General features: G+C 38.3%; 3 protein-coding genes, 1 long non-coding RNA gene and 1 other non-coding gene across 14 annotated transcripts in view; 3 read left to right on the forward strand and 2 right to left on the reverse strand.

Moving 5' to 3' along the window:
* The window catches only part of LOC107830251 (protein TIC 62, chloroplastic), a 6,042-nt gene extending 5,821 nt beyond the window's left edge, over positions 1-221 (forward strand). For all 5 annotated transcript variants that reach the window (XM_075254241.1, XM_016657760.2, XM_016657761.2 and 2 more), the window contains one exon: positions 1-221. This exon is cut by the window's left edge and continues 108 nt beyond it. The gene's annotated coding sequence lies outside the window, so the exon portion shown is untranslated.
* Positions 222-488: 267 nt separating this feature from the next.
* Positions 489-562, reverse strand: TRNAN-GUU (transfer RNA asparagine (anticodon GUU)). The gene has a single exon. It is a non-coding gene; the product is annotated as a tRNA-Asn (tRNA).
* A 45,642-nt stretch (positions 563-46,204) lies between these two features.
* Positions 46,205-50,850, forward strand: LOC142181281 (uncharacterized). Its single transcript, XR_012709954.1, has 2 exons — positions 46,205-46,842; positions 50,280-50,850. It is a non-coding gene; the product is annotated as an uncharacterized LOC142181281 (long non-coding RNA).
* A 3,011-nt stretch (positions 50,851-53,861) lies between these two features.
* LOC107800871 (uncharacterized) lies at positions 53,862-55,323 on the reverse strand. The gene has a single exon (XM_016624121.2). It carries the CDS (start codon positions 55,185-55,187, stop codon positions 53,997-53,999), a length of 1,191 nt encoding a protein of 396 aa, XP_016479607.1. The 5' UTR covers positions 55,188-55,323; the 3' UTR covers positions 53,862-53,996.
* A 6,778-nt stretch (positions 55,324-62,101) lies between these two features.
* On the forward strand, positions 62,102-66,384 carry LOC107800872 (uncharacterized). 6 transcript variants are annotated; one of them, XM_016624125.2, is made up of 9 exons: positions 62,102-62,281; positions 62,461-62,550; positions 63,171-63,563; positions 64,294-64,697; positions 64,839-64,938; positions 65,031-65,090; positions 65,347-65,433; positions 65,592-65,720; positions 65,819-66,384. In XM_016624125.2, exons 2-9 carry the CDS (start codon positions 62,467-62,469, stop codon positions 66,122-66,124), a joined length of 1,563 nt encoding a protein of 520 aa, XP_016479611.2. In that variant the 5' UTR covers positions 62,102-62,281; positions 62,461-62,466; the 3' UTR covers positions 66,125-66,384. The 6 variants fall into 6 exon arrangements, 5 of the variants coding, with proteins under 5 accessions (XP_016479611.2, XP_016479612.2, XP_016479610.2 ...); XM_016624126.2 differs by having other exon boundaries at positions 62,159-62,281; positions 62,464-62,550; XR_001651513.2 differs by lacking the exon at positions 62,102-62,281 and having other exon boundaries at positions 62,326-62,550; positions 65,347-65,428.
* Positions 66,385-72,089: the final 5,705 nt, after the last annotated feature.

Here is a 72,089-nt window from a genome sequence, read left to right on the forward strand (position 1 = left end):
TCGGCAAGCCTATTGTGTAATGCATCAACTCAGCATTACAGTTGGAGCAATTTTTTTATGTCATTATTTTGTTCTTACCCTTGTATTTAACTTGTTGATGCCAACTTGAATTCTGTCGACTGTCAAGTCTATTAGCATTCAGATATCTATTGTATAAAATGACACCACATTTCCCTTCTTTATATGTGAAAAAGGAAAGGAAATTTTCCAATTTTGTACAACAGAGCAGCTAATTTTGTGAATAATCAATTTTTGGGACAATAGTGATTTTGATGGAGGGTATAGGATGGGTTGGAGACATGGACAGTAATATTTGGTTGATAATAAGTAATGAACTATCAAAAGAGTATGTGTTGGTGAGATTAAATGTCTGAAACTGTGGAGGTTCACACTTGGATTTGGTTATACTTTTGTTGAAACTCAAAGTAGTGAGTTACAGTGGAGGGGAAAGCTCACTAAAGTTTGACCTAAAAAAGGACAATAAAAAACGCTAGAAGGAGGGCTTGAACCTCCGACCTTGTGGTTAACAGCCACACGCTCTAACCAACTGAGCTATTCCAGCTTTGCGTAAGAGTTGACTCTATCATAATAAAACTCAAACTAATCCTTTGTTATTTGTTATATATCTTTGGCTAACTTTTTTGACTCGAATAAAAATGGCAGGGGTGTCAAATAGACGGATTGGGCTGATTTTAAGCGGCTTAAAATGGATTGAGTCAAATAAATGGGAACTTGGACTGAGATGGGTTGGCCAAGTTGGGCTAAAATTTGGGTCATAGCCCAACCCGCCCAACTCTTACCAAGTTAAAATGATTTTTTTATCAATTATTTAATTATTAAATAAGACTTTTTTCTTTTGTTATGGTTATATATATAATATCAAACAAAAGAAAAATTAATTTTAAAGATATTTTAGCATAGGATCAATTTGGACTAAAAATCAGCCCAACTTTAGATGGGTTGAAATGGATTGGGTCAAGATGGGTTGATGGGTGAGTTGCGCGGGTCAAATGGTTTAAACTCAAATTGTCACCCCTAAAAAATAGAGTAAAATATAAGGAATGTTGTAAAAATAATACTCCTTCCGTTTCAATTTATGTGAACCTATTTCCTTTTTAGTCTGTGCCAAAAAGAATGACCCCTTTCCTTATTTAGAAACAATTTACCTTTACACAATGATTTATTGCCATACAAAATATATGTGCCTCATTTTACACCACAAGATCAAAAATCTTCTCTCTTTTCTTAAACTCCGTGTCCAGTCAAATGGGTTCACATAAATTGAAACGGAGGGAGTAGTACTTATTACCGATGCCATACAAATGGATAAGTCGTTATTGGTATTAACTAGTCTTAGATGTTATATCTCTTGGATAAGAACAATGATAAGTTGGTAAGACCTTAATCATACAGACCTATTTAGACTCATTAAGGCCTCATTTATTTGCACTTAATAGAGGTCTGAATCTTAATCATTCAGATCTTAGACATTAAGTGTGTTTGATTTTAAAGTCTGAATCTTAATTAATCAGATCTTAATCATTGAGTGCGTTTTTTTTTGCTTCACAACCACTTAATGGGTCTGAATAGGTTTGTATGATTAAGATCTATAACAGAGACTTGACTTTATTAAGATGCTATCACATATTCATTATTAACTACCGCCACCGCCTACTATTATCAACTACCACCATGTCGCCACCACTATACTCAACCACCACCACCACCTCCACCACCACGCCACCATCATCCCCAATCATAGCTGCTACCATTATTGACCATCACCACTCACTATCCCCACCACTCCGACCACCATATATCATTCTCACCCACAATCAACACTCATCCACTTCAACTACTACAATTGACCACCCCATCACCATCAACAACCACAACCGACACTGCCCATCCTACCACCATCCACCCACCACCTTCCTCAGTCACAACTAATACCACCACCCACCATTATTAACTATCACCACCCGCCACCACCATCCTCAATCATTATCGCTACCACTACCAATCACTATTAGCTGCTAGCATGAACCACCACCATCAACCAAAACTACCACCAACCACCGCATCTAGTCGGCATTCACCCGTTAGCCATCACCACCAATAACTATCATATTTTAAAAAATTATATATTTTATTGATAGAATATTAAATTAGTTAGTATTTCATTTGAATTTTATGTTTAATAATTTTTAAATAAAGATAAATTTTATACATTCAGATGTTAAAAATCAAACAGTCTTAATTATTTGTATTCAGATTTTAATACACATCTTAATATATTCATATGTGTATTCAGATTCAGATGTCTTAATCTTAATACACATTTTGATATTCAGATGTGTATTCAAATTCAGACGTCTTTGTGAGCACGTGATTTTTGCCTCACATGAATTACTCCAAAAAGAATTTCCAAAATTAGTTTTTTTTTATTAGGAATTACTGTGCAATTTGCTTGAGTGTTTGCATATTTTGTGCATATTTAATTTTATTAATGCATTGAAAATACAAAAATATAGCATCTGCATTTAGAATTTAGTTACATTTTTAGATTAATTAAGTAAATTATTGTTTTACAAAAATAAAAATTCACAAAAAATAACATATTTTTGTATTTTTAGTCAAATTGTGTGATTTTTCTTTTAATTTAGTATTTAATTATTTATGATAATTATTATTTAAAGTTAATTAATATTATTTTCGCTAATTGGGTTTTAATATCAAGCTTTTAATGTTTTCTTACTTTTCATAAAATTGAAAAATATAAAAATAGTCTTTGTATTTTAATTTCCAAAAAGATTAAAAGAAGGATTTCAAATATATATATACACTTAGTTTAGTTTAAAATTGAAAGCCTTTAATAAGTATTGAGTAGTTTTTAAAATTCTTTATGGCTATTTTATTTTCATTTTTAATTATTTCTTACTATTTAAATAATTAGTATATTGGTCTATCTTTAACCAAAAAATAAAAAAATAAAAAAAAGAGACGAAACAAAATAAGAAAAACAATGAAAATTGAAAAAAGAGTAACGAAGCACAAAGCAGAAATGCTAGGAAATGAAATTTCAAAGTGTTCCTTTCCAAGTTATCCTCGTGTGTTTGTGGAAATATTCCAACAATAATCTAGAGGGATCCACACATTCCAAACATACATATTTAATTAAAAATACAGTGCACATGAATGGACAATAGTACAAACACATGTGGTTCACACAATTCTTTCTATCTTTTGCTTTTTGTGCAAGATATATACACACACGATATAGATATGGGGAAAAAAAAGAATAGAAAAAGAGAAAGTGGGGAACAACACTTTGAGATATAAGGAGGATTTTCGGGGAAAAAGGAGGGGAACAAAATATTTTGAGTTTTTCTTATTTGATTTGGGTTTAAAATATGGAGAAGATAAGTTGTAGTGGAAAATGTACTAATTAAATGCCCATTTAAGGGGGTTGAAAATCACAGAAGGAGGACATTCGGAGAGAACACGACCCCCCCTCCCCCTATTTTCATCTTCCTCACACACCCTACCTCAAAAAAAAAAAACCAACACCCATCAACTTTAGCTCCTTCTTCTCCATTTTGAACACCCATCGAGACCTTCCTCTCCTTTAAGCTCTCTCCCTTCACTCCCATTTTGAAATATACACACGAGACAGCGAAGGAGGGATTCTGCAATTGGAAAGTTACAAAAGTAGATTTGGAAATAAATAATGAAAAAAAAATCTCTGAAAAAGCTGAAAGAAATAAGGATTTCGAACCGGATTTTGAGAAGAATTAATTGCTGGAAATTTAAGGTTTATATCTTTGTTTTCTTCTGGATGGTGAAGTTGTGAAAGCTGAGATTGGGAACTGGCCGATTACGCTGTGTCCAGTAGCTGAGTTCCGGCATTATTTTCGTCTTTTTCAGCCTCTGCTTTGGCTTTCAATTTTTATTCGTTTCAGGTATGCTCCATACTAAATCAGTTGTTGCTTGAGTTTATGAAATGAGGAAATGAATTATTTATAGCCTATTGTTTGTACATACACTGATTAACCAATCTTTCATTTGGTGAATGGTGATTATTGGTACGATTCTACTCTCTGCTTGCATTACTTGTGCTCTCGCTCCTCTTGAAGAACAAAGCTACTGTGCTTTGCTTATTTTATTTTACCTTAAAGTTATTTTTATTTATAGATTAGGTGCCAGATTTCCATTAAACGAATTCCTAGTATTTTCTGTTTCTCGCGATCCTTTCAGTGAAATGGTAAAACATCTGAAAAGTTATCATTGATTAGATTTTGTTAGACTGTATGTATTGTACCATAATTTAGTTATAAAAGAGCCAGTTATCCATTATCCCATTGTAGCACTTATAATAATACATTGGACATTCATGTTGATATTGGGGAACTAATTCATTTTTATAAAAATAAAAGTCTTTTACGTTATGCTACAAGCCTACAACCCCAATATTTTAAAGATTTTTTAGTTATATTGGCAAAGTTAATTTGGTTCTCCAAATGATACTGAAGTAGGAAAATGCAGAACTACTTGTTTATTTGTTTTTCTTAATGAAATGCAACATTTCATGCACTTATTTTTATAATAATCTTTCATTTTCTGATTAGTTTTTTATGAGTAGTGACAATTTATAAAAGCAACCAGCACAGAGTAAGAGGTTATTCTTCGATTCGTTGTAATCGTTTCCTTGTTTTAGTTCTGCTATTGCACGACACTGCAGATGATTCACAATATTTTTATCCATAACTCTTTATCCTTACAATAATCTCAAAATAGTTTAAGAAACAATTCATGAACATCGTAGCTTGCTTTAGGCGCGATTAAATAAACAATCATGGCTATGGATATGGTTCCCGTGACGTAGTTGTGATGCTTGATTTATATAAATCTGGGGGTGCATTTCATGTGACTCGGTTCTAATTGCAACAAGGTTAAATAGAACGTGTCGTGAACTGCTGGCACATTTATATAGCGTAGCTTACGATGTGTTTTAAATAACTTTGAATTTTTTCCGAAATATTAAAAGCGACATTTAATGCACTTATTTTTATAATAATCTTTCATTTTCTGATTAGTTCTTTATGAGTAGTGACAATTTATAAAAGCAACCACAACAGAGTAAGAGGTTATTCTTCGATTCGTTGTAATCGTTTCCTCGTTTGAGTTCTGCTATTGCACGACACTGCAGATGATTCACAATATTTTTATCCATAACTCTTTATCCTTACAATAATCTCAAAATAGTTTAAGAAACAATTCATGAACATCGTAGCTTGCTTTAGGCGCGATTAAATAAACAATCATGGCTATGGGTATGGTTCCCGTGACGTAGTTGTGATGCTTGATTTATATAAATCTGGGGGTGCATTTCATGTGACTCGGTTCTAATTGCAACAAGGTTAAATAGAACGTGTCGTGAACTGCGGGTACATTTATGTAGCGTAGCTTACGATGTGTTTTAAATAAATTTGAATTTTTTTCGAAATATTAAAAACGACATTTCATGCACTTATTTTTATAATAATCTTTCATTTTCTGATTAGTTCTTTATGAGTAGTGACAATTTATAAAAGCAACGACAACAGAGTAAGAGGTTATTCTTCGATTCGTTGTAATCGTTTCCTCGTTTGAGTTAAGGACTATTGCACGACACTGCAGATGATTCACAATATTTTTATCCATAACTCTTCATCCTTACAATAATCTCAAAATAGTTTAAGAAATAATTCATGAACATCGTAGCTTGCTTTAGGCGCGATTAAATAAACAATCATGGCTATGAGTATGGTTCCCGTGACGTAGTTGTGATGCTTGATTTATATAAATCTGGGGGTGCATTTCATGTGACTCGATTCTAATTGCAACAAGGTTAAATAGAAGTGTCGTGAACTACGGGTACATTTATGTAGCGTAGCTTACGATATATTTTAAATAACTTTGAATTTTTTCCGAAATATTAAAAGCGGTTAAAATAATAGCACCCTTTTTGCTTTTTGCTTTTGCTTTTACTTTTGGCTATAGTATCTTGAAATATCAGATTAAAGTGTTTGTGCACTCAAGTGATGGAGTAAATATTCTCTTTCAGCATTACACATTACGTATAACACAAATTAGAGTAAATGTACGCAATTGTGAAGTTTCTTTCTCTGTTGTTTGTTTGGCATGATTGATCCATCTTTTTTTATGCATTCAATTAGTAGATGGTTTATTTCCATACTTGAGCCTTTTGTTTAAAAATTGTTTAGCAACCGAACTTCATATTTTGGTTTGAAGCAATGAAGATTTTTGGCCGTTTGGATTTAGATAATTCAAGTCTAATTGGCCAAGAGCTAATAAAAATTCACAAGCTAGTTTCATCTTTCTGTAAATAATCTATCTCTTTTTCTATATTAATTTCCATAACATGGCCTTCATAATAATCTTAAATTAGCTTTAGAAAAATAATTAATAATTTTCGTAGTTTGCTTTAGGCTCGATTTAGATTAGTATTGTGATTATGTATACGTTCGCGTAACATAATTGCGAATTTAACTCTAAAAAAGACTCGAGGGATGCGTTCGCGCAACCTCAATCAAATTTTCTTAAATAAATAAACAAAGCGTTATTAATTGTGGACACGTTCGCGTGACATAATTTTTGACGCGCCAAAGGAAAAGAGTATACGTACACGTAACTCAATTCTTTAATTACGAATAAATCAAGTATTTAAAAGCGGTTTAATAGTTGAAAATGCACATAGGTTTGATAGTGTTTTAAAATCAGATAATTAGGCCAATAATAATAGTTGAGCAACCGTGCTAGAACCACGAAACTCGGGAATGCCTAACACCTTCTCCCGGGTTAACAGAATTCCTTACCCGAATTTCTGATCCGCAGACTGTAAAACAGAGTCAACCTTTTCCTCGATTTGGGATTTGAACCGGTGACTTGGGACACCATAAATATCCCAAGTGGCGACTCTGAATTTCTTAATATAAATAATCCCGTTTCGATTGTCCTTTAATTGGAAAAACTCCCTTATGCCCTTCAGGTGTAGGAAAAAGGAGGTGTGACAACTCTGGCGACTCTGCTGGGGAGCGAACCCAGAATCTCTGGTTCAGGGTTCAAGAATTCGAGCTTGGATAAATTGTTATATTTGGCTTTATTTATTATCTGATTTTTACATGTTAGGGCCTAATGTGCTAAACGTTACTTTTTACCGCTTTAATATTATCTGAACTGTATATATAAACTGCTACGAAACCCTTTTTCTTTCTGAGTTTTCTGAATTTATGGTGCACACGTGCGCGTGGCCCACTTTTCTGTTAGAAGTCATACCAAATAGAACGAGGTTGGGTCAAGTAACTAGGCCAGGTAGACTTTTGTGCTCCCGGTACGTTGCCCCCACTTCGGCTCAAGCTGTCCGCTTGGGTAAGCCGAGTTTAGAACAATGTACCCCAGGTTTTACACTTAGAATAACTCAACTTCATGTCAGATACCTAGTAGGAACGTTTGATTGCATCATGTGCAGTTGACTTTGGAGACTTAACACAGGGGTTGGGTCTGTCTAGGACAGGTGTACCCGAAACAAAAAGACCATCTTGATGCATCTTACTTGCTATTTGTGCATTCATTTGTTTCGGATTTGCATGTTGACCGGCTTATAGGGGAAAGTTAGATAAGGAAAATCAATGTGAGAACTGAGAGAGAAAATTGTCTGTTTTTGAAAAAAAACAATTTCCAAAATAATGTTGAAATTTTGCCGAAATTTGTTTTTTAAAAAAAATGTGTTTCTTTTAAAGAGTGGTCTTTTTACGAACTACATAAGTTTGATTCTCACCGGATGTGAGATACATAGGCAACCCACATCGGGCCCAGCTATTTTTGAAAATAAGAGGGGAAAATAAATAAATAAAAATAATAATCACAAAAGATGTGGATACATAAATATCATCGTTTTGTCATAAGTAAGGCGATGCCATTCTTGTCCAAAATATGCCGAATGTCCCCAAAAGGGCGCCGGAATGCCGTTTTTGCAAGAACAGCCGCCTTTGGTCGTTTTTTTTTTAAATTTCGGGCCGGTTAGCAAATGCAGCCTTTAAATCTTCTTCATCGAAGTGCTGAAAGGTCGTATTGACAAAGCCGGATATTTTTATGAATTTTTTTTTTAGTGATGATTTTTTTTGAGTCAAAATGAGTCTTGATTTTTGTTTTTAAAATCAAAATCACTCACAGGTACAAAATGAGTACCATTCAGAACCCACCATTCACAGATATAGATGAGTTTCTATTTCGGCTCCAGATGTGATGGTATGAATTAGGAGGAGATGGTCAGGAATGGGTCATTAAGTATTTGGGAGCTCTCACAGATATTATGAAAGTTAAACCACGCGATGATTTGATTACGGCACTAGTGACTTTTTGGGACCCTGTTCACAATGTCTTTCGCTTCTCTGATTTCGAGCTTACTCCCCTTTAGAAGAAATAGCTGGATATTCTGGTTTTGACTGAGATTTGAGAAACCAGAATCTTATATTCCCAAAAGCTCCCTCTGTACACCGATTCTTTGGTCTTTTGAATATCAGTAATCAAATCAGAAAAAGCAATGTTGTCAAAGGGTGTTGTTCTTTCAACTTCCTATATTCAGGGTTCGGAAAGCCGAATGGGTTTGAAATTCATGAAAAGGGCCTTACTAACAAACAAAACAAGGACACCTGGAAGATTCACCGTTGTTTCGCTTTCATAGTGGCTTTTCTAGGAATCATGGTCTTCCCAAACAAAGAGCATACGATTGATATTCGTATAGCCAGAGTCGTACAAGTCCTCACTACCAAGGAACATCACACTCTTGCCCCGATCATTCTCTCAGACATTTATCTGGCGTTGACTTTGTGTAAGTCCGGGGCAAAATTCTTCGAAGGGTGCAATATTTTGTTGCAAATGTGGTTGACTGAACATCTCCGACATCACCCCAAGTTCATGCAGTATGGTCCAAGCAAGGACAATTTCATCGAGAGTTATGAAGAAAGAATAAAAGATTATAAATCTCCAGAAGGGGTGGAAGCCTGGATATCCCATTTAAGATCTTTAATGGCAAGTCAAATTGAGTGAACTTTGGGATGGCTCCCGGTAAAAGAGGTGATACACATGTCAACCTTAAAGAGTTATTTGCTGCTGTTGGGTTTAAGAAGTGTCCAGTCGTATGCGCCACAGAGAGTTCTAAGACAGCTAAGGAGATACCAAATGGTGCCTGATGATGAAGATTTGAGTGTGCAAGTGATTGAGCTACACCCCGAAGCCACACTCCCTGAGGCTTTAATCCAGCGGATTTGGAATGGTTGTCGATACTTGAAAGATGATACCTAAGTTCCAGATCTTGCAAAAGGTGAGGTAGATCCAGGTTATGGTAGGTGGTTTGAGAAAAGATCTCGTGTGGATAATGAGCCAGAACCCGATCCCAGAAGGCCCATAAAAAGACCGCATATCCAAGCCTTTGATGACAAAATCCAAGAACAGTTGGCTTGGGGTGAAAAAGAAAAGGGGTACAAAGCGACTATTCATGCCTTAGAAAAAAGTCTCAGGAACCTCAATTTTGAGAAATACTTACAAGCACAAGAAGCAGAAGGCGAAAAGAAGATTCTGATTTGCGAGAATAAAACTCTCCGTGCTCAGCTTCAACAGATGAAGAAAGCTTCCGAAGCGCCAGTAAGAAGTCGAAAAGATCAGAGAATTATTGCCAATCTGATGGAAAAATGCAAGATTATGACTCCATCTTGACAAAGACTGAAAAGGCGTTAGACAAAGCTAAGGAAAAATCATACAGTTAAATGATGAGACCAAATCTAGTGAGGAACGCCAAGTAATGAGATTTGAAGAAGAAATGGCTCAATTTGGGAGAGAAAAGGACCATTGGATACATTCAAAAGCTCAACTCCATGAACAATTGGAAGAAATGAGAAGGTACAATAGAGAACATCAGCATGCAGATATTGACAGGGAGAGAGCACAGGCAAGACTCGATCAGGCCAGACTTCGGGCTCAATTGGAGTCGGCTTTAGATCGCGAGGGCCACATAAGAGATATAGCCACCACTCGCCAACAACAGTTACAAAACCAAGACCAGAATCTCCAGGACTTCAGAGCACAAATCCATGATTTGGCTGTTTACACCTCTCAAAGTTATGTAAACTGCCAAGGAATGGATTATGAAAGGTTTTTAGAGAATGCACCTATTTTTGCTCGTCATCTTGCAATGGAGTTAGAGAGGATGTACCGTACACTAGGAGGACAACCGGGTCAAGCCCCACCATGAGCAGATGTTCCAGTGATTGAAAGCAAAAGATTGTGGAGTGAAGCGTAGTCATAGTTGTTGGAACTTGTCATATAATAGTCATGTTTTAGTTTGAGTCCATGTCGAGTCTTTTAAACCATTTTCTTAAAGTGTTGTCCAAATGTAATGTCATTTATGTCATTGTACTGTTTTGTTTGTTAAAATAAATAGAGATAATAATAATTGTTTCCACCAGAACTACGCTCGGTCTGATTCATGCAGGGTCATGATACGTAGGCAATTTTCATAAGATTCGACCACAACCAAAAGAAAGGAATAAAATGAAAAAAAGGGGAGGGAAATAAAAGATAGGCGTGAGTAACAATAAAAGGGAAAGGTCGGGAAAAGTTGGGATGACACAAGCAACCGAGAAAATGCATGGTAGAAATGACTAATTGCCTAGGTGCATTGCATCCCTATGTATGGTTATTTATTTGTTAAAACTCTGATCACTAACAAGTTTGGTTGTTGTTATTCAGAATTCAAGCAGTTAGTACACCTAAGCATACTGGCAACCCACCCCTACCAAACTAGATCCAAAGGAGAAATAATCATGTCTATCCCAGATGTAGACACCAGTGTCATTGAAGGAGAAGAGTTGGACGTTAATGCCATAAAAGAAGAGATGCACACATTAAAACAACAAATGGCCAAAATGTATCAGACTTGGGCTAAAGGAAAACCGCCATCTGCTTACCCGGCTAACCCTACCTTCACTCCACCACCGGCTTAAACTCAGGATCATCCTACCACCGATCTATCCCCGAGCTTGCCCATTTACTAACACTACCGGGGCACCACTTCTCATACACCACAATCTCCACCCCCTAAACCAATTCCATACCCTCCTCCACTAGTAACTCCTATCTTCGTAGCACCTCTACCAGCTACACTCCACAAATCTCCTAGCGAGCCTATGTTCCAGGCCCAGGACAATCAATACTACCCCTTGGAGCCCACTTTCAAAGCTCCAGAAACCCATTCCTATACTCCTCGCTTTGACCTCCCGATAGAAGCTGATAAACCAGTCAAAAATACCGAACAGGAGGAGATGTTCAGGAAAGTTAAAAGCTTAGAACAATCATTTAGAGACATGCGAGGGTTGGGAGGGCAAGTCAGTGTGGCCTACAAGGACCTATGTCTGTTCCGGAATGTGCAATTACCGGTAGGTTTCAAGATGCCCAAGTTCGATCTATATAACGGGCACGGTGATCCAGTAGCGCACTTGAGGGGTTTTTGCAGCAAGATGAGGGGATATGGAGGAAAAGATGAATTGTTAGTGGCTTACTTCAATCAGAGTTTGAGTGGATCAGCATTGGAATGGTATACCCGCCAAGACCATGGGAGATGGTACACATGGGATGATCTGGCGCAAGCATTTTCTTGTCACTTACAATACAATCTTGAGATCATTCCAGATCGACTGTCCTTGACTAAACTTGAGAAGAAGCACAATGAAAGCTTTAGAGAATATGGTTTCCGATGGAGGGAGCAAGCAACAAGAGTAGACCCCCCAATGAAGGAAAGTGAGATGGTAGATTACTTCCTACAGGCTTTGGAACCTACTTACTATGGCCATTTGGTCTCAGCTATGGGAAAGTCATTCAATGAAGTAGTAAAGATGGGGGGCATGGTAGAAGAATGCCTCAAGTCGAATAAAATCATGAGCTATTCGACTATCAAAGCGACTACTCAGGCTATTCAGGGCGGCATAGGAGGGATTGGGAAGAAGAAGAGAGAGGAAGCAACAATGGTTGATTCAGGAACGTGGTCTGGATCCAGAGGTTTGCCTTACCACTACAATCAACCTCGATCCCACGAACAAACTTATCACCACAATCCACCCCAACACTACTATTCCCCACCAGAACCTCATTTTTCCGTCCACCATGCACAAGCATACAACCAACCTCCTGCCCACACTCAATGGCATACTCCCGTCCTACAAAATACTTACCTACATCCACGATCCTACCAAAGCACTCCCGGACCAAGTTTCTGGCCTAGTCAAGCATTCAAGGGTGAAAGGTTGCAGAAAAAGAAAACCTTTACTCTGTTGGGAGAATCATACACCAGTCTGTTCCACAGGCTAAAACAGCTAGATATGCTAAGGCCGATACAGTCCAAACTGCCAAATCCTCCTCCAAAGAATCTTGACTATACTATCAGCTGTGAGTATTGTTCTGGTACTCCGGGTCATGATACAGAAAAATGCTAGCACTTGAAAAGTGCGATACAGGAGCTCATTGATACCAATAGAATTGAAGTTCAAGCTCCCGAGGCGCCCAATATTAACAAGAATCCAATGCCAGCCCACCAGGAGGCAAATATGATCGAAATAGTGCATGCGGAGGGAGAGCCCAAGAAGCCATCACATACCATCATGATGATTTGGTCTAGTGGAGTCAAGATAGATGAACAATCAGCAAGTGAAAAGTTGGTGATCAAGCCAAGTAAAAAGAGTGTTGATCCATCTCTGGCAGTTGAAAAGGGGTCTTTAAGCAAAGTTGCGACAAAACAGGAAGGGGCAAAGGTGATTGTACAAGGAGTGGCCAGCAAACCCGTCATAATCGTGGAAGGTGCTCATACAGACCATGTTATCATCAAGCCGGTGACCCAGTTACCAATAATCAATAGCAAGGCTATTCCATGGAATTACGAACAGGTAATCGTGATGTACAAAGGGAAGGAAGTCAAAGAAAAATTCTGTGAAGTACAAAGTTTGACTCGCTCGGGAAGGTATTTTACTCCCGAGGAGTTAAGAAGAGCTAAAAATAATCCAGCGCTAGTAAAGAAAGCCGTAACTGAAAAAGAAGCAGAAGAATTCTTGAGGAAGATGATGCTACAGGACTACTCTATCATGGAACAATTAAGAAAGACGTCTGCTTAAATTTTCCCTATTGTCATTATTGATCCATTTGGATGAGCACCATCAAGCTTTAAAGAAGATCTTGAATGAGGCACACGTTCCCGATAAGATCTCCGTGAATCACTTAGAAAAAATAGCTAACAAAATCTTCGAAGTAAACAGAGTCACATTTTCCGATGATGAATTGCCTGTAGAAGGTACTGAGCACAACAGAGCTCTTTTCCTCACATTAAAATGTGAGAACTCTGTGGTGACCCGGGTATTGGTTGGCAACGGGTCAAGCGCAAACATCTGTCCTCTCTCCACTCTAAGCAAGTTGAAAATAGAAGATGAGAGTATCCATAAGAACAGTATTTGCGTGCGGGGATTTGACGGCGGAGGTAAAGATTCAGTTGGGGACATAGTGCTAGAGCTGACGATAGGGCCAGTTGAGTTCACAATGGAGTTTCAGGTGCTGGATATAGCTGTTTCCTATAATTTGATGTTAGGTCGACCATGGATCCACGCCGCTAAAGCAGTCCCATCAACACTACACCAGACAGTCAAATTTGAATGGGATAGACAATAAATAGTGGTGCATAGGGAAGACAGTTTATGTGCTCGCAGCAATGCCATTGTACCGGTCATTGAATTGGAAGATGACCAGGGACCATGGGTCTACCGGGTTTCTAACATGATATTAGTAGAGAAAGTTTCGGAGGGGAAATACTTGCCAAATCCAAAGATAACCGCCGCATCAGTCATGGTAGCCTATGAGATGTTGAAGAATGGTTTTGTACTCGGTAAAGGTTTGGGCTCATCTTTGCAAGGCATCATACATCCGGTGTCCCTTCCTGAAAACTTGGGAACGTTTGGTCTGGGATTCAATCCCACTGTCGCAGACATAAGAAAGACCAAAAAGCTAAAACAGAAGACATGGGTCCTTCCAAAGCCAGTCCTATGTCTTTCCAAATCATTTGTCAAGTCCGGTACCAGAAGTCGCCCAGTAACAACAATTCCCAGTTCTATGATTAATCCTGATGAGGAGTTAATTGAAAGATTTGAAAAGTTGTTTGATGGTGTGAACATGGTGGAAAGCGGTGAAGGTCCTAGCAACGCAGAAATTCAATTCGTTGGGCCAGAAACAAAGCTTAATAATTGGAAAGCCACTCTTCTCCCCATTCGAAAGGAGTCTTGGTAGTTTATTTTGATTTTCCTTCAGTTTGTCTGGATTATTCTAGGGTTGTAATCCAGATTTTTATCTTTCAGTCTATTTGAAGTGTGCAAACCTTGTTATCTTTCATCATTCAATGAAATGCAGTTTCCCTTTCTTTATCATTCCTGATAGTTTTTCTTTTGTTTTTCTTTTCTTTTCTGTACAGGTCTTTTTACGCTGGCTCTAATGATATGGCATGCATAAGGAATCCTCAGCCCAGTCTTAAAAATCAATCTGATTCTGAAATAATAGTTCAAGAAGTAGATTGTGATTACGAATCGGAATACGATGAGGATGAGGCCTTCGGAGAGATTAGTAAGGAGTTAATTCACTTCGAAGAAAAACCCAAACCCAACCTGAATGATACAGAAGCCATCAATTTAGGAGACATAGATAATATCCGAGAGACTAAAATAAGTGTCCACCTCGAGCCAAAGATCCGGGAAGAGTTAATCAAAGCACTCATCGAATTCAAAGAGGTTTTTGCATGGTCATATGACGACATGCCGGGTTTGAGCACTGATTTAGTCGTCCATAAATTGCCCACTGATCCAGTGTTTCCTCCCGTCCAGCAAAAGTTGAGAAAATTCAAAACTGATATGAGTGTGAAAATTAAAGAAGAAATCACCAAACAGTTGGATGCAAAGGTCATTCGGGTCACTCGATATCCTGTTTGGTTGGCTAATGTCGTGCCTGTGCCAAAGAAAAATGGCAAGATCAGAATATGTGTCGATTACCGCAATCTCAACAAAGCAAGTCCGAAGGACAACTTACCACTACCCAATATCCACATTTTGATTGATAATTGTGCCATGCATGAGATAGGATCTTTTGTGGATTGCTATGCCGGGTATCATCAGATTCTAATGGATGAAGAAGATGCAGAAAAGACGGCATTCGTCACGCCATAGGGAACTTATTGCTACCGGGTAATGCCATTTGGTTTGAAGAACGCCGGGGCAACTTACATGAGAGCAATGACTACGGTGTTTCATGATATGATACATAAGGAGATTGAGGTATACGTGGATGATGTGATCATAAAGTCAAAGCGTCAAGCCGACCACATTAGTTATTTGAGGAAATTCTTCCTGAGACTTCGCAGGTACAACCTCAAGCTTAACCCTGCTAAGTGCGCATTTGGTGTTCCATCCGGAAAGCTGTTGGGATTCATAGTCAGCCGGTGAGGCATCGAGTTGGACCCATCAAAGATCAAATCCATCAAAGAATTTCCACCTCCGAGGAACAAGACTGAAGTGATGAGTCTGTTAGGGAGGTTGAACTACATCAGCAGGTTTATTGCTCAGATCACGACAACTTGTGAGCCTATTTTCAAATTGCTGAAGAAGGATGTTGCGGTCAAGTGGACTGATGAGTGTCAAGAAGCATTTGATAAGATAAAATGATACTTGTCAAACCCACCCGTGTTGGTTCCGCCAGAACCAGGAAGACCTTTGATTCTTTACTTGACAGTCTAGGAAAATTCATTTGGCTGTGTACTGGGGCAACATGACATCACCGGTAGAAAGGAACAGGCCATGTATTATCTTAGCAAGAAGTTCACGGTTGTCACACCTCCTTTTTCCGCGCCCGCCCCCAAAGGGTTAAATGCGCGAGGGGAGTTTTTCCAATTTAAGTGGCAATATTCGAAATGGGATTATTTATTTAATTCAGAGTCGCCACTTGGGAAAGGTTTGGCTTTTGGTGTCCCAAGTCACCGGTTTATCTTGAATCCCAAATCGAGGAAAATATTCGACTTTTCCAAATGAAGTCTGCGAACCAGAAATTCTAAGTAAGGAATTCTGTTGACCCGAGGGAAGGTGTTAGGCACCCTCGAATCCCGTGGTTCTAGCACGGTCGCTTAAATTGTTATAATGGCTAAATATCTGATTTAAATATATGTTATGAATTACGTGCTTTTATTAAGTTTAAACCGCTTTTATTATTATTATCATTTTATTTTTATAGAATTGCAACGTCGTGAAAATGCATCTCGAACCACGTCACAATCAATGCACCCGTGGTCGTCGACACATCTTGACTCCGTTGAGATTTGGATTTGGGTCACATCAATGTGCACCCGAGTTTAAGACTGTAATTTAATTAAACCGTGCCTAAAGAGTCTAACGTGTTATAATTCTTGGGGAAGGCCATGAAATTCACTAACTGGCCTATCCTGAATTCTAAGTATTTATTATGGCTAGTTATTGAGGGCCCTGCAATTTGCATTTTTCATTTAGCGAGGCTCGTCTCTATTTTAGAAAGGATATCCTAAAGTGGCTACATTTCTAATGCGTTTGTCTCTAAAACTAGAAGAAAAAAGGTACATGCTAATTTAATTATATGTTTGGGCCCAATCCGGATTCTTATCAATTTCTGATCAATTATTTACAAAGTGGAGAAAACATTATACTTCATGGAAAAATGCTTTAATTTGTCAAAGAAATCACATACGAGCTGACGAAGTACAACGCTTAAACCGAACAAACATCCTTGAGTCGAATTTAAATTAAATTGCTTAAACAGGATTAATGGAATTCCTTACCAAAGGATGCTACCTATGGTGTAAAAAAAACTATCTTAAACATGCCTAATAAAATTGCAACCCAAGAATCTAAAAAAACTGTATTGTATTTTTGCGGGATTAAAAGGAACCGTCCAACCTATATATTCGAAGCATGCTGAAGAACGAATTTTGAATTAACAACTATACTAATGGTTGCATATTCCATGAATTGTAGTTACATCCTATATACCATTAAATCAATTGCATATTGTGGTTTAAAATCAGCATAAGCTTCAATCAGATACAAACTTACTAATGTACTTCTCTATTGAACTACAAACTGAAATTTACACGACTTAACAATAGTTATAAAATTTGTAAGCGAAGCAACAGATGATTATAATCCCTTCAGATCTTTCGATTCAATCTTTCATTGCGACATCAGTTACATCAGACAAATTCGAAATGTGTACCTGAGGAGATGCTCACAATGAAATAAGCAGGGGAGTCAGTTGAGCAGCAATGTAAACGAAACACCAGCAGTAACAGATGAACAACAGCAGGACAAATTCCAATGCAAAATGCAATTATAGACGAAGAAAGAGGCAGCAAAATGACAGCAACAAGCAAGGGAGTAGAATCAGAATTCAGACAAACCAATTCCAAGAGAATCAATCAATGCAAACCAACCGATAAACTCAGCTGACACTTGAAAGAACACAGAACTGACTGAACAGGTTGAACAAACTGGGAATCGAACAAAACAGCAGGAAGAAGAAAACAGTTTCTGCTTTCTGTATATCCCTCTCCCTATCTCCTTTCTTTCCAAAATCCAAATGTCAATGTTTTGAAACTATACTTGAGTTATCAAAAGAAAACTTATCCAGTTTTCTGTTTTTCAGAACTCAACTCTCAATATTCAATCTCAGTTTTTTATGTGTATATCCCTCTTTCTGTATGTGTGTATGTCTTTCTCAGAACTTTAATTCTCCTTCTTCTTAGTTCTCTCTTTTCTCTTCCAGTTCTCTCTTCTCTAATCTATATCCCCTAAAACTGATGGAAGTCCTCTTCTTTTATAAGCCTAAAATCTGCCCTTTAACAACCTGTTCATCAATCAAAACACCCTCTCATGTGCTGCCTTCTTTTCAGTTTCCACTTACCATTTAAATAAAAACAAACCCCATGACATTCTCTGGCAAACTTACTTTTTAGTAAGGTTTATTATTTCTGAAACTAAAGCAGTGTATGGGCAGCAGAATGTGATCTGACAGCATGTGCTGTCAACTATTTTATTCAAAAGCCCTTATGCAGGGCACAGGCTGTGCACAAATGCACCTGTGGTGCACAAATGCACATGTTGTGCACAAGTGCACATGCCCTCCAATTCAGAACTTAAACAAATATTCCTTTTACATTTCTGATTCAAATTAACAACTATAAGTAAACAAACTTAGTTCTTAATTGATTCAGGCAATGTTTAACAGAAGCAAATCGATTTGTTATTGTTTGGACAACTGAAACTAATTGACGACATATGCCGACTCGACTATACTAGTTATAACACATACAATCGAAACCAAAATCAGACATTTAACAGTATCGAACACATGATTCGAATTGTACTGACTAAGCAAAATTACATGGGAGGAATCAGTTGGTCAGTTCACATTTGAAATTCAATTAATTGCACAACAAACACATACATACACATTATCAGAACAATTAGAAGAAGGACTCAATCAAACGATAGAGGTTCAGGCAAAGTGGACAGGAACAGTTGATAAAACTCAAAACACAGATTAAAACAAAACATGAACAGACCTTTTAAACGAACATGGACTAACAGAAATAAGAAAAGAAAAGCAAAACTCACCTTAAATCTCGAAAAATCAAAAGCCTTAACTTGGATTCGGACAGACCTTTCTTAAGGCTGAACGGACTTTAATCGAAGTGTTTCTCAGATGAGAAACACTTCGATTAAGGTCCATTAGACCTTAATCTTTTGGTTTAAATGAGATACGGACCAGTGACAAGGAACCCTAAGGTTTCAAAGATTAGATCTGGGATTCATGCTTCCCTGGTCAAATTCGGACCAAACCAAGCATGGTTTGGTCACGAGGGGGGTCCGGGGACTGCCTGGTATGAATTTAGGGAAGATCGGGGTAGATCGAGTTTTGACTCGAATCTTCAAATGAAGATTCGAGAAGGTGGGATGGGATTCGAGGTGTGTGGTTGGTGGATTTGGGTTCAGGACGGTGAGGAGCATCTATGGTGTTAAGGGTAGGGTCACCGGCGTCCATGCCGCCGGCTTTCATGGCGAAGGTATGCAGGGGCGGCTAGGGTTTGGAGGGTTGGGGTCTGGTGAAGACGACCTAAGGCAGGGGGGTTTGGATTAGGGCGCGGGGTGAAGGGGGAAGGGTTTATATACGGGGTGGATGGCTTGATCTCAACCGTTAGATCAATCTAGATCTACGGTCTGGATCTGAGGGCTTAAGTGGAACGGTGTTGTTTGGCTTAGTAGGGGTCAAGGTTGGTTCGGGTGGAACGGGTCGGGTTCATTAGTGGGTTATGGGGTGTGAGATCTTGACCGTTGATCAATCTGAGATCAACGGTCCAGATCATACTGGATTTAAACGGTGTCGTTTAGATGGCTAGGGGTAGGCTGGTCACGGACCGGGCAAGCCTGGTTTTTGGGCTGAGTTTGTTTGGGCCAATTTGTTTAAAATTGGCCCAAGTCCGAAAAAGATTTTTTTTTTATTATTTTATTTTCTTCTTTATTTTAAAAACAAAACCTAAGTAATTCAAATTAAAATTAAATAAACACTTAATACAATTATTTGCACACATATTAAAATATTTTAAAACAGGTAAAATCAAACAAAAACAAAATCACGGACAAAGATACCTATTTATGATTTTCTATTTAACAACCGGATTACGGTTCAAATTATGCATGACACATACATTTTTTGTATTTTGTTTTAATAAAATACAAATGGGCAAAAATCATAAATAATTAACAAAGTGCCATGTAAAAATCCAAAAATTGTACAGCAGGACCAATTGTTATTATTTTTTATTTCTTTTGGAGCGATTGTCGCACGAAACAAAAATCACGTGCTCACAGCTGCCCCTCTTTGTTCGGAAACACGAAGAGTTTTCGTGCAAAGATAAAGTGAGCGTGTATGAGCGATTTTTGCCTATGGACTACTCCGTGTGAAGCATGTTTTTGAAAGATCTGACCGAATCTTGCTTCAAAGATTTCCTACATATCCTGGGCTAAACAGGAATCAGGTCAATGTAGTTCGGGAAAATTTTGGTAGCTGGGACTACCATGGGATTGCAATGCTTGCTGTTACTGCTGTTGCTGTTGCCACTGCTGCGTCACTGACCGCCTTATTACAACCAAAGGAAAATTGGAACTGAACTAACTACTTATATGCATGTCAACTGCGAGTTACAAGATTCCTATCTATGATTCTTTTGCGACTTGATCTTGGGTCTTAGCTGATTGTGCTTGGAGACTTTGATCCGAATCTTGATGCTTGCGAGTTGCGGCGACTTGTTCAATCTTTGGGATACTGAGTGAAACGTGACTGGCAGAGTTCAGGACCTTAGTCAAATGTTGGAGTCGATCCGCCTTCCATTTACTTTGATATTCTCGGGACATCTTCTTTTTGTCTTTTTTCTTCTTTGATTCTGAGTTGAGACTCATCTCGTGGGTCATTTCGAATCGTGTGGCTCGAGGTTAGACCTGCGGGAGAAAACAAACAAACAAACGAAATTTTCTACCCCAGTTTTACTAGGAAAATTTTGTGAATTATTCGCCAGGAAGCTCATAAAATTGATGAAGGAAGATAAAAATGCTCAGTTCAGGGTTGGAGCCCTAATACCGACTAGCTGGGGAGAAGTTCAGTTTTAGAGTTGAAACTCTAATACTGGCCAACTGGGGAAAAGTTCAGCTTAGGGTTTTAAAACCCTAATGCTGACTGAAGGAAAAGTTCAGTTTAGGGTTTAAAACCCTAACGCTGATTACAGGAAACAGTTCAGTATAGGGTTTAAAACCCTAATGCTGGCTGAAGGAAAAAACTCAGTTTAGGGTTTAAAACCCTAATGCTGGCTGAATGAAAGGAGTTCAGTTTAGGGTTTAAAACCCTAATGCTGACTAAAGAAAAATTCAGTTTAGGGTTTAAAACCCTAATGCTGATTGCATGGAAAAGCTCAGTTTAGGGTTTAAAACCCTAATGCTGGCTGACAGGAAAAGAGTTCAGTTTAGGGTTTAAAACCCTAATGCTGATTAAATGGAAAAGCTCAGTTTAGGGTTTAAAACCCTAATGCTGGCTGACAGGAAAAGAGTTCAGTTTAGGGTTTAAAACCCTAATGCTGATTAAATGGAAAATTCAGTTTAGGGTTTAAAACCCTAATGCTGATTGCATGGAAAAGCTCAGTTTAGGGTTTAAAACCCTAATGCTGGCTGAATGGGAAAAAGTTCAGTTTAGGGTTTAAAACCCTAATGCTGACTAAAGGAAAAATTCAGTTTAGGGTTTAAAACCCTAATGCTGATTGCATGGAAAAGCTCAGTTTAGGGTTTAAAACCCTAATGCTGGCTGAATGGGAAAAAGTTCAGTTTAGGGTTTAAAACCCTAATGCTGACTAAAGGAAAAATTCAGTTTAGGGTTTAAAACCCTAATGCTGATTGCATGGAAAAATTCAGTTTAGGGTTTAAAACCCTAATGCTGATTGCATGGAAAAGCTTAGTTTAGGGCTTAAAACCCTAATGCTAGCTGAATGGAAAAAGTTCAGTTTAGGGTTTAAAACCCTAATGCTGACTAAATGGAAAAACTCAGTTTAGGGTTTAAAACCCTAATGCTGATTGCATGGAAAAGCTCAGTTTAGGGTTTAAAACCCTAATGCTGGCTGAATGGAAAAAGTTCAGTTTAGGGTTTAAAACCCTAATGCTGACTAAAGGGAAAAATTCAGTTTAGGGTTTAAAACCCTAATGCTGATTGCATGGAAAAGCTCAGTTTAGGGTTTAAAACCCTAATGCTGGCTGAATGGAAAAAGTTCAGTTTAGGGTTTAAAACCCTAATGCTGACTAAAGGGAAAAATTCAGTATAGGGTTTAAAACCCTAATGCTGATTGCATGGAAAAGCTCAGTTTAGGGTTTAAAACCCTAATGCTGGCTGAATGGAAAAAGTTCAGTTTAGGGTTTAAAACCCTAATGCTGATTAAAGGAAAAATTCAGTTTAGGGTTTAAAACCCTAATGCTGATTGCATAGAAAAGCTCAGTTTAGGGTTTAAAACCCTAATGCTTGCTGAAGGGAAAAAGTTCAGTTTAGGGTTTAAAACCCTAATGCTGATTGCGTGGAAAAGCTCAGTTTAGGGTTTAAAACTCTAATGCTGGCTGAATGGAAAAAGTTCAGTTTAGGGTTTAAAACCCTACTGCTGACTAAAGGAAAAATTCAGTTTAGGGTTTAAACCCCTAATGCTGATTGCATGGAAAAGCTCAGTTTAGGGTTTAAAACCCTAATGCTGGCTGAATGGAAAAAAGTTCAGTTAGGGTTTAAAACCCTAATGCTGACTAAAGGAAAAATTCAGTTAGGGTTTAAAACCCTAATGCTGACTAGCTGGGGAAAAAATTCCAGAACAACAACTGACCTCTTTTTTTGAATTTTCTTGTTTTAGTAAAAGACAAAAGGGAGTTTCGTGGGAACTTACCTTTCGAGTGAATTCCTTATTGCCACGATATTTCTTGTACCCATGTACCTTCTTTTTTGGGCGACACCTGCTTCTTGCACGGTTGTCTTGGATTAAACCTGTTTCAACTTTTTAGACAAAGAACAATTGTTAGTTCGGAAATGACGGTCGGTTTGGTGACCTTGATCGTTCCTGGTTGCTTTATTGCGTCTTCATTTCTGTTGCGAAGTCCCGCCATTGATTTGATTCATATGTCGGAACCTTTTAGACTGCTCAGGCTTGTATTTCCAGATTCTGTGATGATTTGCCTCGTAAGGCTCTTTTTCTTTCTCTCTTTTTTTGTGTCCCGTTTTGCTTGGAGGTTCTCAACGGGGATTTTATTGGAGGTATTCTGTGGTGGATTTGTACAAAAGGAAGCTCTGTGGGGGAATATTTACAAAGTTGATTCTTTGTGTGGATTTTTGTACAATGGGGCATGCTGGGTAATTGTTTCGAAGCGGGCTTTCTAGGCTTGGTTGGGGTAAGCTTGTTGGGGAATTTTTACAAAGGGACTCGCTGGGGATGTGTTGGGGAAATTCCAATGGGGATTTTTTTTTTTTTTTAAATATATATTGGGGAGACTTTGTGGGGGATTGTACAAGGAGAGACTCTGTGGGGATTCGTCCGAGGGCAGACTTGCTGGGGGAAATTTCTCTTTTTCCTCTTTACTTTGAACGCCATCAAACATCATGATTCATCAGGCTTGGACAAACGTACCAACGAAATGAGGCGTTTTCCTTCATGAAACGGAATTCCGTGCAACCAAACCTGCCACATGTCCTTTCCGGTACATCTAGAACTTGGGCTTAAACATAAAAGAGATTCGAAGAAAAATAAAGAAAAGATAAAACGAATTTCAGAAAAGGAGTGCCCCCTTCGGGACGAGAAAGACTTATCTGAGGAAGATAATGCTGGCTTTAAATGACATGACATGCTCTTTGGACTGGACGCCTGACTTTCCATGAGCTTGCGTTTCCCTCAACCAGAACGGATCTGTGATTCCAAACCGGTGGAACTTTGCCGAGACCTCCTTGGGGTGGAGTCATTCTTTTCGGCCAACAGCGCCCTTTGCGGGTTTTCGCCGGCTGACCTCTCTCATTTCTCTTCCTGTCATCGCTTGATAGCACTCTTTGTGAGTTTTTACTAAACAAGCTCTCTCATTTTGGTTTCTCTACTCCCGTCGCCTCGTGGTGCCCGAAGGTTTTCACCGACGGGACTCTCTCATTTTATCTCTCTCAATTCAGAGTGTGTCGGTCTCCATTTGTGACGCTTATTGGTTCCCCACTATCTTTGGTAATTGATTTGAAGGCTTGTGCTTGGTAAAGAGAGGTAGATGATACTAACTTCTCAATCGCTCGACGTGCCCCGGTTTCCATTTCAGGGCGAATGGGATTTTATTGTTGGTGTGACTGAACCTCATGGAGAGGCTGCCTACGTATCCTTTCGGAATCAAGTCAAACGTAGTTCAGGCCTCAATCAATGTTTTGTTTTTGTTGTTGTTGTTTTTTTTTTTGTTTTGTAAGCGGCCCAAAGGCTTGTAGAGAGAATTGGGTAGTGTTTGGGAGTAGTGGGGAATAAGACCTTCGTCATTTTCAAATGTGTCAGGACCACTGGAGTATAATTTAGACGTAGTATCTCTTGACTGCATCTGCATTTACTGCTGTTTCAGGGTCATTTCCTTCGATATTACCTAAATACAACGCTCCTCTTGGCAATATCTTCCTTATGATGTATGGGCCTTTCCAATTTGGAGCAAACTTACCTTTTGCTTCCTCATGATGCAGCAGAATACGCCTCAGTACCAGCTGACCTACTTCGAAATTCCTGGGTCGGACTTTCTTGTTGTAAGCACGGGCCATCCTTCGTTGGTATAACTGTCCGTGACAAACTGCGGCCATTCGCTTTTCATCAATCAAAGTCAATTGCTCTAACCGAGTCTTGACCCACTCGCTGTCTTCGATTTCTGCTTCGACAATGATTCGAAGCGAAGGAATTTCTACCTCTGCCGGTATTACAGCCTCGGTCCCATAAACCAAAAGATAAGGAGTCGCTCCTACTGATGTGCGTACCGTAGTGCGATACCCCAACAATGCAAATGGTAACTGCTCATGCCACTGTCGGGAACTTTGGATCGTTTTCCTCAAAATCTTCTTGATGTTTTTGTTCGCCGCTTCCACAGCGCCATTGGCTTTCGGCCGATAAGGAGTAGAATTCCTATGCGTTATCTTGAATTGCTCGCATACATCTCCCATCAAGTGACTGTTCAAGTTTGCTGCATTATCTGTAATGATAGTCGCAGGAATACCGAAACGACAGATAAGATTTGAGTGTACAAAATCCACTACAGCTTTTTTAGTGACCGACTTGAGAGTGACAGCTTCTACCCATTTTGTGAAGTAATCGATGGCAACCAGTATAAACCTATGTCCATTCGAAGCCTTCGGTTCGATTGGTCCAATGACGTTCATGCCCCAGGCGACAAATGGCCAAGGTGCAGACATGGGATGCAGCTCCGTGGGAGGTGCATGAATCAAATCACCATGCACCTGACACTGATGACACTTCCGAACGAAGCTAAAGCAATCCTTTTCCATGGTCATCCAGTAATAACCTGCTCGAAGGATTTTCTTTGCTAAGACATAACCGTTCATGTGAGGTCCGCACACACCTGCGTGTACTTCGTGCATGATCTTTCTTGCCTCCTCGATATCGACACATCTTAGAAGATTGAGGTCCGGGGTCCTCTTATACAACAATTCACCGCTTAGAAAGAAACCACTTGCATGTCGCCTAATGGTCCTCTTTTGATCTCCAGTAGCGTGCTCGGGGTATTCTTGTGTCTTTAGGAACCTCTTGATGTCATGGTACCACGGCTGCGTATTTGATCCTGCCTCGATTACATTGCAGTAACCGTGTCTTTCCTTGATTTGGATTTCCAAAGGATCGACGTGGGCGTTGCCCGGGTAGGGTAGCATTGAAGCCAAAGTAGCAAGTGCATCTGCCAGTTCATTGTGACACCTCGGGATATACCTGAACTCTATTGATGTAAAGCGCTTGCTGAGGTCCTCTACATGCTGTCGGTATGGGATAAGTTTGACATCCCGAGTTTCCCATTCACCTTGGACTTGTCGGATAATCAGGTCAGAATCTCCCATAATCAATAAGTCTTCGACATCCTGATCGATTGCCATATGCATGCCCATGATGCAGGCTTCATACTCAGCTGTATTATTTGTGCAAAAGAAACGCAGTCTAGCTGTGGCGGGATAATGCTGACCGGAAGGCGAGATCAAAATTGCCCCAATTCCTACACCTTTGGCATTCACGGCTCCATCAAAGAACATCTTCCAAACATGAGCGTCCTCCGAGACCACCTCTACAGTATTTATCTCTTCATCTGGAAAGTAGGTATCCAATGGCTGGTATTCCTCATCGACCGGATTTTCGGCCAAATGATCTGCTAGCGCCTGGGCTTTCATTACCGTGCGAGTGACATAGACTATGTCGAATTCCGTAAGCAAGATTTGCCATTTAGCCAGTCTCCCGATAGGCATTGGTTTCTGAAATATATACTTCAAAGGATCCAACCTGCTTATGAGGAACGTAGTGTGGGCTTGGAGATAATGTCTCAGCTTTTGAGCAACCCATGTGAGAGCGCAGCATGTCCTTTCCAGCAGAGTGTATTTGGCCTCGTAGCTGGTGAATTTCTTGCTCAAGTAGTAGATTGCTTGCTCCTTCTTTCCGGTTACGTCGTGTTGCCCGAGGACGCAACCGAAAGAGTTCTCCAAAACTGTCAGATACAAGAAAAGTGGCCTTCCCGGTTCTGGAGGGACCAAGACCGGGGGATTCGAAAGGTATTCTTTGACTTTATCAAAGGCTTCTTGACACTCAGTTGTCCATTTAATCGCCGCATCTTTTCTTAACAGCTTGAATATGGGCTCACACGTGCTTGTCAGCTGGGCAATAAACCGACTGATGTAGTTCAACCTGCCCAACAGACTCATCACGTCTTTCTTTGTTCTCGGGGGAGTTTATCTTAGTTGGATCTAGCTCGATACCTCTCCTGCTTACGATGAAGCCCAAAAGTTTGCCCGACGGAACTCCGAAAGCGCATTTGGCTGGGTTTAGCTTCAAGTCATACTTCCTTAATCTCTCGAAGAATTTCCTCAAGTCTTGGATGTGATTATCCTGTGTCCTGGACTTGACTATCACGTCGTCCACGTACACCTCTATTTCCTGATGCATCATGTCATGGAAAATGGCAGTCATGGCCCTCATGTAAGTAGCCCCAGCATTCTTCAAACCAAATGGCATGACCCGGTAACAGTAGGTGCCCCAAGGCGTGGTGAAGGCAGTTTTCTCGGCGTCCTCTTCATCCATCAATACCTGATGATACCCAGCGTAACAATCTACGAAAGACTGTATCTCGTGTTTGGCGCAATTATCAACGAGGATGTGGATGTTGGGCAGCGGGAAATTATCTTTAGGACTTGCTCTGTTCAGATCTCGGTAATCTACACATACCCGAGTTTTCCCGTCCTTTTTTGGTACTGGAACCACATTCGCCAACCATGTTGTATATTGGACTACCCGAATCACTCCCGTTTTCAGTTGTTTGGTGATCTCCTCTTTAATCTTGTCACTGACCTCAGTTTTGAACTTTCGTTGCTTTTGTTGAACTGGAGGACAATCAGGATGAATCGGCAATTTATGAACCACTAGATCAACACCTAGCCCCGACATGCCATCATATGACCAAGCAAACACATCTTTAAATTCAAAAAGAAGTTGAATTATCGCCTCTCGCGTTTTCTTGTCCGTGTGAATGCTTATCTTGGTCTCCCGGATTTCTTCCGGGGTTCCTAAATTTACCGGTTTGGTGTCATTCAGATTTGGCTTAGGTTTATTCTTGAAATATTCCAACTCTCGGTTTATCTCCCTAAAAGCTTCTTCCGCATCATATTCTGGTTCTGGGTTCATTAATTCGCAGCTAAATAGCTCATTGTGATCTGGGCGTGAAGTCCGCAAGCATGTCATATTTAAAGCCGCATTATTATAACTGAAAAGAAAGATAAAAGGAAAAATAACAAAAATCAGAACGAAAGAAAGAATGGGAAAGCAATGATGATTTTTTTTTATTTTCTTTGGAAAGTTGGAAGACAACGATGTTTACAACTCAGGAATACAAAAACAACAATGGAAAGGAAGACAACGTTCAAGTTATGTCCTGGAGATAACTTGTGACACAGGAAAGGTGGCAGGACAGGTCTACCCGGACTTCCGTCTAGTCGGGAATGGCGTGGCCTCCCAGTTTTGAAGTTTGGCGTTCGGCCCCATGTACATCATCTCAGCAATGCTTGTGCCTTCACCTGGTTGAACCATGTGGACCTCGTAGAGCATCTTTCTCATCGCCCCACATATTTCCTCGATTTCCTCAGCTGTGAAGACCTCATCATCTTCTTCTTCAGCGTACCTTGGCCTGATGAAAGTTGCATATAAATCCGGCAGTGGTCGAGGTAACTTCCAACCCTCATTTTTCCTTTTCTTTGCCCACTCTTCGTTTGCTGGAGTAGGTTTGAAACCTAGTCCAAAAGGTTTCTTGGTGACTGGCAAGGTAATGGGTTCTGTTATTCCCTGAAGGGTTCGTCCAAGCCCCTTCCCTGGCCTAAATCCGTGCCGGATCATCTCTTTGGCCACCATAACCGAGGCGTTAGACAAGAAAGGCTGGGGGCAGGGTATTCCCTCTTCGTGTTGCTCTGCCAATACAATCTCAAAAGCTTGATAGATCGTGTGTTCGCTCCCTTCTCTCGGTTCCAGATATGGAATGGATGGGTCCCGGTAAATAGCATGCTCATCTTCCCCATGGACTACGATTTCTCGGTCTTCGTACTCGAACTTCACCATCTGGTGAAGAGTGGAAGGCACGGCTCCTGCCACATGGATCCAAGGTCTGCCAAGGAGAAAATTGTAGGATGTATCCATGTCGAGTACCTGGAAGGTTACTTGAAATTCGACTGGTCCTATGACCAATAACAGGTCTATTTCTCCCATGGTATCTTTCTTGATGCCGTCGAAAGCCCTTACGCAGACATTGTTGGGTCGGATTCTTCCGGTCCCAATTTCCATTCTTTGTAGCGTGGAGAGCGGGCAAATGTCAATGCCTGAGCCCCCATCCAACATTACCCGCTTGACATAATAGTCTTCGCATTTAACTGTTAGATGCAAAGCCTTGTTGTGTGCCGCTCCTTCCGGGGGTAGATCGTTCTTGCTGAAAGAGATTTGGTTGACGGCGAAGAATCTTTCTGTCATCCGCTCTAATTGTTCTACCGAGGTTTCAATTGGCACATATGCTTCATTCAGGGTCTTCAGTAAGATCTTTTGATGCTCGGTCGACCTCATTAACAATGACAGCATAGACACTTGCTCGGGGTACTTGCGCAGTTGATCTATCACTTCGTAATCCGGCATTTTCATTTGTTGGAAGAACACTTCCTCTTCTTCAACACTTACGGGCTTCTTTGGCGGGAAGCGCCTTTGGGTGGTGTTGTTCAGTTCTTGGGTATTTGAATACCTTCCAATGAAAGTATTTTCTGGAAGTTCTCCCGTGACCTCTTTACCTTTGTACATTACCAAAGTCTTTTGATAATTCCACGGCACTGTGGATGGGTTGGTCATTGGCTTTTGTGGCACGCGTCCGATAACCACTGGCTCATTCAGCCGAGGTGGTTGAATCGTTCCCCGGACCACATAGGCCCCTTTCGGCACGTACATAGGTTTTGTCTTTTTGATTCCGAAGTTCTGCGTCTTCTCAGCTCGACCTCGCGGTATGTAAAGAACTCCACCCTTTACCGGTACCACTTTCTTCTCCACCTTCTTCTCAGGCACTTTCTTTATAGCTTTGGCCTCCTCCCCCTTTTCTGGTTTCTGGTCTGCTTCGGGCCTCTTCCCCGTGTCGACAATGGCAATTATGGCTTTCAGAGCGGGGTCGAACTCTTTGTCTTCACAAATCATTCCGATCAGCGGCCCATTATTGTGAGCAGGTAATGGATTGTTAGTTACATTCGGGATCTCCTCGTCCCTTAGCACTATTTTCCCTTGCTCTATCAAATTTTCGACCACTCTTTTCAATGACCAGCAGTCATTTGTATCATGTCCTTCGGCCCCTGAATGATAGGCGCATCTGACTCCAGCTTTGTAAGAAGGTGACGTCGGGTTTTGCCTTGTTTGAGGGATTGGTTGCAAGAAACCTAACTGGACCAGCTTTGGGAACAAAGTTGAGTATGGTTCACCGATGAGCGTGAAAGTCCGCCTTCTGGGTGGCTCCTGAGGGCGGAAGTTATTCTGTGGGGGTTGTGGATTATAGTGGTTGCGGTAAGGAGGCTGATTTCTGGGAGGTGGAGCTGGGCCTTGGTTGGCTTGTTGTGGTGGATGGGTATAAGGTTGGGCATTCATGACCATATAAGGTTGATGAGCATATGCCAAATTTGAGTGGGGGTAGTAGTGTTGTGGGGTTCTTTCCGGAAAACGGGGCCTGGGATGACGATACTCCCTTGTTTCCGAGGCTGCCATAGTCGTTTCTTCCTTCTTTTTCCCTCTTGTTGTTCCTCCGGACCCGCTTTGGACGGCCTGGGAGGTCGCCCTTATGGCTGCTTGACTCAGAATCCTACCTGTTTTTAGACCATTTTCCACCATCTCTCCAATCTTGATTGCTTCCGCGAATGGCTTACCCATGGCTGACATCATGTTTTGGAAATAGTCAGACTCTTGAGCCTGGAGAAAGGTAGTGACCATTTCCACTTCATCCATGGGAGGCTTTACTCTTGACGCCTGTTCGCGCCACTTAATAGCATATTCTCTGAAGCTTTCTGAAGGTTTCTTCTTCAAATTCGACAGAGAATTTCGGTCTGGCGCAATGTCGATGTTATACTAGAATTGTTTCACAAAATCTCTGGCGAGATCATCCCATATATGCCATCGAGACATTTCCTGGTCCATATACCATTCCGAGGCTATCCCTACTAGACTTTCCCCAAAATATGCCATTAGCAGTTCTTCTTTTCCGCCGGCTCCCCGCAATTGGTTGCAGTATTTCTTAAGATGTGCAATGGGGTCACCGTGCCCATCGTATTTCTCGAACTTCGGGGTCTTGAAACCCGCTGGCAGGTGCACGTGAGGGAACATGCATAGGTCGGCGTAAGAGACGCTCTTCTGTCCGCTCAATCCTTGCATATTCTTCAAACTTTGTTCAAGGCTTCTCATTCTCTTGGCAATCTCATTTTGTTCTGCAATTCTGGGGTTCTGATCCTGCCCGGGTGCAAGCTCGCACTGAGGCGGTAGAGGATTAGTGCTGGTAGCGAACCTAGTTGGTTCCGTTGAGAACGATGGTGCTTGGAATGTAAAAGAGGATGAGTCAAATCTTGGCTTGTACGTGGTAGGCTGCGCCGTAATCGGGCAAGGCGATGCAGTAAAGATGTTCATGCTTGCATCAGTGGATGACATTCGGGGATGAGGCTCAGAAGGCGATCCAGCAGAGAAGGCTGAGGTGGCCGGGTACCCTAATGGGGTAGCAGGATAATTTATGGGGACATTAGAAGTCCCACTCGACCTGGAGAATAATTCAGGGAATCCGGGGACGACACTTGGCGGTTCTTTCCCATTATTCCAGTCGTCCAGCATTTCCAACATGCGGAGCCGTAGGATTCTATTTTCCTCCGCAGTTGCGGATTCAGGTGTGAGGACGGCTGAGATTGAGCTCTCCTCAGAAATAGGGATTGTTTGCAATGGAATTTTTGAAGACATTTCCACACTTCCTTTTGACCTGGTGAAGTAAGTGTGAGTACCGCTTCTGGTCCTAACAACAGGTAGTTGAACACTTCTCCTTGACCTCGTGAAGTATGAGTGCGAGGCCAGACTTTCACCAAACCAACCGTCTTTTTCAAAACCCTGAGGGTACTTAACGACAAACGCACGGTTAATTTGCAGCAAATAACAGATACTCAATCTCACGTTGGGCATGATGCACCTATACAGTTAAGTGGATTACTACATGTTTGCTACGAGAGCATGCGTCATTCCGGCATTTTCTTCTTATTAGTTTTTCCCCTTTTTTCCCTTCTTTTTTTTTCTTTTTTTTTTATTATTTTGCAGTAAAAGAAATGCGACCGGATCCGATGAGGATTGCCTACGTATCACGATGCCTACGTGAATCAGATCATTACGTAGTTCGAAAAACGCAAATGAGCGTAAAAGAAGCAACCTCTTTATTGTTGAAATGTTCTATTACAAACTACATTTTGCAAAAGAAAGAGCAAACTTTGAAAATAAACCTAGACTCAAAATAGACTAAAAATCACCCTGATGGAAAAACAGGCAGAAGATGCTAAGATACAGGCTTGACTTATGAGTGCATTATGGTTTTGAAAATTGGTGTCCGCGGGGCATCGTTCGGCCTCGCCGCGGTCCTAGGCGTGATATCCCTCTCAAGTTGCTCCAGCTCATGCATAGTCTGCTTGACATAACCCATCACTGCCGAGAGGACGGTAACGCTGGACATGTTCTCACATCGTAGACATCGTCTGGTGATGGCATGGGCAATGGCCTCCTATCTCTGGTTTGCTTCTTCTCTACGAGTAGGCGTTTTATCTGATCGCTGCATATCTTGAAGACTTGAGCATCCTGTATATGCTGATGCTTCAGTCGCCGTACTTCCGACTTCATCTGGGCTATTGAGTCGTACCAGTATCTGCTCTCAATTTGGAAATCCTTGGCCTGATTAACTGCTTTGATCTCAAGTGCAGCCATCTCTCTCTTTATTTTAGCAACAGTTTTCTCGTGGTCGCCTTCCAATTGATTCAGGTATCGACGATACTTATCTGCTCTTGTATCCCACTGTGCCCTGAACTCGGCTATGACGTTTTCAGATTTCTCCAGACCATCTTGCCATTCCCTGATTTCACTTTTTAGCCTTTTTATCAGCTGCTCGTCTGATCGACGCCTTGGTTGTTTATCCGCATCCACCCTTATCTGTTTGATCTGGGCTCTGAGCATTTCGTTTTCCTGAATTAACCTGTTCCGCTCTCCCAGATTGGTAGCAGCTTGCACGTTGTGCTCATATTTCAAGCCTTCTACTTGTTGCTTTAACCTGCTGATTTCGGCGCAATAGCCTTTTTCCTTTGCTAACCAATCCCACTGCCTTTGTGACGATTCGGTGAAACTCCGGATGTGGGGTCTCTTAGCCGGCCTTTCATGCTCCAGTTCCCTTCTATACCATGCAAGGTAGCCTGGTGCCGTCTCTCCTTTGGCTCGATCCCGCACGCAAGTATCTGATTTCAAATATTGACACTCACTCCAGATTTGGCGAATCTTCGCTTCTGGGAATTGTCCGTTAGGACTTATCTCAACCGCTTGAGTGCTAAGATCTTCCTCATGAGGTACTGTCTGGCATCTTCCGAACTGTCTCAAAACTCGGCAGGGTGCGTAAGGTTGAATGCTCTTAAGCCCCATCAGTAAGAAATAAATTTTAGTTGCCGACATATATAGGATCTCATCAACAGGCAACCATCCTAGCGTCCATTGTATTTGGCTGGCAGTAAGAGCTTGAAAGAACGAGGTCCATGCCAGGACTCCTTTGGGCAAACTGATCTCTTTGGTTTTCGTGTAAGATTCTTCTATGCAAGTCTTTTCCGGGGAACCATGGCTCAAAATCTCGGAATGATGGCAGAGGTGCTCGGTCATCCATGTCTGTAGGAGCAAGTTACAACCTTCGAAGAAATTTCCCCCAGCTTTACAAGCTGTAAGAGCTCGAAAGATGTCAGATACCACCATAGGCGCGAGAGTACTGTCACTTTGCTTGAGTAAAGTGTTGACGACCCCGGATATCTTCAAATCAATGTTTCCGTCTTTCCTTGGAAATACCAGAAGGCCCAGGAACATTATCATGAACGCTACCCGTCTGTGCTTGTCCCACTTCTGACGAACTCCTTTGCTGCACAGTTTGTTGATTGGATTATTGAATCCCCCCTCATGACCGTACCTATCATATATGAAGCATGGAGTACAAAATCCGGCTGCCAGACCCGGGTTGTGGACTGTTCTAGGTATCTTCAATGAATCTAGGAACCTATGTACCGTGACAACTCTTGGGGCGACCAAGTATTTTTGCCTCAAGGGAAGTTCAGTATTCCCGATGTATCCGGCCATTTCTTCCAAAGTCGGGGTGAGTTCAAAATCAGAGAAATGGAAAACATTGTGCGCCGGGTCCCAATAGGTAACCAAAGCTCTTATGATATCTCCCCGAGGCTGGATTTCCAACAAACCCACAAGACCTTTCAGATATTTCTTGACCTCATTTTGTCCTTCAGTACCTAGATCATTCCACCATAGCCGTAACTTGACAGGGATTTTGGTCATTATTGAAAAATGTTCATTTTGCATCGTGCTCATCCTGCACATTTATTAAGGTGATTTCAACAAAAATGACTTTGACTAAAAAAATATTTTACAAAGGGGATCGAGTTTTGAACACGGCCTTTAAACACTTTGGGGACGAGGATTTTAAGGCTGTGTGGGTCAACTGGATAAAAATGCTAAACAAGACCCAAAGGTGGCTGTTCATGCAAAGTCAGCCTTCCGGCGTCCCTTTTCGGGAACATTCGGCTATTTATGATAAAACAACATCACCTGACTTATTTATGACTCTTTTTAAAATTTGACATATTTCCTTTTTTTTTATTGATTTTGGCTATTTTAGCAAAATGGGGTTGAACCCGACGAGGGTTGCCTACGTATATCACATCCAATGAGAATCAAACAGGCGTAGTTCGGGCTATCGTGAATAGAGAAAATTAAATAAACCTAGAAAACAAGAATATATATTTTTATACTATTTTTGAAAAGAGATAAAGACTAAAGAAAATATTTATTATTTTTTTTTAGGAAATATTTGGACTATTAGTCTGAATTTATAAAAGGGGTACTACAAAAAAAATAACACTTTTTTTTTGAATTATGAATTTTCCGTTTTTTTTTTACTTTTCAATAAATACCTTCTTTTTTTTTTGATTTTGAAAATGATAAAAAGAAATTTTTTTATATATATATTTTTTTTAAAATCAAACTAGAAGACAATCTCTTTTTTTTATATATATATTTTAGAAGAAATTCCGGCGAGGTTTCGACACTACTCGGACATTGGTTCTATTTTTCCAAAATAAGTAATTATCTCCCTACGCTGCTATTTTTCTTCTTTTTTTTAGAAACCGGTCAGCATGCGGAACCGAAGCAAATAAATGCGCAAAACAAATAGGATGCAGCAGGGTGGTCTTTTCATTTCAGGTTGTCTGTCCTAGACGGACCCAACCCCTGTGTTGAGCCCCTAAGTCAAATGCAACATGATGCAAATAAACGTTCCTACTAGGGATCCGGCATGAAGTTTCGTTATACTAGGTTTATACCCTGGGTATTTGTTCTAGACTGTGTACCCGAGCGGACAACTCGAGTCGAGGAGGGGGCTACGTACCGGGGACCCGCGAGATCGTCCGGCTTTGTAACTTGTCCGACCTCTTTCTTATTTCAGGTATCGACACTAACAGAATAGGGAGTCTCGACCAGCGAGCTTCTCCCCGGAGGTAAGAAGAGAAGGGTTTCGGCACAATTTATATACAGTTCAGATAATATCAAAGTGGTAAAAGACAACATTTAGCACGTTATGCAAAAATATGTAATAAAGATCAGATAATAAAGCCAAATATAACAATTATTCTAAGCTCGAATTCTTGAACCCTGAACCAGTGGTTCTGGGTTAAGCATCCCCAGCGGAGTCGCCAGAGCTGTCACACCTCCTTTTTCCGCGCCCGCCCCCGAAGGATTAAATGCGCGAGGGGAGTTTTTTCAATTTAAGTGACAATATTCGAAATGAGATTATTTATTTAATTCAGAGTCGCCACTTGGGAAAGGTTTGGCTTTTGGTGTCCCAAGTCACCGGTTTATCTTGAATCCCAAATCGAGGAAAATATTCGACTTTTCCAAATGAAGTCTGCGAACCAGAAATTCTAAGTAAGGAATTCTGTTGACCCGAGGGAAGGTGTTAGGCACCTTCGAATCCCGTGGTTCTAGCACGGTCGCTTAAATTGTTATAATGGCTAAATATCTGATTTAAATATATGTTATGAATTACGTGCTTTTATTAAGTTTAAACCGCTTTTATTATTATCATTTTATTTTTATAGAATTGCAACGTCGTGAAAATGCATCTCGAACCACGTCACAATCAATGCACCCGTGGTCGTCGACACATCTTGACTCCGTTGAGATTTGGATTTGGGTCACATCAATGTGCACCCGAGTTTAAGACTGTAATTTAATTAAACCGTGCCTAAAGAGTCTAACGTGTTATAATTCTTGGGGAAGGCCATGAAATTCACTAACTGGCCTATCCTGAATTCTAAGTATTTATTATGGCTAGTTATTGAGGGCCCCGCAATTTGCATTTTTCATTTAGCGAGGCTCGTCTCTATTTTAGAAAGGATATCCTAAAGTGGCTACATTTCTAATGCGTTTGTCTCTAAAACTAGAAGAAAAAAGGTACATGCTAATTTAATTATATGTTTGGGCCCAATCCGGATTCTTATCAATTTCTGATCAATTATTTACAAAGTGGAGAAAACATTATACTTCATGGAAAAATGCTTTAATTTGTCAAAGAAATCACATACGAGCTGACGAAGTACAACGCTTAAACCGAACAAACATCCTTGAGTCGAATTTAAATTAAATTGCTTAAATAGGATTAATGGAATTCCTTACCAAAGGATGCTACCTATGGTGTAAAAAAAACTATCTTAAACATGCCTAATAAAATTGCAACCCAAGAATCTAAAAAAAACTGTATTGTATTTTTGCGGGATTAAAAGGAACCGTCCAACCTATATATTCGAAGCATGCTGAAGAACGAATTTTGAATTAACAACTATACTAATGGTTGCATATTCCATGAATTGTAGTTACATCCTATATACCATTAAATCAATTGCATATTGTGGTTTAAAATCAGCATAAGCTTCAATCAGATACAAACTTACTAATGTACTTCTCTATTGAACTACAAACTGAAATTTACACGACTTAACAATAGTTATAAAATTTGTAAGCGAAGCAACAGATGATTATAATCCCTTCAGATCTTTCGATTCAATCTTTCATTGCGACATCAGTTACATCAGACAAATTCGAAATGTGTACCTGAGGAGATGCTCACAATGAAATAAGCAGGGGAGTCAGTTGAGCAGCAATGTAAACAAAACACCAGCAGTAACAGATGAACAACAGCAGGACAAATTCCAATGCAAAATGCAATTATAGACGAAGAAAGAGGCAGCAAAATGACAGCAACAAGCAAGGGAGTAGAATCAGAATTCAGACAAACCAATTCCAAGAGAATCAATCAATGCAAACCAACCGATAAACTCAGCTGACACTTGAAAGAACACAGAACTGACTGAACAGGTTGAACAAACTGGGAATCGAACAAAACAGCAGGAAGAAGAAAACAGTTTCTGCTTTCTGTATATCCCTCTCCCTATCTCCTTTCTTTCCAAAATCCAAATGTCAATCTTCAGTTTTGAAACTATACTTGAGTTATCAAAATAAAACTTATCCAGTTTTCTGTTTTTCAGAACTCAACTCTCAATATTCAATCTCAGTTTTTTATGTGTATATCCCTCTTTCTGTATGTGTGTATGTCTTTCTCAGAACTTTAATTCTCCTTCTTCTTAGTTCTCTCTGTTCTCTTCCAGTTCTCTCTTCTCTAATCTATATCCCCTAAAACTGATGGAAGTCCTCTTCTTTTATAAGCCTAAAATCTGCCCTTTAATAGCCTGTTCATCAATCACCCAAACACCCTCCCATGTGCTCTCTTCTTTTCAGTTCCACTTAGCTATTTAAGTATTAGAACCCCCATCACATTCTCTGGCAAACTTACTTTTTCGTAAGGTTTATTATTTCTGAAACTAAAGACGTGTATGGGCAGCAGAATGTGATCTGACAGCATGTGCTGTCAACTATTTTATTCAAAAGCCCTTATGCAGGGCACAGGCTGTGCACAAATGCACCTGTGGTGCACAAATGCACATGTTGTGCACAAGTGCACATGCCCTCCAATTCAGAACTTAAACAAATATTCCTTTTACATTTCTGATTCAAATTAACAACTATAAGTAAACAAACTTAGTTCTTAATTGATTCAGGCAATGTTTAACAGAAGCAAATCGATTTGTTATTGTTTGGACAACTGAAACTAATTGACGACATATGCCGACTCGACTATACTAGTTATAACACATACAATCGAAACCAAAATCAGACATTTAACAGTATCGAACACATGATTCGAATTGTACTGACTAAGCAAAATTACATGGGAGGAATCAGTTGGTCAGTTCACATTTGAAATTCAATTAATTGCACAACAAATACATACATACACATTATCAGAACAATTAGAAGAAGGACTCAATCAAACAACAGAGGTTCAAGCAAAGTGGACAGGAACAGTTGATAAAACTCAAAACACAGATTAAAACAAAACATGAACAGACCTTTTAAACGAACATGGACTAACAGAAATAAGAAAAGAAAAGCAAAACTCACCTTAAATCTCGAAAAATCAAAAGCCTTAACTTGGATTCGGACAGACCTTTCTTAAGGCTGAACGGACTTTAATCGAAGTGTTTCTCAGATGAGAAACACTTCGATTAAGGTCCATTAGACCTTAATCTTTTGGTTTAAACGAGATACGGACCAGTGACAAGGAACCCTAAGGTTTCAAAGATTAGATCTGGGATTCATGCTTCCCTGGTCAGATTCGGACCAAACCAAGCATGGTTTGGTCACGAGGGGGGTCCGGGGACTACCTGGTATGAATTTAGGGCAGATCGGGGTAGATCGAGTTTTGACTCGAATCTTCAAATGAAGATTCGAGAAGGTGGGATGGGATTCGAGGTGTGTGGTTGGTGGATTTGGGTTCAGGACGGTGAGGAGCATCTATGGTGTTAAGGGTAGGGTCACCGGCGTCCATGCCGCCGGCTTTCATGGCGAAGGTATGCAGGGGCGGCTAGGGTTTGGAGGGTTGGGGTCTGGTGAAGACGACCTAAGGCAGGGGGATTTGGATTAGGGCGCGGGGTAAAGGGGGAAGGGTTTATATACGGGGTGGATGGCTTGATCTCAACCGTTAGATCAATCTAGATCTACGGTCTGGATCTGAGGGCTTAAGTGGAACGGTGTCGTTTGGCTTAGTAGGGGTCAAGGTTGGTTCGGGTGGAACGGGTCGGGTTCATTAGTGGGTTATGAGGTGTGAGATCTTGACCGTTGATCAATCTGAGATCAACGGTCCAGATCATACTGGATTTAAACGGTGTCGTTTAGATGGCTAGGGGTAGGCTGGTCACGGACCGGGCAAGCCTGGTTTTTGGGCTGAGTTTGTTTGGGCCAATTTGTTTAAAATTGGCCCAAGTCCGAAAAAGATTTTTTTTTTATTATTTTATTTTCTTCTTTATTTTAAAAACAAAACCTAAGTAATTCAAATTAAAATTAAATAAACACTTAATACAATTATTTGCACACATATTAAAATATTTTAAAACAGGTAAAATCAAACAAAAACAAAATCACGGACAAAGATGCCTATTTATGATTTTCTATTTAACAACCGGATTACGGTTCAAATTATGCATGACACATACATTTTTTGTATTTTGTTTTAATAAAATAAAAATGGGCAAAAATCATAAATAATTAACAAAGTGCCATGTAAAAATCCAAAAATTGTACAGCAGGACCAATTGTTATTATTTTTTATTTCTTTTGGAGCGATTGTCGCGCGAAACAAAAATCACGTGCTCACAACGGTTTATGAGGTTAAGTACACTCATCTGGAAAGGACATGTTGTGCCCTAACTTGGGTAGCTCAGAAATTGAAACATTATTTGTCATCCTACACTACTTACCTCATTTCGCGCTTGGATCCGTTGAAGTATATCTTTCAAAAACCTATGCCGACAGGAAGACTTGCAAAGTGGCAAATCTTGCTCACAGAGTTTGACATCATCTATGTGACTCGGACTGCGATGAAAGCCCAAGTATTGGCCGATCATTTGGCCGAAAACCTGGTCGATGAAGATTACGAGCCATTGAGAACTTATTTTCCCGATGAAGAAGTGATGCATATCGATGAACTGGAGCAAATTGAAAAACCAGGCTGGAAACTTTTCTTTGATGGGGCTGCCAACATGAAAGGAGTCGGAATAGGAGCTGTGCTTATTTCTGAAACAGGGCATCACTATCCTGTTACAGCTCAGCTTCGGTTTTATTTCACCAACAATATGGCTAAGTATGAAGCCTGTATTTTGGGTCTAAGGCTAGCTGCAGACATAGATATCCAGGAAGTCTTGGTCTTGGGAGACTCGGATCTTCTGGTACATCAAATTCAAGGAGAATGGGAAATGCAAGATTTGAAACTCATACCGTACCGACAATGCTTGCATGATCTTTGTCAAAGGTTTCGATCAGTGGAGTTCAGGTATATTCCAAGGGTCCATATTGAGGTCGTTGATGCTTTGGCTACCCTGGCATCAATGTTGTACCATCCAGACAAAGCTTATGTCGATCCGCTGCATATTCAAGTTCGAGATCAGCATACTTATTGTAACATGATTGAAGAAGAACTTGATGGAGAACCATAGTTCCACGATATCAAGGAGTTCATTAGAATGGGGATATATCCAATGCAAGCCACGGGGGATCAAAAAAGAACAATTCGACGGTTGACAAATGGATTCTTCTTAAGTGGAGGAGTTTTGTATAAGAGAACACCAGACCTTGGATTATTAAGATGCATAGATGCTAGACAAGCTATGGTTGTCATGTCCGAAGTACATTCGGGAGTCTGCTGACCACATATGAGCGGATATGTGCTAGCAAAGAAAATTCTCCGAGCAGGCTATTATTGGCTTACTATGGAGCGAGATTGTATCAATTTTGTGCACAGATGTCATCAGTGCCAGATACACGGAGATTTGATTCATTCTCCACCATCGGAATTGCACACAATGTCGGCACCATGGCCCTTTGTTGCTTGGGGCATGGATGTTATTGGACCAATTGAGCCAGCAGCATCCAACGGGAACAGGTTCATTCTGGCAGCCATTGATTATTTCACCAAGTGGGTTGAGGCCAAAACTTTCAAATCGGTGATCAAGAAAGCAGTGGTCGATTTTGTTCACTCAAATATCATCTGTCGATTCGGAATCCCAAAGGTGATCATCACAGATAATGGTGCTAATCTTAACACTAACTTGATGGAAGAGGTATGTCAACAGTTTAAGATTACACATCGCAATTCTACCCCATATCATCCCAAGGCGAATGGAGCAGTCGAGGTAGCCAACAAAAACATAAAGAAGATACTTCGAAAAATGGTAGAAGGTTCGAGGCAATGGCACAAAAAATTACCATTTGCGTTGTTGGGATATCGCACTATTGTCCGTACTTCAGTAGGTACAACTCCTTATTTGTTGGTATATGGAACTGAAGCAGTAATACCTGCAGAAGTTGAAATCTCTTCCCTTCGGATTGTCGTTGAGGCCAAGATTGATGATGATGAGTGGGTTAAAACCCGTTTGGAGCAGTTGAACTTGATTGATGAAAAAAGATTGGCAGCAGTATGTCATGGCCAGTTATATCAAAAGAGAATGGCAAGAGCATACAACAAAAGGGTGCGTCCTCGAAAGTTTGAAGTGGGTCAGCAAGTGCTGAAACGTATCCTTCCACATCAGGTTGAAGCAAAAGGCAAGTTCACCCCGAATTGGCAAGGGCCATTTATTGTAACCAGAGTATTGTCCAATGGTGCTTTATGTTTAACAGATATTGAAGAAAAATGCATAGACATGGCCATCAATTCCGATGCAGTCAAGAGATATTATGTATGATTTCTTTGTTATAATTGTTGATTGTTTGTACCGGGAATTGTTTCGAAGATTGAAATGATGAAGGCAATTCGTTCTGCTATCTAAACACTTTACCCTTTGTTCCCCCTTTTGATCTTTATTTATTTCTTTCATACCCCTCTTTTGGAATCAATAACAAAAAAAGAGAGAAAAAGAAAGAAAAGAAAAAGAGAAAAGAAAAAAAGTATAACAACAAGGAAATTCATGTATCAACTACGTTTGACCTGATTCCTGTTAAAGATACGTAGACAGCCTCATGGTTCGGTCATAGTAAAATAAAATATCAAAAGGTCCCCAAGCAAGAAACTGGGGCAGAAGATGTGATTTATAATAAGAAATGTGATTCCAAAAGTTGTAATTTTAAACCCATGTCAAATTGTTTTGAGCCTTTGATACCCTTTCTTTCTAACCTCATCCAAAAGCCCACATTACGGTCCAAAGAAAGACCTTACGATCAGTCTTCGAGAGATGCCGAGCCGATCAAATAGAGGTGATTCATATCAGGGTAACACTCTGGTCCAAGCAGGAAAAGTAATGAAAATAAGAGTCTTATTGGTGAAAACCCTCATGGGCACCATGAGGCGACGAAAGCTGAGAGAAAGTAAAAATGAGAGAGTCTTATCGGTGAAAACCTTCACGGGCTCCATGAGGCGACAAAGAATTGAGGAATGAACAAATGAGAGAGGTTTGTCGATGAAAGCCCTTCAAGGCACTACAAGTCGAACAAGGTCCGTAAGTTGGCGGAAAGTAAATTGGGTTGTGGAGATCTTGGAGCACAAAGTAAACTAATTAGAAAAGAGATTGGTTAAATAAACTGGGCTGATTAATCCAAAATGCATACCATGATCATTGGTACCAGTGACTCCACTCAGATAAGTTCCTTTTTCCTATCTCCAACAGTCATCCAAATTTGGATTCTCTTCTTTATTCTTAATTCTCAAAATCATTGCATTTCATTATTGTTAATTTTACTCCTCTAAAACTCTTCCACGTTTAGCCTTGTTTCAACAAATAAGAAGGAATTTCAAAGTTTACTACCAGTTTCGAAATTTGCACAAAGCAAGATGCGGCTAGGACATGCCAGAGATAATATGATGAAAAATGAGACATAGGGTGTAAGCAAAAGTTGAATCGGTGGAATGGTTTAGTAATGTCATGGGATATATACGAGTTCAGACAGAAAGGTCAGAAATGGAGAACAACAGTTGGGGATCCTGCAGTTAAGGATCAGTCAGAAGGTCAAAACAATCCTTCGACCATGTTCAAGGCAGTCGGAACGAAGCAAAGCCTATCAAAGAGAAAACCACCCCCAGCAAGAATGCCACAACTAATCACCACATTTTAAGCTGACAAGATTTTCTTTGATTTGAAACAGGGGCAAAGATGGCATTTGTTTCAGGAAGCACCCTATAAGGAAAGCAATACCATGCAGGTTTGATCGTAGAATTCTCAGGACCCTCCTGGAAAATGGGACCTAGTTTAAAATTTAAAACAGTCATAAGTAGTAAAATCTAGCATAAATATACCCCAAGGAATATAAGATGATTTTAAAGTTCGCATGTTGGAGATAGGATTCAATTAGGAGTTTTCAGGACCCTCCTGAATAATGGGACCTAGCTTTAAGATTGATGTTAGATAACAAGAGTTAGCGGAAGTAATACCTTTAGAAGATATAATTTAGATTAAAAATTGTCGTTTAATTAAGAGTTGTCAGGACCTTCCTGAATAATGAGACCTAGTTTTAAGACTACCATTAGATAACGAAATTTAGCGTAAGTTCTGTTATAGGGTAATAGAGTTCAACTGTAAAGAAACGTCACTCTTTGGATAAAACTTGACTTTCGATTTTCAGGACCCTCATGGATAATGGGGAATAGTTTAAGACCCTCTTAGATAACAAGATTTAGCGGAAGTCACACCTTTAGAAAATATAACTTAGATTTAAAATTGTCGTAGTTAAGAGTTGCCAGGACCTCCCTGGATAATGGGACCTAACTTTCAAATTCTTAGTAATATTTGGTAACATGATTCAGTTTACCCTCACATATATGCTCAGCTACCAAACTGGGGTAGAAATTTTTCTTTGTTTTATCTATTTTGTTGAAGTCAGGTGCGCATCTGAAGAAGAGGGAAGAACAACACGGATGTTAAGGATTAAAAGCAGTTCAAGATCAAGTAATCAAGATCCCACCTGGAGAACAAGGGAAAACAAATCAAATTTCAAGGAAGATTGGCATAAGTATTGATAATCAGGCACCCACCTGGAGGAACAAGGGAAAACAAGCCAAAGGAAAAGCAATTAAAGATTCAGCGGTCAGGCATCCACCTGGAGAACAAGGAAAAGCAATTCAAATATCAGCAATCAGGCGTCCACTTGGAGAACAAGGAACAACAGTTGAAGATTCAGCAATTAGGCATCCGCCGGGAGAACAAGGAACAACGGTTCAAGTTTCAGCAATCAGGCGCCTACCTGGAAAGCAAGGGAGTATAATTCCAGTTTCAGCCCTCAAGTTCTTATTGATATTTGGTAATATGAGATGGGTTAACGTTCACATATGTGCCCAGCTACCAAACTGGGGCAGAAAATTTTCTTTGTTTTGTCTATTTTGTTGAAGTCAGGAGCCCACCTGGAGAACAAGGGAATACATTCAAGTTTCAGCAATCAGGAGCCCACCTGGAGAACAAGGGAATACATTTCAAGTTTCAGCAATCAGGAGCCCACCTGGAGAACAAGGGAATATATTTCAAGTTTCAGCAGTCAGGAGCCCACCTGAAGAACAAGGGAATGTAATTCAAGCTTCAGCAATCAAGCGCCTACCTGGAGAGCAAGGGAATACACATCAAGTTTCGGCAATCAGGAGCCCACCGGGAGAACAAGGGAATACATTTCAAGTTTCAGCAATCAGGAGCCCACCTGGAGAACAAGAGAATACATTTCAAGTTTCAGCAGTTAGAAGCCCACCTGAAGAACAAGGGAATGCAATTCAAGCTTCAGCAGTCAGGCGCCCACCTGGAGAGCAAGGGAATACACTTCAAGTTTCGGCAATCAGGCACCTACTTGGAGAGCAAGGGAATACAATTCAAATTTCAAATAATCAGGAGTCCGCCTGAAGAACAGAGGAAAGGAAACAATAGTCAAAGGAAGACATTTAAAAGGTTCAGCAATCAGGTGCCCGCCTGGAGAAGAAGGGAAAACATTTCAAAAAAAAACCATTCAAGTCAGCCACATAGGAACTTCTAAGGAAAATACAAGTCAATGAGGCAACATCAGTCACAAGATCAAGTTTGAAAATAAATCTTTGTAAAGCATAAATTATAGCTTAGTCTAGCTTCTTCATTTTTTGTCATGGTGTAATAAGGAGGTCAGTAGGCAGTATCAGCAGCAACAACAACAGTAACAGTAAAACCGCAGCTTCATGGTAGTCCCAGCTACCAAAACTTCCCGAACTACATTGACCTGATTCCTTTATAGCCAAGGATATGTAGGAAACCTTTGAAGTAGAGGTTCGGTCAAATCTTTCAAAAAATGCTTCCCACAGAGTATTCAAACATGCAAAAATCGCTCGTATCCGCTCACTTTATCTTTGCACGAAAACTCTTCGTGTTTCTGGACAAAGAGGAGCAACTGTGAGCACGTGATTTTTGCCTCACATGAATTACTCCAAAAAGAATTTCCAAAATTAGATTTTTTTTTATTAGGAATTATTGTGCAATTTGCTTGAGTGTTTGCATATTTTGTGCATATTTAATTTTATTAATGCATTAAAAATACAAAAATATAGCATCTGCATTTACAATTTAGTTTTACATTTTTAGATTAATTAAGTAAATTGTTATTTTACAAAAATGAAAATTGATAAAAAAAAATAACATATTTTTGTATTTTTAGTCAAATTGTGTGATTTTTCTTTTAATTTAGTGTTTAATTATTTATGATAATTATTATTTAAAGTTAATTAATATTATTTTAGCTAATTGGGTTTTAATATCAAGCTTTTAATGTTTTCTTACTTTTCATAAAATTGAAAAATATAAAAATAGTCTTTGCATTTTAATTTCCAAAAAGATTAAAAGAAGGATTTCAAATATATATATACACTTAGTTTAGTTTAAAATTGAAAGCCTTTAATAAGTATTGAGTAGTTTTTAAAATTCTTTATGGCTATTCTATTTTTATTTTTAATTATTTATTACTATTTAAATAATTAGTATGTTGGTCTATCTTTAACCAAAAAATAAATAAAATAAAAAAAGAGACGAAATAAAATAAGAAAAACAATGAAAATTGAAAAAAGAGTAACGAAGCACAAAGCAGAAATGCTAGGAAATGAAATTTCAAAGTGTTCCTTTCCAAGTTATCTTCGTGTGTTTGTGAAAATATTCCAACAACAATCTAGAGGGGTCCACACATTCTAAACATACATATTTAATTAAAAATACAGTGCACATGAATGGACAATAGTACAAGCACATGTGGTTCACACAACTCTTCCTATCTTTTGCTTTTTGTGCAAGATATATACACACACGATATAGATATGGGGAAAAAAAGAATAGAAAAAAAGAAAGTGGGGAACAACACTTTGAGAGATAAGGAGGATTTTCGGGGAAAAAGGAGGGGACCAAAATATTTTGAGTTTTTCTTATTTGATTTGGGTTTAAAATATGGAGAAGATAAGTTGTAGTGAGAAATGCACTAATTAAATGCCCATTTAAAGGAACTAAAAATCACAGAAGGAGGACATTCGGAGAGAACACAACCCCCCCCCCCCATTTTCATCTTCCTCACACACCCCACCACAAAGAAAACCAACACCCATCAGCTTTAGCTCCTTCTTCTCCATTTTGAACACCCATCGAGACCTTCCCCTCCTTTAAGCTCTCTCCCTTCACTCCCATTTTGAAATACACACACGAGACAGCGAAGGAGGGATTCTGCAATTGAAAAGTTCCAAAAGTAGATTTGGAAATAAATAATGAAAAAAAAATCTCTGAAAAAGCCGAAAGAAATAAGGATTTCGGACCGGATTTTGAGAAGAATTAATTGCTGGAAATTTAAGGTTTATATCTTTGTTTTCTTCTGGATGGTGAAGCTGTGAAAGCTGAGATTGGGAACTGGCCGATTACGCTGTGTCCAGTAGCTGAGTTCCGGCATTATTTTCGTCTTTTTCAGCCTCTGCTTTGGCTTTCAATTTTTATTCGTTTCAGGTATGTTCCATACTAAATCAGTTGTTGCTTGAGTTTATGAAATGAGGAAATGAATTATTTATAGCCTGTTGTTTGTACATACACTGATTAACCAATCTTTCATTTGGTGAATGGTGATTATTGGTACGATTCTACTCTCTGCTTGCATTACTTGTGCTCTCGCTCCTCTTGAAGAACAAAGCTACTGTGCTTTGCTTATTTTATTTTACCTTAAAGATTTTTTTATTTATAGATTAGGTTCCAGATTTCCATTAAATGAATTCCTAGTATTTTATGTTTCTAGCGATCCTTTCAGTGAAATGGTAAAACATCTAAAAAGTTATCATTGATTAGATTTTGTTAGAGTGTATGTATTGTACGATAATTTAGTTATAAAAGAGCAGTAATCCATTATCCCATTGTAGCACTTATAATAATACATTGGACATTCATGTTGATTTTGGGGAACTAATTCTTTTTTATAAAAATAAAAGTCTTTTACGTTGTGCTACAAGCCTACAACCCCAATATTTTAAAGTTTTTTTTGTTATATTGGCAAAGTTAATTTGGTTCTCCAAATGATACTGAAGTAAGAAAATGCAGAACTACTTGTTTGTTTGTTTTTCTTAATGAAATGCAACATTTCATGCACTTATTTTTATAATAATCTTTCATTTTTTGATTAGTTCTTTATGAGTAGTGACAATTTATAAAAGCAACCGGCACAGAGTAAGAGGTTATTCTTCAATTCGTTGTAATCGTTTCCTCGTTTGAGTTCTGCTATTGCACGACACTGCAGATGATTCACAATATTTTTATCCATAACTCTTTATCTTTACAATAATCTCAAAATAGTTTAAGAAACAATTCATGAACATCGTAGCTTGCTTTAGGCGCGATTAAATAAACAATCATAGCTATGGGTATGGTTCCCGTGACGTAGTTGTGATGCTTGATTTATATAAATCTGGGGGTGCATTTCATGTGACTCGGTTCTAATTAAAACAAGGTTAAATAGAACGTATTTTGAACCGCGAGTACATTTATGTAGCGTGATTTACGATGTGTTTTAAATAACTTTAAATTTTTTCCGAAATATTAAAAGCGGTCTTTTTGTTTTTTGCTTTTGCTTTTTGCTTTTGCTTTTACTTTTGCTTTTGCTTTTGGCTATAGTATCTTGAAATATCACATTGAAGTGTTAGTGCACTCAAGTGATGGAGTAAAGATTCTCTTTCAGCATTACACATTACGTATAACACAAATTAGAGTAAATGTACGCAATTGTGAAGTTTCTTTCTCTGTTGTTTGTTTGGCATGATTGATCCATCTTTTTTTTTATGCATTCAATTAATAGATGATTTATTTCCATACTTGAGCCTTTTGTTTAAAAATTGTTTAGCAACCGAACCTCATATTTTGGTTTGAAGCAATAAAGATTTTTGGCCGTTTGGATTTAGATAATTCAAGTCTGATTGGCCAAGAGCTAATAAAAATTCACAAGCTAGTTTCATCTTTCTGTAAATAATCTATCTCTTTTCTATATTAATTTCCATAACATGGCCTTCATAATAATCTTAAATTAGCTTTAGAAAAATAATTAATAATTTTCGTAGTTTGCTTTAGGCTCGATTTAGATTAGTATTATGATTATGTATACGTTCGCGTAACATAATTGCGAATTTAACTCTAAAAAAGACTCGAGGGATGCGTTTGCGCAACCTCAATCAAATTTTCTTAAATAAATAAACAAAGTGTTATTAATTGTGGACACGTTCGCGTGACATAATTTTTGACGCGCCAAAGGAAAAGAGTATATGTACGCGTAACTCAATTCTTTAATTACGAATAAATCAAGTGATTTAAAAGCGGTTTAATAGTTGAAAATGCACATAGGTTTGATAGTGTTTTAAAATCAGATAATTAGGCCAATAATAATAGTTGAGAGACCGTGCTAGAACCACGAAACTCGAGAATGCCTAACACCTTCTCCCGGATTAACAGAATTCCTTACCCAAATTTCTGATCCGCAGACTGTAAAACAGAGTCAACCTTTTCCTCGATTCGGGATTTGAACCGGTGACTTGGGACACCATAAATATCCCAAGTGGCGATTCTGAATTTCTTAATATAAATAATCCCGTTTCGATTGTCCTTTAATTGGAAAAACTCCCTTATGCCCTTCGGGTGTAGGAAAAAAGAGGTGTGACAGTCTTAATCTTAAAAAAAATAAATGAGGCTTAAGTGGTTGTAAAGTATGTAAAAAAATAAATACACTTAATGATTAAGATCTAAATGGTTAAGATTCAGATCACCTTAAAAACAAACACACTTAATGTGTGAGATCTGAATAATTAAGATTCAGAGTTCATTAAGTGCTAAGGCTGTATTCTGGGCCGGGCCCGAGCCTAAATGGGCTAAACAGGCCGGGCTTAACGGTACCGGATTTTGGCGGGCCAGTCTTTGGCGGTCCCAAGCCAAACAGTCCCGGGCCAAACGGGCCTGACGGGTGGAACCGACCCACTATGGGTCTAAGCCCACATGGCCCCGGACTAAATGAGCCATGCCCATGGGCCTAAACGGGCCTAAATGTTCCGGGCTATATGGTATAGAGGGAGGAGCATGGGTGCATGTGTCCCATGCCCCATGTGCACATGCACCCATGCTCCTACCTCTATACCATATATATTTATTTTATATATTTTTTTTAAATATGCTTAAATATATATGTGTGCACCCAAGCTCAAAGAGTTCTATAGTGCAATAAATATTCAGTGCACCTTCTTATGTTAGATGTTCAATTCTCAGTTTGTTGGCATATCTAGTGTCCCTTCTTGTGTTTTAATTAAGTTTTTTCTTCTCCTTTTTTTTTTGTTTGATTTATTCATTCAAAATTTCCAAATCTAACACATTGAAATCCTTTATTTTCTTTTTGTCATCACAAAAATTTATATAATTAAAATTAATAGCAGTGGATGATGTAGCATGGTACAATGATCCCAATATTTTTGATACGGAATATAGATATATGTTACAATTCACTAAAATTACGAGAAAAAAAATTAATTTTAATCTATAATTTCAAAATGGTAATGAATTCATGGTAAAAAATTACAGGTTAAACCCGTCAAATATAAATTCTAGATTCATTTCTTTGTAGTTGTGCACCCATCTCCTTGGAATCCTGGATCCGCCTCTGTATATATTGCCTTATATATATATAAAATTTAAACACAAAATAAATTGAAAAGAAATATTCAAGGGAATGTCTTATAATTTTTATTATTACGACATTAACAAAATGGCAATATCTTTCTTAGTCTTCCTCCCCCCAATAGAATGAGCACAACAAGGTACCAATACCACCATTAAAAGGAAAAAAAGCTAAGGAAGATCTGCCAAAATACAAGTTACATATTAGTCTATGTATTATCTCTAACAAATTTCATAAATCCTTTAAGGTCCGGAGGAATTTTCGTTGGTGGTGGCGGAAAAGAAGCTTGTTCATCACCGCTTCCGGGCGAAGCAGCATCCTGCGCAAGTTCCGCTAGCATTTCTTCATAAGCTTCATCTATCTCCGATTGTGATTCTGCAAGTCCAAAAGTTTTTCTTTCCGAACGGATCCAATCTCTGAAGAGTACTGATTTTTCCAAGCTCTCCCTCGTAGACGCTCTATGATCACCGATTTGAAGTCTCGCTTGACTAAAAGCGCTCTCTGATGCCACTGTTGAAGCTTGAACACTTAAAATATCTCGAGTCATCCTTGAAAGAACCGGATAGTGTTTTTGTTTGTCCTTCCACCATTCCAAGACATCAAAGGAGCCGCCAGGATTCTCTGATTCAAGTCCCTGCGACAAATAAACTTGAAGCTCATTTAGTTGTGAACTATCACCAATATTATCACCTTGAGAACTCCTGAACTCCGTCCAAGAACTATGTGCTTTTAGGCCCGCAGTTCTTTTAGATGATTGCGAACTAGACGAAGTAGGAGCTGGAACATTTGGTCTATCATGAACTAAGGCAAGTTGATAAGCATTATAAATTGTTTGAGCATTTATTTTAATTGAGGCTTTTGCATCTCCAAGTGTAGCAAATTCCTCATCTGAAAGTGATAAAGCCTTATAAATTTTTGTGTATCAAAAGTGAGGACCTCCTCATTTCATGGTAGGATTTAACATGGCAACAACACCAAAACTAGGGGGATAGGGAAAAAATATTTTTTAAACTTATCTTTAATAGAATTAATAGCAAGTTGATAAATTACCCCACCCTCTGAAAATTGAGTAAACAAATCTGCAAGTGCTGCAATATAAACTAAACAGTTAGAAATAGTAGGATAATATTGCCGAGATAATTCATTTGTAGCAATATGAATTTGTTCTAAAAAGTCTACAAGCATTTTAACATTAGTCCAATCCTGATTTGTAAGGTGCTCATCATCATCATCATCATCATCATCACCACCAACACGAGCATTAAACGTTGCGTTTATTGGGTTTCTATATTCATATGCAACAACTAAACTTTCATACATGTAATTCCATCTAATCGGACAAGGTTTAGGAACCTTTCTTTCTCTAAAGCCAAATTCATCACTTTTTTTAAAATATTCTCTAAACGGTTTGAATAAAAAAGCCAATTAAGAGCCATTTTAACCTTTTCAATTTCCATAATTAAAATTTTTATACCATCACCGACGATTAAATGGTAAATATGACAAATATATCTAACATGGAAAATATTACTAAATGCAGGATTTAGTGTAGTTGTAAGCAAGCCTATAGCATTAGTGTTACTAGAAGCATTATCTATTGAAACTGACATTATTTTTTCTCTAATGCAAAAATATCTACAAATATCTGCAACTGTGTTAGCAATAAACTTACCTGTATGGCGTGAATTAATTATTCTATAAGCAATAATGCGCTTTTGCATTATCCAGTCCTCATCAATCCAATGACTTGTAACAGTTAGATAATCACAGTCACTACCACTTCTACCAATATCAGTAGTAATAGCAATGCTATAATCTATATGAGTATATAAATAGCGCAAATATTGTTCATATTCATATTTATATTTATAAACATCGCTCGTTACAGTTGCGCGAGGCCATCCTTTATAAGTAGGATTAAAAACTCTTCTAATATAATGCACAAAGTGAGGATTAGAAGGAAAACTATAGGGTAAGCACATAATAGTAACCATTTTTGCCAATTCTTCACGATCTTTATTTGGATCATAATATAAAATGCCACCGGTAACAGTGTTAGTTCTCGGTTGAACTAGATTTGACCCTGTACTAGGGTTAACCTCAATATCTACACCTCTCCCCTCTTGAGCAGCTTTCATTTGTAAATATCTAGCTTTATCTCTAGGGTGTTTCTTTATATGTCTAGTCAAAGTACCCGTACCGCTAAGGTCTCCAGTATATTTATGAGTCATCAAAGACCCACAAGTTTTACACTTAGCTTTATTTTGTTCTCTTAGTTGAGTAAAAAAAGTGCCAAACAAGAGATGTTTCGGCCCGTTTAGAAGGTTGTCTATTAAAAGTAGGGATTACTATAGGAGGGTCAGGAGGGACATCATTTGAATTATTATCAGTTGGGTTATTAACAGGACTAGTAGGTGTATCATCTAAATCCGGTTGCGTTTCATCTAAATCATCATTTTCCTCATCATTTTCAAAGATAGTTTGATTAGGATAAAAAGCATTCATAACTCCGTCATTTAATTGTTGACCTGGTGCAACATCATGGCAAAATTGACTATCAGAAAATTGAAAATAAGGGTTATCACTATCAAGAATAACAGGTGGAGGAGGACGGGTAACATGTCTGGGTCGGGGAGCTGGGGGAGGAGTAGTAGCTTGGCGACTAGATTCAACAATTTTAGATTTTCCCTTCCCACCAAATATTTTTTTCAAAGAAAAAGGCCATATTAATTATAATTATACAAACTAAAACAAACAAAATTATAATATTAAAACTTAAAAGTTAGAACGAGTTTACCGAATTGACGAACAACTTCTTGAAAATTGTATATCCTTGAAGACTTGAATACTTCAATTCACCAACTTCACAAGTTTTCACAAAATTGCAATAATAAAGTAAGCAATTATAGAAGAAAATTAGAGAGAGATTGATAAATTTGTGAGTAAAAATGAAAGATGAGGGGTATTTATAGTTGAAAATAGAGAAAAAGTGTAATTATAAAAAGTTTGAGGGCCAAATGGCTATTTTTTGAAAAAGTCAAATGGCTAAAATTGCAGGCCAACGGCTAGTTTTTAAACTTCTAACCGTTGGCCTTTTTTAAATTTTTTTTTTTTTTGAAAAATAGTCGTTTGGCCTGGTTGAACCGGCCCATGCCCACCTGTCGGTCCCGGGTTAAACGGTCCCAGGCTCGCGGTCTATTTGGGGAGGACCGACCCACAGTGAGCTTTTAGGACCGTTAGGGACCGGCCCGTTTGAACCAGCTCGTTTGGCCCGTTTGCTAGCGGTCCCGGGCTGGGCCCGGCCCACAATACACCCTTATTAATTGCAAACAAATGAGGATAAGTACAAACTCAATCATTACACAATACACCTAGCTTTCGTTCATTACTATAAAGAGTATAATAACTAGTATCCACCGATGGCATAAACTCGTTTTTACACTGGTAGGTAATTTTAAAGCCTATTACAAGTAAGTTCTAAAATGTTTTTATTTTTATTAACATTTAAATTATAAATAAGGAAATTAGCTTAGAAGATAACTTGGACTTTACATTTATTCTACCCAAATAATAATCTTGTTTACCAAAAATACGAAGGATTCTACGTCTTCTCCATTTTTATCGATCATTGCTGTGTTTACATTTTCTGGCTCTTCAACACCATTGAAACAATGAGCATCCCATTTAATCAATCTCTAGCTTTATTATACATGGGCAAAATGTCGTATGCTAGCTGGTTCTAAATTTGGACCCAAAACAGAAAAAATTGGCAAGAAAAATACAGGAAATAACAAATCAGTGGCCAAACATACTACAAGTGCTCTTCATATTAGAAATTGTAACCTCATTTTACAAAAAAACAATAATACTCATGTAACTTGCACTATAGCAGAAGAATGATCAAGTGAAATTCAATTATTTACTCTATAGTTTTGATATGAGTCAAACAAACAGTATTTAAGTTTCAGAGACCTTCATGCTCTTCCATATTATTCACCATCACTGATCGTATGCCAGCTGGCGCAAAATCATCATGACTGACGTCACACACTCCACCGTTTCCAGAAACATCACAGTGAGCGCGTGACTGTTCCAACTGAGCAAAGCTTTTCTGATCAGCCGTGAGATGATGCATGTGAGGAAATGGAACCGACACTCCATGAACCACAATCCTACTGTTATGCAGCAGATCAAAACTAATAATTCTCACGTAATTAACCTTCATTGGAGCTAACACGCCTCCTCCGCCAGCAGTAGTTACCACCAATTTCTCCTCGCCGTCCATCGTCGGCAACACTGTCCCCGCCGGCAAACTCACCATTTCCCCAGCCATAATCCTCCTATTCGGCACAACGTGAAACCTAAAATTCGAGAGATACGCATGTCCTCCACTAGCAAAAATCGAAACGTCATCTAACGCAAACACCGTCATCGCCTTAAGCTCGGAAAGCTCAGCGTACTTCACTCTCAGCGCCAGTGCTACAATACTGTAACCGCTGTTACGCAACCTGATAATGGCGTCCTTTAGCATGAAGCGCATGATAGAGAAAGGCGATGCAGAGGACACTGTAGACACCGAATTAGGAATAGGAAACGAATCAAATGACAGAGAACTCATTCTCTCCACATTACAGGAAAGCGGAGAGAGGTGTGATACGAAGCCACGTAATCCATGCACAAGGATCAAGCCATTATTGAACAGATCCGGCTGAGTGACTTCAACGCCGTTGATGAAAATCTTCGCGTCACGAGTAGTAGTGGAGAAAGTGACAGTAAGACAGCGATTCGGAGCTAGGGTTTCGAGTTTAGTACCGAAGGCTAAAGTGCGAAGGAAGTGAAGTGGATAAAGGCCAGGAACAGAGTGTTCCTGAAGGAGAAGAGGGAGGGAACAAGTAGGACAAGTGATGAGAGAAGAGTCGGCGGGAGCAAAGACGGTGATTGGAGTGGTGGTGGTGGTGAGATTGGCGGCGGTTGCTGCAGTGGAGAGCTGCTGAAATCCGAGAGAAGAGAGAATGGTGGCGAAGAGAGAAGTGTGGTCGTGAGGAGAAATCATCGGAGATGGAGTTAGCGGCGGAAGTGAGTCGGGGAAAGTGGCGGATGCGGCGGAGATGAACAGAGAAATGAGAATCAGAAGGAGATTTTGAGGGATCTCCATTGTTGTTGCTTGAGAGTGTGTGTATGTGAAAAAGATGAATCGAGAAGAGTAAGTGGTATATGCGTGAAGAGGGTCTCGGCAGGTATAACTGCAATTTCTCAGGGCGGGAAAAGTCGGTTATGAGATTCCTCCCTTGAATTGACAGTTCTGCCCCTGCTTATAGCATGTAATTACTGTTTCTATCCTACGTAAGCGTAGCAGATGTTTACTGAATTAGATCACTTAATAAAAAGCAATAGCAAGTTGGAGTAAGTGACTATGTTAAAGAGCCTGTTTGGACATAAGAAATTTTTGAATTTTTTTCGAAATTAGTGTTTGGTCATAAATTTTTTAATTTTCACTTGAAGATGCATTTTGAATTTTTTCGAAAATTTAGAACTCCAAAAAGCTATTTTTCAAAATTTTCACTCGGATTACTCACAAAACTTCAAAAACAACCCAAAATTATATTCGTTTCCAAATACAACCTCTAATTTTCGAATACTATTTTCACTTTTTCTTTGAAATTTTACGATTCTTATGTCCAACGCCTACTAAGCATGTCTTCGTAATTTAGGAAAAAGGATAAATAGCTTGTTGGAATCAAGTAAATTACATTGATTGCACAACTAGATAAAACTAAAATTCTGACGATCCGACTTTCTTATAGCTGGTATATAACTTCTAAAAAGGACCGTTAATTTTTGAATTGGAATTATTTTTTTTACCTCAGTGAATTAAGCTTAAATTAACTATCACTTTCAGAAATCTTATGTTTCTATAATTCGTTCTAGTCAATACAATGTAATTCTGTTAACTTTTTAAGAAACTTCTGTTTAAAATAATTGCAATCCATATTAATAATTTTACACTTAGTTCTAACCTAACTTGCACCTCCAATTCATTAATTTAGAGAAAAGTTATATATTTACAAGATCATGTCATGACTTAAAAGTAATTACAGATAAATATATATAATATCTATTAATTTCTAACTTAGTAAAAATGATAACTAACTTGATATAACATGTTAAATTACACGAACTATGTGTGTGTGTGTGTGTGTGTGTGTGTGTGTGTGTGTTTATATATATATATATATATATATATATATATATATATATATATATATATATATAAGTTATATTCGATATAATATTAGCTAATGCACTAATACTTAATGCCAAGCTTAATTTGTGCATGTCCACTGAAATTTTATTCCGTCAATCTTGAGCGCATCAATAATAACCGGCAAAATAAATATTTTTTATATAGAATATATAGCATACATATTTTATACATAATCCGTATACATTTTTTATATAATTAACTAGCGGATATAATTACTCTTGGCCGACCGGCTAAATATGTAATTTTGCCCTTCTTCTTTTGCAACTTTAGCCATTCATCTTTCGTTTGGGCCTCGAATATTTTGAACAACTGGGCCGCATTATTGTCTTCTTCTTTCCTGTTTCATCATTCTGTATAGCAATTTCTAGTCATCTCAGTTTGGGATCGAAGTTCAGATATCGCTCCAACTTGAGTTTGGGCTTGTAGATCGATATCAGGAGGAAGTGCACAGTTAGCCACTAAATAGAGATGTCTTTATTCTTTAATCACTGTTTAAAATACATTTACTCTTTAGTTAGTGCTTAATAAATTTTTATTTGTCCGGACGAAAATACCCCTATGCTAGACATTGGTGCTGTGTAAATATTAAGGACATAGTGTCCTTAACTTCATGAATACTATGTAAATATTAAGGGTACAAAGTGTCATGTCATGTCCTTAACTTCATATGTGCAGTGTAAATGTTAAGGACATGGCGTCCTTAACTTTATGTAAATGTTAAGGACATGGCGTCCTTAACTTTATGTAAATGTTAAGGACATGGCGTCCTTAACTTTATGTAAATGTTAAGGACCATGTCCTTAATATTTACATAACACTCATGAAAAAAGGGTAAAAATATCTTTTTGTATTAATTTTAATAGAGTAGTGACTATTTTTGCTCAACATTTAAAATACTAGATAAAAATTAAATACCATATTAAAAAGTGGCTATCTCACGCCATATCTACTCGATATCATCTTTGATCAAAACCTGCAATATTATTCTAATTAGTACTTATTGTTTACCATTGACTTGTCATCATTAAAATATACCATAATGCTAACACCACTCGTATATATGTAAATATAAGGGCATTACCAGTACTTAGGTTACCTTTTCTCCTTATAGTTTGATTTCAATAGTTAATTAGCTTAAATCCGTCTAACACTTAATTATCTTTATCGTAACTTTTCAACGATCTTATACTCATAATAATCCCTGGCTGTTGAGATATTGACAATATATGCAGAATACTGTAATGCTGTGCGTGAGTGTTTTTTTTTAAAAAAATAAAATAAAATCAAATTGCGCCGTCTGGTGGCGTGGTCCTTTCATTCCAGTCACAAAAATTACATAATTAGGAAGACGATACGTGAGTTGATAATCTACATAATAAATAATTTGGTACAACCAGTTAAACTATTTTGTCAAAAAATTCAAACAATCAGTATATATTTTTCGTCTTAACAACAACTAGGGTTTCTTTTAAGATACCCACTAATTAATTTTATCATGATGGCCATGAGCCAAAGTATTTACTGCCTTTATTTTTGATTTTCCAACAATTATTAATTATGATGGACTTCATAGTTACTTTCTTTTTACATATATCAATTCCAAATGTACTTCATTGCGATCTCACTTAGGATAATTTCAAAAATTACCCAAGTCAAAATTGGTTACACTTGAATATTTTCTTGTTGCATAGGATACCTTTATCCTAGGATACTTAATAAAGAGAAGTTGAATAGGAAAATGATAGGTGAAAATAATCAAAGGCAAATGAGAAAGTCTAAAAAGAGGAAAGGGAAGGAGGTGAAATTTTTTATGAAGGAGAGAACATAAAAAACTGAAAACTGAAAATATGGTTCGGGTTGTGGTTTTTTTGTAAAATGAGTTGGGTAAAAAAAAAAAAGAAATGGGCTATTTTAATCTGGTGCTGCCACGTGACACTCCATCCAAAAAAGGGTATTTTTGTTCCAAAGTATGACAGTAGGGTATAGATAACCCAATAGTATGACGCCAGAGGTATGGATAGTCCAATAGTATGACGAGAGGTACAGGTAAACAATATTTGAAAGTAGATGGGGTATATTTGGCTCTTTGCCGAATTTTTTATGAACGAGAGAACATAAAGGCAGTCTGGTGCACTAAGCTCTCGCTATGCGCGAGATATGGGGAAATAAAATAGGATATCATTTTCCCCTTATAATCTATCTACTTTGATCTTTTCTTTTTGGAAAAATAAGCCTGCTGCATGACTAAAAGGTAAAGTAACATTTCAAGCTATATATCCAATACTATAAAATCTCAAAAAGAAAAAACTTCTTTCTCCTCCTTTATTCTCCTATCTAACTTTTAAAAACTTTTCCAAAAGTTTATTTTATAAATGTATAAACAAAAATTATCAGCATGTCGGTTTTTCTTCTAAAAGTGCACAAAAAGATAGACCCTCATGTATTGACAAAAGGCAGAAAATCAGTCACACGTGGTGTTTGTTATCCTCTAAAACCAAAAAAAGGCAGTATATGAAACTTCAGCAAGAATGTTTTGGTGATGACTAATGACTGATAAAAAGCATGCAAAGAAAAAGAGCTCTTTTCTGCAAACATATATGCAGTGAATTGAGCTTTTGACTCGCTAACAAATTCTGTTTCCTTTTCTTATGAGTGACAACAAGAACGCCCGATGATGAGATTCTCGATCGATTTGATCGAATTTCAAAAATAGTGGAGCGTTCTCTCAAGATCTTTTTACCTCACACGTTTAGGCTCATATTATGGGCATGGCTACAGTTTCAAACATTAAAATAAAGGGTTTAAGTAATTTTCTACTTTATATTGTAAGTAATTGATTGTCAATCTATCTTAAAAAAAACTTTTAATTATGGGCGAAGATTTTAAAGGGTGGTCCGTCGAAAAAATTACACTGCATATATATAGATAAAATATTAGGTTTTAAGATATATAACCAGATGTGGAGCCAAAATTTAAAGCTTATGGGTTCGGAGCTATAGTCCTTTTAAGTGACTGGGTTCTAAATTAATAATTTGTACATATTCAATGAATTTTTTAAGACAAATACATGGATTGGACCAATGCGACTGGGTTCGGTCGAACCCGTACTCGATGGGCTTGCTTCGCCCTCTATATAACATATTCTGAATACCCTTTGTTGAAATTTTTTTCCACTTCTTTCAAGTTTGAACACCCTCAAGTAAATTTCTAACTCCGCCATTGCTTTTAATAGCAACACGTCAAACTACTATGTTAATGGTAATTAAAAACAACGTTTTAAAAGGCGTTTTCGGGACAAGCCCTATGGCGAAGCGCACCAAAAACACCCTGAGGCGATGGTGTGGGGTGAAAGTCTCAAGAGGCATACGCCCAGGCGTTTGAGGTGTACGCTCGGGCATTTGAGGCTCGTTTTTCAATGAGACGTAAGCCTGAGAGACTTTTTAAAATTAAAACAAAATTTGCTGAATAAGTCCTTCATATAATATCGAATTTTTCAAAAATCAGCTTGATAATTACTCAAAAGTTTTAAAAAGGAACTGAAATGTAAAAGTCAAGTCCTTTTTTATTGAATGAAGCCCTAATTCATGGTCTTTTCCAATTTTTTATCTTGTCTCCTAGTCTGCTAATATCTCCCAAAAATAACGAATATTCAATTTTTTTTACAAATACAAAGAGAATTCCATTCTCCTTCGTAGTAGCAAGTTCAAAGTTTAAATTGCAGGTTGGTCATCCTTTTTGTTCCTCCATTTAAAAAACTTTATTCTTTTAGATTCAAGTTACTTGTGATTGCAATGATAAAAAAGTCGAGACCTACAACTCTAGGGTCGATCAGATCCCGGGAGCACCCCTAGTCCTCAAAGGTATGGACTCAAAGAAGTACATACAAAGGCCATTCCCCGAAGAAGCGGCCCCAAAACCCATCCCAAAGAAGTTCAGAATGTCAGAACTCCCTAAGTACAATGGTACCACTGACCCTAATGAACACGTTACTACATACACCTGCATAGTAAAAGGCAACGATTTAAAGAACGATTAAATCGAGTCCGTATTGCTTAAAAATTTCGGAGAAACACTCTCGAAGGGATCCATGATGTGGTATCACAACTTGGCTCGTTTTTTTTTTTTTTTTGTGTGTGTGTGTGTGTGTGTGTTGTGGGGTGGTAAAGCAACCAAATACTAAGGTGGTCATTTAAGTTTCTCCTTGTATTCCTTTAGGCTTTTGCTTTGGCCTTTCACTTTCAGCACTTTTGAGGTGACTCTCGCTATTCTCCTCTTGTTATAGTGCATGACCTTTGTCAATGGCTAAAAGCTAAAATCCCACTCCGACTTTATATCTCAACAGCTACTGATAAAGATTTGTCTTCCCTCTGATTGAGTGATATGGTCCTACTCTGATTTACGTATAGAGGTGGAAAAGAGAAAACAATTATTTTTAATACTAATTAATACTGTTCCAGGTTCCATATCTTTTATTTTGTTAGCATTTCATCATTGGTTCTCTAATCATGATTAGCAACAATTCTTTTTCCAATCTTGTGGCATACAATGTAGTAATAATATGTTTTACATATTCCTTGAGAGAACTTGCCAACAAAGAACAACTACGTTCAGCACTTTTTTTTTTTGTAACAATAGATGAATTATTGCATTTATATTTTTCAAAATCTTGATTTTATATAAAGTTTTAATATGAAATTAGTGGGTGTGCCAGAGGCGGATCCAGTATTTTAATTTTATGGATTCAGCATTTACGGTTATTAGTATTGAATTTTGTATATTTTTAAAGTTATAGGTTCAGACCCACTATATATTATAATTTTGAAGAATTTATACTCTGTATCAAAAGTACATGGACGAGGTTCTATAACATTACATACGCCTCTGGGTGTGCCTATACGTGCCACCTAAGATACATCCGCACGTAGCTACATAATAATTTACTTATGTGTGCTTGATTTGCTTAAGACAATAATAATACAAGTAAAATTAAAAACGTGCGAGATAAAATCTTGGCTAGACTCAATTCATAAAACTAGTCCTAACCCCATAAAATTTTGCCAAACATGCCTTCTAGAACATTTTACGTGGTACAAATCTGTTAGCTTTTGTTTTCGTCATTTGATTATCGGGCAAATGCATTAGAAAATATTGTTACTTTTTACCATTTAATCTACCATCTGTAACTTTTTTTTTTTAATTTAAAAAGGTCACTAGCTAATTTTACTTTTAATGCAAAGAAAAAGCTCCCACCATGCAAAAGGAAAAAGTGGCCACGACAAAGGCTCTAGTGCTTTTTAAGACAAGTGACTAGTCAAAATAGCCACATTTTCAAGAACCACAAACGAGCGACGCTCCTTAACAAAATTTGCAAACAGTGGAAATTAATTAAATAGATAAAAATAATTGTACAAAAGGTAGTGTGAAATGGACTCGCTAGTCATGTCTATTTTTGTGGGTAAAACTTTGACACTATTTATGTTCCTAAAAAAAAAGATCCATTTGTGTATTTCTTTAGAACTACATAAATATTATGACATGCGTATTTAATATTATAAATTTCAAAAGTCTAATAGTTAAAAAATATTATATATTAAGATCATAAAGTAAAGATTTTTTTTGTCCCTTCTGGAATGCTCAGTTGGTTTGGAAGGTGGTCATCCATACCGATTACCGTTTACATCCCTTGTGTGATTTGCGGGCTATTGCACGGGGTTTACCCGTGCAGAGTGTTCGGGAGAGGCTGTAGCAGCCGCCCGTTCCTCATTAAAAAAAAAGGTTTTTTTTCTCTCAAATCTTTACTAGTCAACTAAAGGAGGGGAGAAAAAAAGTTGTTTTTAACCAATGATACCATTCACTTTCTTTCCAACAACTTTGATTGGAAAATCGAATGCTACAGCATAACACTGATTAGGAATATATTATGAGATTGAACCTCTTTGCCATTATATAGAAGTTTTGATTAATTTTCTTAGGATACTTGTTTGGTGAGTAATTAATCTCCCTCATCTGCTCCTAATTATAGAGCAGATCTTTACGTGGCCCTCTTTTTAATTGTTAGCATTTAATGTTTTTTGGATGTTCTTGATCACTTGGTCCTGTTTCTTTTTGGGTAACAGTTGTCAATATCTGTTCTCATTTAAACAGTTTATGTTTCATTATGCAGCAGGATATGGGGCTAGAGAAGAATTATGCTGAGCTGAAAAGACAAATACCAGTCAATGAAAATCATAATTTTTCTAAGGAAGAAGTTGATGTAAGAAGCTTGTTTACCAAATTTTCATTTGACATTTGTACTTGCTCTTTCGAAGGCTACCTACAATAGATCCTTGTGGTCTGACCCTTCTCTGGACTCGCGCATAGCGGGAGTTTAGTGCACCGGGCTGCCCTTTATTTGTACTTGCTATTTTAGTTACAAAATTATGGTTTTTCATATAGAGAGAAAAAGGGGTAGCAAGATTAGCTGGAGACACTGAAACTTACAAAAAAAGAAGAAAAGAACTGACTGAAATAAATCTTCAGCTGTAAAATAGACTGCAAGCAATCCAGTCAATCGATCAACTAAGTCATCACGTCAAACTAGTTGGAATCGGCTATATGAATCTTATATTTCCAATTCTGCCTATTTTAGACTCATTGGAGGGGAGCCTTGGCGTAACTGGTAAAGTTGCTGCCATGTGACCAAGAGGTTACGGGTTCGAGCCGTGATAACAGAAGGGTAAGTCTGCATACAATAGACCCTTGTGGTTCGACCCTTCCTCGGACCCCGCGTATAGCAGGAGCTTAGTGCATCCGGCTATCCTATTTTAGACTCATTACACTGATCAAATCGACTTTTTGCTCAGCTATTTTTTCTTTGTTTCTATTTGCTTGTAGACTGCTAATGAGGAACTGATAAAAGAAGTTGCTGTTTTGGAGCTGGAAGTTATGTATTTAGAGAAGTATCTTCTTTCACTATACCGGAAAACATTCGCTAAGCGGTTAGAATCACTGTCCAAAGAAAGGAAACTTTCAGAAGTCAAGAAACACAACAACAAATCCATGGAAAATCCAATAACTAACAGTACTAGTCCTTCTTTGTCGCCTTTCGGAAATCCACCAGAAGAATGTACCGAGAAAAAAGGAGCTCCAAACTTAGTTGACACTACTATTCTGAGAAGCCACTCATCATTGTCTCACACTGCTGCTTCTTTCAAACCTTCGCCTTCAGTCGGATTTCTTGCTGATGCTGTAGATTCATACCATTCTTTGCCTTTATCAATGCTTGAGGTAAGTAATGTTAGAGAATGCAATGCATTTAAAGTTCACAGTATTATAGAATAATTAGTTGTTTAGCTGTAGGAGGAGTCTATTATTTGATTTGCTAGAATATTCAGTCTTTTAGTTATAGCAAGAGCACGGGCGTATCTAGAATAGAAGCTATAGATTCAACTGAGCCCGTAATTTCGGCTCAGACCCTATATAATAGTCAAAAAATTCATTGAATATGTATTATATTTTGAACTCATTCAATTCGACGGCATGTGGTAGCAGGGGAGGATTTTTAGCCCTAATTACGGGGCACGTGAACCATGGTCTCTCCGTCAAACTAGGTGTTTTATGTACGTATTTTCTAGAATTAGTCTAATATCATTTGTTGGCACTCATGCTGCCAAACGATTGAATGATGTATTTGGTTGAATATTGGGTTATTTATCGTGAGGAACAATGATCGATTCCCACTTAATTCTTTTTTTCTACTTTTTTTGGTGGGCACCCATGTTCAAGAAATTCTAAATCCGTCTCTCAGTGGTAGAATTCCGAATCTGAATTCCGAATCTGAACCGTACAGTTTAAATCTTGGATATGTCTGTCGAGTACTTTTTAGTTATAGGAGGAGTCTACTACTTTGTTTGTGTGGTTATTTAAAGCCGTATGATTAATGACTAGACTTAGTATTGCGATTATCTATTTGTGATGCGATGACAATGTCAAAATTGTATCATGTAATTGTAACCAGCATGCTCAGGTATCCACTTCAAATGGAAGAACAGCAGAACATATTGTTAACAGTTGTTCAAATCATTTTCGTCGTGTCCCAAACCAGCTGTCTGAAGAAATGATTAAGTGTATATCAGCCATATATTTTCAGCTTGCTGATCCCCCTTTGTTCAGTTATGATTACCCGTTCTCTCCAATCTCGTTATCATCATCAACGCTGGAATCTTTTCCTCAAGGTCAGAACGATATGGGGACTTTACAATGCGAAGAAAGTTCATCTTCCAATTCAACAATGAATAACCCTTTTCATGTTAAAGATTCGAGAGAATTTAGTGGATCTTTTGTCACAATGGTTGAAGTGCAAGGGCTTTGTCGAGATAAACGGAGGTTAGATGGTGTAGATCACATGTTACAACATTTTAGGTAAGGCTACTACCTCAATTTGTAGTTTGCATTTTCCTCTTGCAAATAAAGAATTGTACCTAAACATAAACCAAAAGTTTTTCAGTAAGATTTCCGAGATGTTTAACTTAGTACTGAAAAATCTCCAACTTGCCAATACAGGTATCTAGTTTCAAAATTGGAGGAGGTTGATCCGAGAAAGCTGAAACATGAAGAGAAGCTAGCTTTCTGGATTAATGTCCACAACGCGCTAGTGATGCATGTAATAACATTTCTGTTGCTAAAAGTTCAGCAAATTTCTATACTGCGTATCAGGACGTGAAGAGTTAGTAACAAGCATTGTATATGTTGCAGGCATTCTTAGCTTATGGAATTCCGCGAAGTAATCTCAAGAGAGTATCTCAACTTCTCAAGGTAATAATAGTCCGATGTCTATGAAAACTAATTTAGGTGCTTCAATGGTTCTTATAAGTCCAGAAGCAGAATTTGAAGTTTATGGGTTTCTACAACAACTTAATGCAGTAATAGTTGGGACCATAGTCAAATATCTATAAATATTTAGTGGATTTCTTAATACATATAGGGTAAAAGCTATTGGGTTCACGTGAACTCATAGATAACACTCTAGATCAGTAGCTGCTTATAACATGGAACATTTTTCATGTTACAGGCTGCTTATAACATTGGAGGGAATACAGTAAATGTGGAGATGATTCAGAGTTCTATACTAGGATGTCGATTGCCCCGAGCAGGTCAGGTAAATCCCATTCTTGCTTTTGTACTTCACTTCAGTCCCCTGATTCTCTCTGGTTCATGCATTATAGATTGTTAATTCGTTATTGTAAATGTTATGTATAATAATGAGTTTCACTTGTGTTCTCAAATGGAGATTATTGAACTTAATTTTTCCTATAGTGGATTCAATCATTGTTCTTTCCAAAGCAAAAGTTTAAGGCTGGAGATGCAAGAAAAGGATATGCAATAGAGCGCCCAGACCCTCGCCTACGCTTTGCTCTATGCTCAGGAAGCCATTCTGATGCTCTGGTAAGTGTGTCACATAAATTGAAACGGAAAGAAACTATTTTCTACTTTTGATATTAGTTTCGTTTTGCTTCACTTCTCACTCCGTGTATTATGTTTAGCTCCGGTTGTACACGCCAAAGAGAGTATTCCAGGAGCTTGAAGTGGCTAAAGAAGAGTACCTTCAGACAAACACAAGGTTAAACAAGCAACAAAAACTACTTCTACCCAAGAATGTTGAATCTTATGCGAAGGAAAGTGATTTGTGCCCTTCTGGTTTGATGGAAATGATACAACACGCGTTACCTGAACATTTCATAAAGAAATATCAAGGCAAAATATTGAAGAAAATTGATTGGATTCCTCACAACTTCACTTTCCGTTACCTAATTTCACATGAATTGCTTGAGTCCGTCTTATCCTTCTGATCGAATTCACATTCAAGTTGATCAAAAGAGTATGAGGAAGATAGCTCAAGATATCCTTTCAAATATGTTGTGCGGATTTTTCAAAATACACTGGAATTGCATATACTTGTATCGGATGCTTAAACACGCGTACTTTGGACATGTACCTGTAGTTGAGTCTATGTAATATAATCTGTGATTCAACTGTCATTTTCTCATTTTAATGAATGAGTTTTGTAATATTGTGGTTAAAAACTGCAACTCTTCTTCCTTTTGTGAAACATCTTTTAGTTTGAGCAGTTGCTCCACGTGGGACATGTATGCAAAAAGCTGAAAATGGACTATTGTTTTTAGGTTGTTTTTTATGGGCCGGTAAAATTTTGGGCGATATGATTCCGGTCGCCCAGATGCATGTACACGGAAATTTATGAATCGGGAGGATTCTAATTTTATAGCCCTAAAACGCCAAAAAACGAGGAGCGGTCATGGCGAAAGGATGTTTATTGTTCCTTAGGTCGTTTTTGATGGGCCGGCAAAATTTTTAGGCGATTCAGGTTCGGTCGCCCGGATGCATGCAGATGGCGTAAGCAATAGCACACGAAAATATGGGAATCAGACGCAATCCAGTTTTATAGCCCTAAAGCGCCAAAAAAATGAGGAACGATCATGGCGAAAAGATGGCTATTATTTCTTAGGTTGTTTTTTATGTGCCGACAAAATTTTAGGCGATTCGGATCCGGTAGCCCGGATGCTTATCGAGCGGAATTCCAGTTTTATGGCCCTAAAATACCACAAAACGAGGAACGGTCACGGCGAAACGATGACTATTGTTCCTTAGGTCGTTTTTCATGGGCCGGTTAAATTTTAGGCAATTCGGGACTGATCGTCTGGATGTACGCAGATGGCGTGGGCTATGGCACACGAAAATCTAAAAATCAGGCAAAAATTTAATTTTATGGCCATAAAATGCCAAAAAACGAGGAACGGTCATGGAGAAGTGATGACTATTGTTCCTTAGGTAATTTTTGATGGGCCGACAAAATTTTAGGCTATTCGGGTCTGGTCGTCCGGATGCATGCAGATGGCATGGGCTATAGCAACACGAAAATCTGCCAACTAGGCGGAATTCCAGTATTATGGTCCCAAAATGTCAAAAAACAAGGAACGATCATGATCAAGCGATGACTATTGTTCCTTAGGTCATTTTTTATGGTCTGGAAAAATTTTAGGCATTTGAGGTCCGATCGTCCGGACCCATACAGATGGATGGGCTATAGCAGACAAAAATTTGAGAATCGGGCGGAATTTCAATTTTATGACCCTAAAACACCAAAAAATAAGGAACAGTCATGGTGAGACGATGATTATTAGGTTACTTTTTATGGTCTTGCGAAATTTTAGACTACTCGGGTCCGGTCGCCCAAACCCATGCAGATGGTGTGGTCTATACCACACAAAAATTTGGGAATCAGGCGGAACTCCTATTTTATGACCTTAAAACACTAAAAAATGAGGAACGGTCTAGGCGAGACAATGACTATTATTTCTTAGGTCGTTTTTTATGATCCAAAATTTTAGATGACTCGGGTCCGGTCGTCCGGGCCCATGCAGATGACATTGGCTATATCATACGAAAATCTGAGAATAGGACGGAATTCCAGCTTTGGGCCTTAAAATGCCAAAAAACAAGGAACAGTTATGGCAGGGCAATTACTATTGTTCCTTAGGTCATTTTTTATGGGCCCGTAAAATTTTAGGAGATTCGGAGTCGGTCACCTGAATTCATGGAGATTGTGTGGATTATATAACACACGAAAATATGAGAATCGACATGAATTCCTCTTTTAGGGGCCTAAAACACCAAAAAATGAGGAACGGTCATGGTGAAACGATGACTGTTGTTCATTATGTCGTTTTTATGGGCTTGGAAAATTTAAGGAGATTTAGGGTCGGTCATTCGAATTCATTCAGATGTCGTGGACGATATCATATGAAAATATGTGATTCATCCTTAATTCTAGTTTTATGACCCTCAAATTCCAAAAAACGAGTAACGATCATACCGAAGCGATTTTATTAGGTCGTTTTTTATAGGCCCACAATACTTTAGGAGATTCGGGGCCTGCTGTTCGAATTTATGTAGATGGCGTGGACTATAACATACAAAAATTTGGGAATCGTCCTGAATTTGTGTTTTATGGTCCTAAAATGCCAAATAACGAATAATGGTCATGGCGAAACGATGACCATTGTTCATTAGGTCTTTTTATAGGCCCAAAGTTTTTTAGGAGATTCGGCGTCGGTTGCCCGAGAATTCATGCAAATGGCATAGATTATAGCACACGAAAATCTGAGAATCGTCCTGAATTCCTCTTTTATGGCCCTAAAATGCCAAAAAATGAGGAACGATCATGGCAAAGCGATGACTATTGTTCATTAGGTCGTTTTTTATGGACCCACTAAATTTTTTGGAGATTCGAGATCGGTCGTCCGAATTCATGCAGATAACGTGAACTATAGCACATGAAAATCTTCGAATCATTCTTAATTCCAATTCTATGGTCCTAAAACACCAAAAAATATGGAACGGTCATAACGAAACAATAACTACTGTTCATTAAAAAACTTAAATATAATAAAAAAATAAGGACAAACACCTTAGAGTTACTAGGGTTACGGTAGAATGGACGGGCTACTCCATTCTTAAAAATAAAACCTCAACAGTGTGCTGACTCTGCTTGATTCCCATTTGCCTCGTTAGTCATTTACCATAGAGGAAGAAGTATAGTTAGTGCTAGAAATCAGTGTAATAGCTTCATCTATTAATGCTTGTATTTCATGTGTTAATCAACATATAAAAAGTGAAAACTGCTAGAGCGATTTTTAGTAGGCGTTTGGATATAAAAATTGTAATCTTTGAAAAAATTAATATTTAAAGTTAAAGTTTAAAATGATATTTGAAATTTAAAATTATGTTTGTACATTGACTTGAAAATATATTATAATTTTGTGAGCGAAATAAAAAGTTTTTTTTTGGAATTCTTTATGAAAAACTCATTTTCAAAATATCTCTAAAAAACTTACAAAATTTCATGGATAAACACCGTAGACAATAAATTTGTGTCGAGAAAATAAAATCAAGACCGAAAAATATCGCAACAATCGTAGTATTTGATTTCGAATATTTGAGTGTACAATCTCTATAAATCCTCTGATTCTTCCTTCCAATAATAAATAAATTCAAGGGCCTTTGAGCTTGATCTTGAATCTGTATTTGTTTCCACGAACGATGATCTTGTTCTTGAGCTTGAACTTGATCTTGATTCGTTCTTGTTATTGAGCTTGAACTTGATTGCTTGAAGCTTGAAACTTGTGGAGAAATTTGCGGCGTTTGATCCACGAGCTCTTTTTTTTTTCTTGTTATAACTTCTGGTCCCTTTTCTAGGTTATGAAGACCCATATTTATAATTGTGGGAGAGAAGAGTTGTGATAAGAACAAACTCTTTCCGACCAATCAAATTGAAGTGTGACATGACCGCATTTGATTGGCCAGAACATGTCACTTGCACACGTGGCACGATTTCATTGGCCTTTCCGTATGACTGGGCATGCCTTGTCATTTTGACACGTGGCATGATCATATTGGCTCTCCCGCTTGATTTGGTCCGCCACGTCATTTGACACATGACACCAAACTGGGCCTCTAGAAAGATGACATCTTGGGCTTAATGAAGTGAGCTCATTATTTTAACCCAATTTAAATGGGCTAGCTCAATGGATTAAGACTTATTGATTTAATCCATATTTATTGGATTTATATAATTAGGTCAATTATATTAGCCCATAATATTTATTTGGACCAATATACCTTGAATTAAAAATATAATCCAAATTACTTATTGAATTTAAATTCAATAAATTTTGTATGCCTACAAATGCCCCTACTTCAAGACTTGTCAAGGTGTAGACTCGTTGAAACCGAATCACGTCTGGAAGTACGAACTAATTTAGACATATTTCCATTTGCTAGTAGCTTGGATAAAAATATCTTTTTTTCCACAAACTCGAATCGTCTCCAAAGCTTAGGACGACTGGACCGTTCAATTTATTAAGTTTTACTTCTAAAGTAGCATTTTAATTCGGGAATACAACAAAATGGTTTCATTTGCCCATTGAAGTGGGACATGCATGTCCTTTGACTATCACATTCTTTGCAACTGAAATTGCATTGTAATCCATGCCAAGTCAACCAAATCACACACTGTGCTGAATTTTGGGCCTTCTAGTATCCATTTAGAGTATATATCTCATTCATTAATTCCATACTACTAAATATGAAGCACTTATGGATTAATTTCTATCAAAGTCTAAAGAGTCAAAGTTATGTGCACCTACTTTCACGTGAGTCGCTTGCACCTCGGATTAGTATACTAGAATCACATTGGCAGTATAATAGCTTTGATAGCTTTGCTTAGTATGGCATAAATAAATCACCACCTCATATTAACCTTGCCCAAATAGGAGAATGATTCTTACAATATGAATTCTTTTTGGAGTTCGATTACAACCATCCCACATCGGTATTTATTTTCCCGCAGCCACTTTGAAGAATCTATATAAACCCCATATTCTCATATATTTTGAGTATCAATCAGCTATCAGCATCTTCAAGCTGCTCTTGAGTTCGTTTCTTTAACGATCGGAAAGTGCTAGTATTTGAGGTAATTTCTTTTTCTTTCTTTTCTTGTTTTGTTGTTTTATTTTCTTTTTGTAGGTCAAGCGAGAAAGATATGTTTTTGTTCAACAAGATGATCCACGCATGAAGAAGGCGATCTTATCGTGTGAAGGGATGAGTACTCATCCCGACCCGATTATCGGAGAGATTACTCTCAATTTGGCTCGACTATCGAAGAGATTACTCTCAAAACGGCCTGACTATTGGAGAGATTGCTCTCAATGTGGTTCGACTATCGGAGAGATTACTCTCAAAACAGCCCGACTATCGAAGAGATTACTCTCAATGTGGCTCGACTATCGGAGAGATTACTCTCAAAATGGCCCAACTATCGGAGAGATTACTCTCAATGTGGCTCGACTATCGGAGAAATTACTCTCAAAATGGCCCGACTATAGGAGAAATTACTCTCAATGTGGCCCGACTATCAGAGAGATTACTCTCAGAATGACCCGACTATCGGAGAGATTACTCTCAAAGCGACCCGACTATCGGCGAGGCCAACTTAAGGTGCAAAGGGACTCATATGTCCACCTTAAGATTGAAAAGTTATAGTTCCTTTTAAGGACAAACCCACGAAGAGGCCAACTTAAGGTGCAAAGGGACTTATATGTCCACCTTAAGATTGAAAAGTTATAAAGCTTCAACTTGAAGACGACATCGACTTGAACACTTGGAGAACTTTGAAGATTTGGTAGACTTTGCAGACTTCAACTCAAAGATTCGGAGGGCTTAAATAATTCAACTTTAAGATCGGCAAATTTGAAATTGAAACTTGAAGACCGACGAACTTGAAGACTTCAACTTTGATACTTGGAGGGCCTAAATATTTCAACTTGAATATCGACGAATTTGAAGACCGACGGAATTGAAGATTTCAACTTGGGGACTTCAACTTGAATACCGACGGACTTGAAGACTTCAACTTGGAGACTTCGAGGGCTTAAATGTTTCAGCTTCTCTTTAGCTTTACATTGTCGGACTTTTATCTTAGTCGCATAATTTTCAGCTTTACGCGCTTGTAACAAAAGATTCATATCTTGTCGTGGAAGAGTCCAAATAATGAACCGTTTGATGACTTCAATATCTAAAATATATCCAATACTTAGAATCAAAAACCTTTAGAATTGTGCTGGATAATATTTTGAAACCAACTTTAGATTTCACTGTGTTGAAAATTTCAAATTTGCACAGTTTCACCAAACAAAATTCATATCTCCGTGTAGAAATATCGAAATTGCAAACCGTTTG

The sequence above is a fragment of the Nicotiana tabacum genome, chromosome 5 (assembly GCF_000715075.1).
Source record: "Nicotiana tabacum cultivar K326 chromosome 5, ASM71507v2, whole genome shotgun sequence".
In the NCBI taxonomy this organism is placed as follows: Eukaryota; Viridiplantae; Streptophyta; class Magnoliopsida; order Solanales; family Solanaceae; genus Nicotiana; species Nicotiana tabacum.

Coding starts and splice junctions, on each gene's coding strand:
- LOC107800871 (XM_016624121.2), bottom strand. CDS start 55,187: ATGGAGATCCCTCAAAATCTCCTTCTGATTCTCATTTCTCTGTTCATC.
- LOC107800872 (XM_016624123.2), top strand. CDS start 62,455: ATGCAGCAGGATATGGGGCTAGAGAAGAATTATGCTGAGCTGAAAAGA. Junction 63,564..64,293: donor TGCCTTTATCAATGCTTGAG/GTAAGTAATGTT, acceptor AATTGTAACCAG/CATGCTCAGGTATCCACTTC. Junction 65,721..65,818: donor GAAGCCATTCTGATGCTCTG/GTAAGTGTGTCA, acceptor TATTATGTTTAG/CTCCGGTTGTACACGCCAAA.